Source organism: Gopherus flavomarginatus, unplaced genomic scaffold (assembly GCF_025201925.1).
Source record: "Gopherus flavomarginatus isolate rGopFla2 unplaced genomic scaffold, rGopFla2.mat.asm mat_scaffold_187_arrow_ctg1, whole genome shotgun sequence".
In the NCBI taxonomy this organism is placed as follows: Eukaryota; Metazoa; Chordata; order Testudines; family Testudinidae; genus Gopherus; species Gopherus flavomarginatus.
Genome location: NW_026114781.1, coordinates 1 through 69,360, shown reverse-complemented (window position 1 = coordinate 69,360; position 69,360 = coordinate 1). Strand labels below are relative to the sequence as shown.

The 69,360-nt window shown below is 64.7% G+C and overlaps 1 long non-coding RNA gene across 2 annotated transcripts; it reads left to right on the top strand.

Annotated features, from left to right (window-relative positions):
- The first annotated feature begins 49,546 nt into the window (after nt 1-49,546).
- On the top strand, nt 49,547-50,222 carry LOC127042039 (uncharacterized). 2 transcript variants are annotated; one of them, XR_007771815.1, is made up of 4 exons: nt 49,547-49,621; nt 49,713-49,767; nt 49,846-49,898; nt 50,187-50,222. It is a non-coding gene; the product is annotated as an uncharacterized LOC127042039 (long non-coding RNA). The 2 variants fall into 2 exon arrangements; XR_007771814.1 differs by lacking the exon at nt 50,187-50,222 and having other exon boundaries at nt 49,846-49,955.
- Nucleotides 50,223-69,360: the final 19,138 nt, after the last annotated feature.

The following is a 69,360-nucleotide window of genomic DNA, read 5'->3' as shown; positions in this document are numbered from 1 at the left end:
CCAGGGGCCTAAACCCCGGGGGCCCCAACCCCAGTTCCAGAGGCCGAACACCTGGCTCTTTCGACCCCAGCTCCAGGGGCCCAACCACTGAGCGCCCGAACCATAGCTCCAGGGGCCTAACCCCCGGGGGCCTTAACCGCACCTCGAAGGGCCCAAACCCTGAGCACCCGAAACAAAGCTCCAGGTGTCTAACCCCTGGGGGCCCCAATAACAGATCCAGAGGCCCAACCAATGAGTGCCCCAACATCAGCTCCAGGGGACCAACCCCTGAGCGCCTGAACCATAGCTAAAGGGGACCAACCCCTGAGCGCCCGAAACATAGCTCCAGGGGCCTAATTCCTGGGGCCCCAACACCAGCTCCAGGGGCCCAACCCCTGGGACCCCGAACACCAGCCCCAGGGGCCCAAACCCTGAGCGCCCGAACCATAGCTCCAGGGGCCTAACCCCTGGGGCCCCAACACCACCAATAGGGGCCGAACCCCTGGGGACCCCAACACCAGCTCCAGGAGACCAACCAATAAGCACCCGAACAAAAGCTCCAGGAGCCGAACCCCTGAGCCCCAGAACCATAGCTCCAGGGGCCTAACCCCTGGGGGCCCCAACACCAACTACAGGGGCCCAACCCCTGGGCGTCCTAAAAACAGCTCCAGGGGCCCAATCCCTCAGCGCCCGACCCATAGCTCCTGGGGCCCAACCCCTGAGCGCCCGAACCATAGCTCCAGGGGCCTAACCCGAGGGGGCCCCAACCCCAGCTCCAGGGGCCCAAACCCTGAGGGCTCCAACACCAGATCCAGAGGCCCAGCCCCTGAGCGCCCGAACCATAGCTCCAGGGGTCTAAACCCTGGGGCCCCAGCCCCAGCCCAAAGGGCCCAACCTCTGAGCGCCGGAACCATAGCTCCAGAGGCCTAAGCCCCGGGGGCCCCAACCCCAGCTCCAGGGGCCCAAGTCCTGGGGGCCCCAACACCAGCTCCAGGAGCCCAACACCTGGGGGCCCCAACACCAGCTCCAGAGGCCCAACCCCTGTGCGCCCGAACCATAGCTCCAGGGGCCCAACCCCTGAGCGCCCGAAACATAGCTCCAGTGGTCTCACTCCTGGGGGCCCCAACACCAGCTCCTGGGGCCCAACCACTGAGTGCCCGAACCATAGCTCCAGGGTTCTAACCCTCGGGGGCCCCAACCCCAGCTCCAGGGTCCCAACCCCTTGGGCCCTCGACCCCAGCTCCAGAGTCCAACCACTGAGCGCCCGAACCATAGCTCCAGGGGACTAACCCCCGGGGCCCTAACCCCAGCTCCATGGGCCCAACCCCTGAGCGCCAGAACCATAGCTCCAGGGGCCTAACCCCTGGGGGCACCAACACCAGCTCCCCTGGCCCAACCCCTGGGGGCCCCAACACTAGTTAAAGGGGCCCAACCCCTGAGCGCCCGAACCATAACTCCAGGGGCCTAACCCCTAGGGGCCGCCACACCAGCTCCAGGGGCCCAACCCCTGAGCGCCCGAAGAATACCTCAAGAGGCCTAACCCCTTGGGGCCCCAACACCAGCTCCAGGGGCCCTAGCCCTGAGGGCCCGAACCATAGCTCCAGTGGCCGAAACCCTGGGGGCCCCAACACCAGCTCCAGGGGCCCAACCCCTGCGGCCCTCGACCCCAGCTCCAAGGGCCCAGCCCCAGACTGCCCGAAACATAGCTCCATAGGCCTAACCCCCGGGGGCCCCAACCCCAGCTCCAGGGGCCCAACCCCTGGGGGCCCCAACGCCAGTCCAGGGGCCCAAACTCTGAGCGCCCGAACCATAGCTCCAGGGGCTTAACCCCCGAGGGTCCCAACCCCAGCTCCAAGGGCCCAAACCCTGAGCACCCGAACCATAACTTCAGGGGCCTAACCCCTGGGGGCCCAAACACCAGCTCTAGGGGCCGAACCCCGGGGGGCCCAACACCAGCTCCAGGGGCCCAACCCCTGAGCGCACGAACCATAGCTCCAGGGGCCCAATCCCTTAGCGCCGAACCGTAGCTAGAGGGGCCTAACACCTGATGGCCCCAACACCGGCTCCGGGGGCCGAACCCGTTAGTGACCGAACAATAGCTCCAGGGGCCTAACCCCTTGGGGGCCCCATCACCAGCTCTAGGGGCCCAACCCCTGGGGCCCTCGACCCCAGCTCCAAGGGCCCAACCCCTGAGTGCCCGAGCTATAGCTACAGAGGCTTCACCCCCAGGGGCCCCAACCCCAGCTCCAGGGGCCCAAGCCCTGGGGGCCCCAACACCAGATCCAGGGGTCCAACCCCTGAGCGCCAGAACCATAGCTCCAGGGGCCTAACCCCTGGGGGCCCCAACCCCAGATCCAAGGGCCCAACCCCTGAGCACCCGAACCATAGCTCCAGGTGCCTAACCCCTGGGGGCCCCAACCCCACCTACAGGAGCCCAACCCCAGGTGGCTCCAACACCAGCTCCAGGAGCCCAACCCCTGGGGGCCCAAACACCAGCTTCTGGGACCCAACCCCTGGGGGCCCCAACCCCAGCTCCAAGGGCCCAACCCCTGAGCGCCCGAACCATAGCTCCAGGGGCCTAACCTCTGGGGGCCCCAACTCCAGCTCTTGAGGCCCATTACCTGGAGGCCCTAACACCAGCTACAGGGGCCCAACCCCTGGCGCCCTCGACCCCAGCTCCAAGGGCCCAACCCTTGAGCGCCCGAATCATAGCTCCAGGGGCCTAACCCCTGGGGGCCCCAACCCCAGCTCCAGAGGCCCAACCCCTGGGGTCCCGACACCAGCTCCAGGGGCCCAACCCCTGGGCGCCCGAACCATAGCTTTAGGGGCCTAACCCCTGGGGTCCACAACACCAGCTCCAGGGGCTGAACCCCTGGGGACCCCAACACCAGCTCCAGGGGCTCAACCCCTGAGCGCCCGAACCATAGCTCCAGGAGCCGAACCCCTGAGCGTCAGAATCATAGCTCAAGGGGTCTAACCCCTGAGTGGCCCCAACACCAGCTACAGGGGCGCAACGCCTTGGCGCCCCAACACCAGCTCCAGGGGCCCAGCCCCTGATCGCCCTAACCATAGCTCCAGGGGCCCAACCCCTGAGCGCCAGAACCATAGCTCCAGGGGCCTAACCCGAGGGGGCCCCAACACCAGCTCCAAAGGCCGAACCCCTGGGCGCCATAACCATAGCTGCAGGGGCCAAACCCCTGGGGCCCTCGACCCCAGCTCCAAGGGACCAACCCCTGAGAGCCCGAACCATATCTCCAGGATCCTAACCTCCGGGGGCCCAACCCCAGTTCCAGAGGCTCAACCCCTGAGGGACCCAACACCAGACCCAGGGCCCCAACCCCTGAGTGCCCGAACCATAGGTCCAGGGGCCTAACCCCTGGGGGCCAAAATCCCAGCTCCAAGGTCTCAACCCCTGAGCGCCCGAACCATAGCTCCAGGAGCCTAACCCCTGGGGGCCCAAACCCCAGCTCCAAGGGCCCAACCCCTGAGCGCACGAACCATAGCTCCAGGGTCCGAACCCCCGGGGGCCCCAAACCCAGTTTCAAGGGCCCAACCCCTGAGCGCCCGAACCATAGCTCCAGGGGCCCAACCCCTGAGCGCCCGAACCATAGCTCCAGGGGCCTAATCCCTGGGGCCCCAACACCAGCTCAAGGGGCTCAACTCATGGAGGCCCCAACACCAGCTCCAGGGGCCCAACCACTGAGTTCCCGAACCATAGCTCTAGGGGCCTTACCCCTGGGGGCCCCAACACCAACTCCAGGGGCCCAACCCCTGGGGGCCCCAATCCCAGGTCCAGGGGCCTAACCCCTGGGGGCCCCAACACCAGCTCTAGGGGCCCAACGCCTGGGGGCCCCAACACCAGCTCCTGGGGCCCAAACCCAGAGCGCCGGAACTATAGCTCCAGGGGCCCAACCCCTGAACGCCCGAACCATAGCTCTAGGGGCCTAACCCCTTGGGGCCCCAACACAACGTCCAGGGGCCCAACCCCTCGGGGACCCAACAACAGCTAAAGGGGCCAAAGCCCTGAGCGTTCGAACTATAGCTCCAGGGGCTCAACCCCTGAGCTCCCGAACCATAGTTCCAGCGGCCTAACCCCTGGGGCCCCAACACCAGCTCCAGGGGCCCAACCCATAGGGGCCCAACACCAGCTCCAGGGGCCCAACCCCTGAGCGCCCGAACCGCAGATCCAGGTGCCTAACCCCTGGGGGCCCCAACACCAGCTCCAGGGGCCCAACCCCTGAGCGCCCGAAGAATACGTCCAGGGGCCTAACCCCTGGGGTCCCCAACACCAGCACCAGGGGCCCAACCCCTGAGAACCCGAACCATAGCTCCGGGGGCCGAGAACCTGGGGGCCCCAACACGAGCTCCAGGGGCCCAACCCCTGAGTGACCAAACCATAGCTCCGGGGGCCGAACCCCTGGGGGCCCCAACAGCACATCCAGGGGCCAAACCCCTGAGCGCCCGAACCACAGCTCCAGGGGCCTAACCCCTGGGAGTCCCAACCGCAGCTTCAAGGGCCCAACCCCTGAGCGCCTGAACCATAGCTCCAGAGGCCTAACACCTGGGGGCCCCAACACCAGTTCCTGGGGCAAAACCCCTGGGGACCCCAACACCAGCTGCAGGGGCCCAACCTCTGGGGCCCGGAACCCAACCTCCAAGAGCCCAACCCCTAAGCGCCCGAACTATAGCTCAAGGGGCCTAACCCCTGGGGTCCCCAACACCAGCTCCAGGGGCTCAACCCCTGAGCGCCCGAACCATAGCTCCAGGGGCCCATCCCTTAGCGCCCGAACCATAACTCCAGGGGCCTAACCCCTGGGGCCCCAACACCAGCCCCAGGGGCCCAACCCCTGGGGGCCCCAACACCAGCTCCAGGGGCCCAACCCCTGAGCGCCCGAAGCATAGCTCCAGGGGCCTAACCCCTGGGGCCCCAACACCAGCTCCAGGGGACCAACCCCTGGGGTCCCCAACACCAGCTCCAGGGGCCCAACCCCTGAGCGCCCGAACCGCAGCTCCAGGTGCCTAACACCTGGGGGCCCCAACACCAGCTCCAGGGGCCCAACCCCTGAGCACCCGAAGAATACGTCCAGGGGCCTAACCCCTGGGGTCCCCAACACCAGCACCAGGGGCCCAACCCCTGAGAACCCGAACCATAGCTCCAGGGGCCGAGAACCTGGGGTCCCCAACACGAGCTCCAGGGGCCCAACCCCTGAGCGCCCGAACCATAGCTTCGGGGGCCGAACCCCTGGGGGCCCCAACACCAGATCCAGGGGCCCAACCCCTGAGCGCCCGAACCAAAGCTCCAGGGGCCTAACCCCTGGGAGTCCCAACCCCAGCTTCAAGGGCCCAACCCCTGAGCGCCTGAACCATAGCTCCAGAGGCCTAACCCCTGGGGGCCCCAGCACCAGTTCCTGGGGCCCAACCCCTGGGGACCCCAACACCAGCTGCAGGGGCCCAACCTCTGGGGCCCGGAACCCAACCTCCAAGAGCCCAACCCCTGAGCGCCCGAACTATAGCTCCAGGGGCCTAAACCCTGGGGTCCCCAACAAAAGCTCCAGGGGCCCAACCCCTGAGCGCCCGAACCATAGCTCCAGGGGCCCATCCCTTAGCGCCCGAATCATAGCTCCAGGGGCCTAACCCCTGGGGACCCAACACCAGCCCCAGGGGCCCAACCTCTGGGGGCCCCAACACCAGCTCCAGGGGCCCAACCCCTGAGCGCCCGAACCATAGCTCAGGGGCCTAACCCCTGGGGCCCCAACACCAGCTCCAGGGGCCCAACCCCTGGAGGCCCCAACACCAGCTCCAGGGGCCCAACCCCTGAGCGCCCAAACCATAGCTCCAGGGGCCTAACCCCTGGGGGCCCCAACACCACCTCCAGGGTCCCAAACTCTGAGCGCCCGAAGAATATCTCCAGGGGCCTAACCCCTGGGGGCCCCAACACCAGCTCCAGAGGCCCAACCCCTGAGCGCCCGAACCATACCTCCAGGGGCCGCACCTCTGTGGGCCCCAACACGAGCTCCTGGGTCCCAACCCCTTGGGCCCTCGACCCCAGCTCCAAGGCCCCAACCCCTGAGTGCCCGAACCATAGCTCCAGGGGCCTAACCCCCGGTTGCCCCAACCCCAGCTGCAGGGGCACAACCCCAGGGGGCCCCAACACCAGATGCAGGGGCCCAACCCCTGAGCGCCCGAACCATAGCTCCAGGGGCCTAACCCCAGGGGGCCAAAACCCCAGTTCCAACGGCCCAACCCCTGAGCGCCCGAACAATAGCTCCAGGGGCCTTAACCCCGGGGGCCCCAACCCTAGCTCCAAGGGCCCAACCCCTGAGCGCCCGAACCATAGATCCAGGGGCCGAGAACCTCGGGGCCCCAACACCAGCTCCAGGGGCCCAACCTCTGAGCGCCCGAACCATAGCTCCAGGGGCCGAACCCCTGGGGGCCCAACACCAGGTCCAGGGGCCCAACCTCTGCGGCCCTCGACCCCACCTCCATAGACCCAACCCCTGAGTGCCCGAACCATAGCTCCAGTGGCCTAACCCCCGGGGGCCCCAACCCCAGCTCCAGGGGCCCAACCCCTGGGGGCCACAACACCAGATCCAGGGGCCCAACCCCTGAGCGCCCAAACCACAGCTCCAGGGTCCTAACCCCTTGGGGCCCCAACCCCAGCTCCAAGGGCCCAACCCCTGAGCTCCCGAACCATACCTCCAGGGGCCTAACCCCTGGGGGCCCCAACCCCAGCTCCAGGGGCCCAACCCCTGGGGGCTCCAACACCAGCTCCAGGAGCCTATCCACTTGGGGCCCCAACACCAGCTCTAGGGGCCCAAACCCTGAGGGCCCCAACCCCAGCTCCAAGGGCCCAACCCCTGAGCGCCCGAACCATAGCTCCAGGGGCCTAACCCCTGCGGGCCCCAACACCAGCTGCAGGGGTCCAACCCCTGGGTGCCCAAACACCAGATCCAGGGGCCCAGCCCCTGGGGGTCCCAAAACCAGCTCCAGGGGCCCAACCCCTGGGGCCCTGGACCGCACCTCCAAGGGCTCAACCCCTGAGTGTCCGAACCATAACTCTAGGGGCCAAACCCCTGGAGGCCCCAACCCTAGCTCGAGGGGCCCAACCCCTTGGGGCCCCAACACCAGATCCATGGGCCCAACCCCTGAGCGCCCGAACCACAGCTCTAGGGTCCTAACCCCTGGGAGCCCCAACCCCAGCTCCAAGGGCCCAACCCCTGAGCGCCCGAACCATACCTCTAGGGGCCTACCACCTGGGGGCCCCAACCCCAGCTCCAGGGGCAAAACCCTTGGAGGCTCCGACACCAGCTCCAGGAGCCTAACCCCTGGGGGCCCCAATACCAGCTCCAGGGGCCCTACCCCTGAGCGCCCGAACCATAGCTCCAGGGGCCTAACCCCCGGGTTCCACCATACCAGCTCCAGGGGCCGAACCCCTGGGGACCCCAACACCAGCTCCAGGGGCCCAACCCCTGGGGCCATATACCCCAGCTCCAAGGGCCCAACCCCTGAGTGCCCGAACCATAGCTCCAGGGGCTTAACCGCTGGGATCCACCACACCAGCTCCAGGGGCCGAACCCCTGGGGACCCCAACACCAGCTCCAGGAGCCCAACCCCTGAGTGCCCGAACCATAGCTCCAGGGGCCTAATCCCTGGGGGCCCCAACACCAGCTCCAGGGGCCCAACCCCTGGGGCCATAGACCCCAGCTCCAAGGGCCCAACCCCTGAGTGCCCGGACCATAGCTCCAGGGGCCTAACCCCCGGGGGCCTCAAACCAAGCTCCAGGGACACAACCCCTGGGGGCCCCTACACCAGCTCCAGGGGCCAATCCCATGAGCGCTCGATCTATAGCTCCAGGGGCCCAACCCCTGAGCGCCCGAATCATAGCTCCTACGGCCTAACCCCTGGGGCCCCAACACCAGCTCCAGGGGCCCAACCCCTGGGGGCCCCAACACCAGCTCCAGGGGCCCAACCCCTGAGCGCCCGAACCATAGTTCCAGGGGCCTAACCCCTGGTGGCCCAAACACCGGCTCCAGGGGTCCAACCCCTGAGCGCCCAAAGAATACCTCCAGGGGCCTAACCCCTGGGGGTCCCAACACCAGCTCCAGGGGCCCAACCCCTGAGCGCCCGAACCGTAGCTCCTTGGGTCGAACCCCTGCGGGCCCCAACACCAGCTCCTGGGGTCCAGCCCCTTGGGCCCTCGACCCCAGCTCCAAGGGCCCACCCTTGAGTACCCAAACCGTAGCTACAGGGGCCTAACCCCCGGGGGCCCCAACCCCAGTTCCAGGTGCCCAACCCCTGGGGGCAACAACACCAGATCCAGAGGCCCAACCCCTGAGCGCCCGAACCATAGCTCCAGGGGCCTAACCCCCGTGGGCTAAAACCCCAGCTCCAAGGGCCCAACCCCTGAGCGCCTGAAGCATAGCTCTAGGGGCCTAACCCCTGAGCGCCCGAACCATACCTCCAGGGGCCGAGAACCTGGGGACCCCAACATCAGCTCCAGAGGCCCAAACCCTGAGCGCCCGAACCATAGATCCAGGCGCCGAACCCCTGAGGACCCCAACACCAGCTCCAGGGGCCCAACCCCTGGGGCCCTCGACCCCACCTCCAAGGGCCCAACCCCTGAGTGCCCGAACCATAGCTCCAGGGGCCTAACCCCCGGGGGCTCCAACACCAGCTCCAGGGGTCCAACCCCTGGGGGCCCTAACACCAGCTCCAGGGGCCAAACCCCTGGGGTCCTCGACCCCAGTCCAAGGGCCCAACCCCTGAGTGCCCGAACCATAGCTCCAGGGGCCTTACCCCCGGGGCCCCAACCCCAGCTCCAAGGGCCCAACCCCTGAGTGCCTGAACCATACCTCTAGGTGCCTAACCCATGGGGTCCCCAACACCAGCTCAAGGGGCCGAACCCCTGGGGGCCCCAACACCAGATCCAGGGGCCAACCCCTAAGCGCCCGAACCATGGCTCCAGGGGCCTTACCCCTGAGCGCCCGAACCATAGCTCCAGCGGCCTCACGCCTGGGGGCGCCAACACCAGCTCCAGGGGCCCAACCCCTGGGGGCTCCAACACCAACTCCAGTGGCCCAAACCCTGGGGGCCCCAATAATAGCTCCAGGGGCCCAACCCCTGAGCGCGCGAACCATAGCTCCAGAGGCCCAACCCCTGAGCGCCCGAACCATAGCTCCAGGGGCCGAACACCTGAGCGCCCGAACCATAGCTCCAGCGGCCTCAACCCTGGGGGCCCCAACACCAGCTCCAGGGGCCCAACCCCTGGGGGCCACAACAACAACTCCAGGGGCACAACCCCTGAGCGCCCGAACCATAGCTCCAGGGCAGTAACCCCTGGAGGCCCCAACAACAGCTCCAAGGGTCCAACCCCTGAGCGCCCGAACCATAGCTCCAGAGACCTAACCCCCGGGGGCCCCAACCCCAGCTCCAGTAGCCCAACCCCTGGGGTCCTCGACCCCAGCTCAAAGGGCCCAAACCCTAAGCGCCCGAACGATACCTCCAGGGGCCTAACCCCCGGGGAACCCAACCCCAGCTCCAGGGGCCCAACACCTGGGGGCTCCAAAACCAGCTCCAGGGGCCCAACCCCTGAGTGCCCGAACCATAGCTCCAGGGACCTAACCCCTGGGGGCCCCAACCCCAGCTCCAAGAGCCCAACCCCTGGGGGCCCCAACACCAGCTCCAGGAGCCCAACCCCTGGGGGTCCCAACACCAGCTCCAGGGGCTCAACCCCTGAGCGCCCGAACCGTAGCTCCAGGGGTCGTACCTCTGCGGGCCCCAACACCAGCTCCTGGGGTCCAGCCCCTTGGGCCCTCGACCCCAGCTCCAAGGGCCCACCCCTGAGTACCCAAACCGTAGCTCCAGGGGCCTAACCCCCGGGGGCCCCAACCCCAGTTCCAGGTGCCCAACCCCTGGGGGCAACAACACCAGATCCAGAGGCCCAACCCCTGAGCGCCCGAACCATAGCTCCAGGGGCCTAACCCCCGTGGGCTAAAACCCGAGCTCCAAGGGCCCAAAACCTGAGCTCCCAAACAATAGCTCCAGGGGCCTAACCCCCGGGGGCCCCAACTCCAGCTCCAAGGGCCCAACCCCTGAGCGCCTGAAGCATAGCTCTAGGGGCCTAACCCCTGAGCGCCCGAACCATAGCTCCAGGGGCCGAGAACCTGGGGACCCCAACATCAGCTCCAGAGGCCCAACCCCTGAGCGCCCGAACCATAGCTCCAGGGGCCGAGAACCTGAGGACCCCAACACCAGCTCCAGGGGCCCAACCCCTGGGGCCCTCGACCCCACCTCCAAGGGCCCAACCCCTGAGTGCCCGAACCATAGCTCCAGGGGCCTAACCCCCGGGGGCTCCAACACCAGCTCCAGGGGTCCCACCCCTGGGGGCCCTAACACCAGCTCCAGGGGCCAAACCCCTGGGGTCCTCGACCCCAGCTCCAAGGGCCCAACCCCTGAGTGCCCGAACCATAGCTCCAGGGGCCTTACCCCCGGGGCCCCAACCCCAGCTCCAAGGGCCCAACCCCTGAGTGCCTGAACCATACCTCTAGGTGCCTAACCCATGGGGTCCCCAACACCAGCTCAAGGGGCCGAACCCCTGGGGGCCCCAACACCAGATCCAGGGGCCCAACCCCTAAGCGCCCGAACCATGGCTCCAGGGGCCTTACCCCTGAGCGCCCGAACCATAGCTCCAGCGGCCTCACGCCTGGGGGCGCCAACACCAGCTCCAGGGGCCCAAACCCTGGGGGCCCCAATAATAGCTCCAGGGGCAAAAACCCCTGAGCGCGCAAACCATAGCTCCAGAGGCCCAACCCCTGAGCGCCCGAACCATAGCTCCAGGGGCCGAACACCTGAGCGCCCGAACCATAGCTCCAGCGGCCTCACCCCTGGGGGCCCCAACACCAGCTCCAGGGGCCCAACCCCTGGGGGCCACAACAACAACTCCAGGGGCACAACCCCTGAGCGCCCGAACCATAGCTCCAGGGCAGTAACCCCTGGAGGCCCCAACAACAGCTCCAAGGGTCCAACCCCTGAGCGCCCGAACCATAGCTCCAGAGACCTAACCCCCGGGGGCCCCAACCCCAGCTCCAGTAGCCCAACCCCTGGGGTCCTCGACCCCAGCTCAAAGGGCCCAAACCCTAAGCGCCCGAACGATACCTCCAGGGGCCTAACCCCCGGGGAACCCAACCCCAGCTCCAGGGGCCCAACACCTGGGGGCTCCAAAACCAGCTCCAGGGGCCCAACCCCTGAGTGCCCGAACCATAGCTCCAGGGACCTAACCCCTGGGGGCCCCAACCCCAGCTCCAAGAGCCCAACCCCTGGGGGCCCCAACACCAGCTCCAGGAGCCCAACCCCTGGGGGCCTCAACATCAGTTCGAGGGGCCCAACCCCTGGGGACCACAACCCCAGCTCCAAGGGCCCAACCTCTGAGCGCCCGAACCATAGCTCCAGGGGCCCAACCCCTGAGCGCCCGAACTATAGCTCCAGGGGCCTAAACCCTGGGGCTCAAACACCATCTCCAGGGGCCCAGCCCCTGGGGGCCCCAACACCAGCTATAGGGGTCCAACCCCTGAGCGCCCGAACCATAGCTCCAGGGGCCTAACCCCTGGGGGCCCCAACACCAGCTCCAGTGGCCCAACTCCTGGGAGCTCCAACACCAGCTCCAGGGGCCCAACCCCTGAGCGCCCTAACCATAGCTCCAAGGGCCTAACCCCTGGGCTCCCCAACACCAGCTCCAGGGGCCCAACCCCTGAGCGCCCGAACTATAGCTCCAGGGGCCTAAACCCTGGGGCTCAAACACCATCTCCAGGGGCCCAGCCCCTGGGGGCGCCAACACCAGCTATAGGGGTCCAACCCCTGAGCGCCCGAACCATAGCTCCAGGGGCCTAACCCCTGGGGGCCCCAACACCAGCTCCAGTGGCCCAACTCCTGGGAGCTCCAACACCAGCTCCAGGGGCCCAACCCCTGAGCGCCCTAACCATAGCTCCAAGGGCCTAACCCCTGGGCTCCCCAACACCAGCTCCAGGGGCCCAACCCCTGAGCGTCCGAACCATAGCTCCAGGGGCTTAACCCCCGGGGGCCCCAGTCCCAGCTCCAGGGGCCAACTCCTGGGGGCCCCAAGCCCACTTCCAGGGGCCTACCCTTGGAGGCCCCAACACCAGCTCTAGGAGCCCAACCCCTGGGGGCCCCAACACCAGCTCCAGGAGTCCAACCCCAGGGGGCCCGAAAACCAGCTCCAGGGGCTCAACCCCTGGGGGCCCCAACACCAGCTCCAGGAGCCCAACCCCTGGGGGCCCCAACACAAGCTCTAAGGGCCCATCCCTGAGCGCCTGAACCATAGCTCCAGGGGCCCAACCCTTGAGCGCCCGAACCATAGCTCCAGGGGCCCAACCACTGAGCGCCCGAACCACAGCTCCAGTGGCCTCACCCCTGGGGGCCCCAACACCAGCTCCAGGGGCCCAACCCCTGGTGGCCTCAACACCAGCTCCAGTGGCCCAACCCCTGGGGGCCCCAGTACCAGCTCGAGGGGCCCAACCCCTGAGCGCCCTATCCACAGCTCCAAGGGCCTAACCCCTGGGCTCCCCAACCCCAGCTCCAAGGGTCCAAAACTTGAGCGCCCGAACCATAGCTCCAGGGGCCTAACCCCTGGGGGCCCCAACCCCAGCTCCAGAGACCCAACCCCTGGGGACCCCAACACAAGCTCCAGGGGCCCAAACCCTGAGCGCCCGAACCATAACTCCAGGGGCCTAACCCCTGGGAGCCCCAACCCCAGCTCAAAGGGCCCAACCCCTGAGCTCCCGAACCATAGCTCCAGGGGCCTAACCCCTGAAGGTCCAAACCGCAGCTCCAAGGGCCCAACCCCTGAGTGGCTGAACCATAGCTCCAGGGGCCTAACCCCTGCGGACCTCAACACCAGGTCCACGGGTCAAACCCCTGAGAGCCCTAACTATGGCTCCAGGGGCCTAACCCCCGGGGGCCCCAACCCCAGGTCCAGGGGTCCAACCCCTGGGGCCCTCGACCCCAGCTCTAGGGGCCCAACCCCTGAGTGCCCGAACCATACTTCCAGGGGTCTAACCGCTGGGGGCCCCAACCGCAGCTCCAAGGGCACAACCCCTAAGCGCCCGAACCATAGCTCCAGGGGCCTAACCCGTAGGGGCCCCTACCCCAGTTCCAGGGGCCCAACCCCTGGGGGCCCCAACACCAGCTCCACGGGCCCAACCCCTGAGCGCCCGAACCAAAGCTCCAAGGGCCTAACCCCCGGGGGCCCCACCCGAGCTCCAAGAGCCCAACCCCTGAGCACGCGAACCATAGCTCCAGGGGCCTAACCGCTAGGGTCCCCAACATCAGCTCCAGGGGCCGAAACCTGGGGGCCCCAACACCAGCTACAGGGGCCCAACCCCTGAGCGCCTAAACCATAGCTCCAGGGGCCCAACCCCTGAGCGCCCGAACCATAGCTCCAAGGGCCCAACCCCTGAGCGCCCGAACCATAGCTCCAGTGGCCTCACCCCTGGGGGCTCCAACACCAGCTCCATGGACCCAAACCCCGGGGCGCAAACACCAGCTCCAGTGGCCCAACCCCTTGGGGCCCCAACACCAGCTCCAGGGGCCCAACCCCAGATTGCCCTTACCATAACTCCAAGGGCCTAACCCCTGGGCTCCCCAACCCCAGCTCCAAAAGTCCAACCCCTGAGCACCCGAACCATAGCTCCAGGGGCGTAACCGACGGGAGCCTCAACCCCAGCTCCAGTGGCCCAACCCCTGGGGGCCCCAACACCAGCTCCAGCCGCCCAACCCCTGAGCGCTAGAACAATAGCTCCAGGGGCCTAAACCCTGGGGCCACAACACCAGCTCCAGGGGCCCAGCCACTGGGGGCCCCAACACCAGCTCCAGGGGCCCAAACCCTGAGCGCCCGAACCATAGCTCCAGGGGCCTAACACCTAGGGCCCCCACCCTAGCTCCAAGGGCCCAAACCCTGAGCGCCCGACCCGTAGCTCCAGGGGCCTAACACCTGCGGACCGCAACCCCAGCTGCAGGGGCCCAACCCTTGGGGGCCCCAAGACCAGCTGCAGGGGCTCAACCTCTGAGCGACCGAACAATACCTCCAGGGGCCTAACCCCTGGGGGCTCCAACACCAGCTCCAGGGTCCCAACCCCTGAGCGCCCGAACCATAGCTCCAGGGGCCTAACCCCTGGGGGCCCCAACCCCACCTCCAAGGGCCGAAACCCTGAGCCCCCGAACCAAAGCTCCTGGGACCCAACCCCTGGGGGCCCCAAAACCGGCTCCAGGGGCCCAATCTCAGAGCGCCCGAACCATAGCTCCAGGGGCCTAACCTCTGGGGCCCAAACACCAGTTCCAGGGTCCCAACCCCTGGGGGCTCCAACACCAGCTCCACAGGCCCAACCCCTGAGCGCCTGAACCATAGCTCCAGGGGCCTAACCACTGGGGCCCAACTCAAGCTCCAGGGGTTCAACCCGTGAGCGCCCGAACCATAGCTCCAGGGGCCTAACCCCTGGGGGCCCCAACAACAGCTCCAGGGGCTCAACACCTGGGGGCCTCACCACCAGCTCCAGCAGCCCAAACCCTGGGGGCCCCAACACCAGCTCCAGGGGCTCAACCCCTGAGCGCCCGATCCAGAGCTCCAGCGGCCCAACCCCTGAGCGCCCGAACCATAGCTCCAGTGGCCAAAGCCCTGGGGGCCGCAACACCAGCTCCAGGGGCCCAACCCCTGGGGGCCCCAACACCAGCTCCGGTGGCCCAAACCCTGGGGGCCCCAACACCAGCTCCAGGGGCCCAACCCCTGAGCGCCGTAACCATAGCTCCAAGGGCCTAACCCCTGGGCTCCCCAACCCCAGGCCCAAGGGTCCAACCCCTGAGCGCCCGAACCATAGCTCCAGGGGCCTACCCCAGGGGGGGTTAACCCCAGTTCCAGGCTCCCAACCCCTGGGGACCCCAACACCAGCTCCAGGGCCCCAACCACTGGGGGATACAACACCAGCTCCAGGGGCCCAACCCCTGAGCGCCCGAACCATAGCTCCAGGTGCCTAAACCCTCGGGCCCCAACACCAGATCCAGGGGCCCAACCCGTGAGCGCCCGAACCATAGCTCCAGGGGCCTAACCCCTGAGGCCCCAACAGAAGCTCCAGGGGCCCAACTCCTGAGCGCCCGAAAAATAGCTCCAGGGGCTAACCCCTGGGGTCCCGAACCCCAGCTCCTGGAGCCCAACCCCTGGGGGGCCCAACACCAGCTCCAGGGGTCCAACCCCTGAGAGCCCGAACCATACCTCCAGGGGCCTAACCCCTGGGGGCCCCAACACAAGTTCCAGGGGCCGAACCCCTGGGGGCCACAACACCAGCTCCAGGGACCCAACCACTGTGAGCCCGAACCATAGCTCCAGGGGCCCAACCACTGAGCACAAGAACCATAGCTCCAGGGGCCTAACCCCTGGGGGCCCCAACACCAGCTCCAGGGGCTCAACCCCAGAGCGCCCGATCCATAGCTAAAGAGGCCTAACCCCTGGGGACCCCAGCACCAGCTCCAGGAGCCCAACCCCTGGGGGCCCCAACACCAGCTCCAGGAGCCCAACCCCTGGGGGCCCCAACACCAGATCCAGGGGTCCAACACCTGGGGGCAACAGCACCAGCTCCAGGAGCCGAACACCTGGGGTCCCCAACACCAGATCCAGGGGACCAACCCCTGAGCGCCCGAACCATAGCTCTAGGGGCCCATCCCCTGAGCGCCCGAACCATAGCTCCAGTGTCCTCACACCTGGGGGACCCAACACCAGCTCCAGGGGCCCAACCCCTGGGAGCCCCAACAACAGCTCCAGTGGCCCAACCCCTGGAGGTCCCAACACCAGCTCCAGGGACCCAACCCCTGAGCGCCCTAACCATAGCTGCAAGGGCCTAACCCCTGGGCTCCCCAACCCCAACTTCAAGGGTCCAATCCCTGAGCGCCACAACCATAGCTCCAGGGGCCAAACCCCTGGGGGCCTCAACCCCAGCTCCAGGGGCCCAACCCCTGGGGGCCCCAACACCAGCTCCAGGGGCCCAATCCCGAGCGCCCGAACCATAGCTCCAGGGGCATAACCCCTGTGGGCCCCAACACCAGCTCCAAGGGCCAAAACACTGAGCGTCCGAACCATAGCTCCAGAAAAATACCTCCAGCGGCCTAACCCCTGGGTGCCCCAACACGAACTCCAGGGGCCCAACCCCTGAGTGCCCGAACCATAGCTCCAGGGGCCTAACCCCCGGGGGCCCCAACCCCAGTTCCAGGGGCCCAACCCGTGGGGGCCCCAACACCAGCTCCAGGGGCCTAACCCCTGAGCGCCCGAACCATAGCTCCAGCGGCCTAACCCCTGGGGGCCCAAACAGCAGCTCCAGGGGCCCAACACCTGGCAGCCCCAACACCAGCTCCAGGGGTCCAACCCCTGAGATCCCGAACCATAGCTCCAGGGACCCAACCTCTGAGCGCCCGAACCATAGCTCCAGAGGTCTAACCCCTTGGGTCCAAACACCAGCTCCAGGGGCCCAACCCCTGGGGGCTCCAGCACCAGCTCCACGGGCCCAACCCCTGAGCGCCCGAACCATAGCTCCAGGGGCCTAATCACTGGGACCCAACACAAGCTCCAGGGTCCCGACCCCTGAGCGCCCGAACCATAGCTCCAGGGGCCTAACCCCTGGGGTCCCCAACACCAGGTCCAGGGGCCCAAACCCTGAGCGTCTGAACCAAAGATCCAGGGGCCTAACCCCTGGGGGCCCCAACACCATCTCCAGGGACCCAACACCTGGGCGCCACAACACCAGCTCCAGGGGCCCAACCCCTGAGCGCCCGAACCATAGCTTCAGGGGCCCAAACCCTGAACGCCCGAACCATAGCTCCAGGGGCCTAACCCCTGCGGACCCAACACCAGCTCCAGGGTCCCAACCCCTGAGCGCCCGAACAAAACCTCCAGGGGCATAACTCCTGAGGGCCCCAACACCAGCTCCAGGGGCCCAACCCCTGAGAGCCCGAACCATAGCTCCAGGGGCCGAACCCCTGAGCGCCCGAACCATAGCTTCAGGGACCCAAACCCTGAACGCCCAAACCATAGCTCCAGAGGTCTAACCCCTGAGGGCCCCCACCCCAGCTCCAAGGGCCCAACCCCTGAGCGCCCGAACCATAGCTCCAGGGGTTCAACCCCTGAGCGCTCGAACCATAGCTCCAGGGGGCCAACCCCTGGGGGCCCCAACACCAGCTCCAGGGGCCCAACCCCTGAGCGCCCGAACAATACCTTCAGAGGCCTAACCCCTGGGGGCCCCAACACAAGCTCCAGGGGCCCAACCCTGAGTACCCGAACCATAGCTCCGGGGGCCTAACCCCCAGGGGCACCAACCCCAGCTCCAGGGGCCCAACCCCTGGGGGCTCCAACACCAGCTCCGGGAGCCATACCCCTGGGGGCTCCAACACCAGCTCCAGGGGCCCAAGCCCAGAGCATTCGAACCACAGTTCCCGGGGCCCAACCCCTGAGCGCCCAAACCATAGCTCTAGGGGACTAACCCCTCGAGGCCTCAACCCCAGCTCCAGGGGCTCAACCCCTGGAGGCCCCAACACCAGCTCCAGGGGCCCAACCCCTGAGCGCCCGAACTATAGCTCCAGGGGCCTAACCCCCGGGGGCCCCAACCCCAGCTCCAGGGGCCGAACCCCTGGGGGCCCCAACACTAGCTACAGGGGCCCAACCCCTGAGCGCCCGAACCATAGCTCCAGGGGCCCAACCCCTGAGCGCCCGAACCATAGCTCCAGGGGCCTCACCCCTGGGGGCCCAAACACCAGCTCCAGGGGACCAATCCCTGGGACCCCAACACCAGCTCCAGGGGCCCAACCCCTGGGAGCCCGAGAACCAGCTCCAGGGGCCCAACCCCTGAGCGTCCTAACCATAGCTCCAAGGGCTTAACCCCTGGGTTCCCCAAACCCAGCTCCAAGGGTCCAACCCCTGAGCGCACGAACCATAGCTCCAGGGGCCCAACCCCTGGGGGCCCCAACACCAGCTCCAGGGGCCCAAAATCTGAGCGCCCGAACCATAGCTCTAGGGGCCTAACCCCTGGGGGCTCCAACACCAGCTCCAGGGGCCCAACCCCTGGGGGCCCCAACAACAGTTCCAGGGGTAAACCCCTAAGCGACCGAACCATAGCTCCAGGGGCCCAACCCCTGAGAACCCGAACCATATCTCCAAGGGCCTAACCCCTGGGGGCCCAAACACCAGCTCCAGGGGACCAATCCCTGGGACCCCAACACCAGCTCCAGGGGCCCAACCCCTGGGAGCCCGAAAACCAGCTCCAGGGGCCCAACCCCTGAGCGTCCTAACCATAGCTCCAAGGGCTTAACCCCTGGGTTCCCCAAACCCAGCTCCAAGGGTCCAACCCCTGAGCGCACGAACCATAGCTCCAGGGGCCCAACCCCTGGGGGCCCCAACACCAGCTCCAGGGGCCCAAAATCTGAGCGCCCGAACCATAGCTCCAGGGGCCTAACCCCTGGGGGCTCCAACACCAGCTCCAGGGGCCCAACCCCTGGGGGCCCCAACAACAGTTCCAGGGGTAAACCCCTAAGCGACCGAACCATAGCTCCAGGGGCCCAACCCCTGAGAACCCGAACCATATCTCCAAGGGCCTAACCCCTGGGGGCCCCAACACCAGCTCCAGGGGCCCAACTCCTGGGGACCCCAACACCAGCTCCAGGGGCTCAACTCCTGAGCTCCCGAACCATAGCTCCAAGGGCCCAACCCCTGAGCGCCCGAACCATAGCTCCAGGGGCCTAACCCCTGGGGCCCCAACACCAGCTCCAGGGCCCAAACCCCTGGGGGCCCCAACCCCAGATCCAGGGACCCAACCCCTGAGCACCCGAACCATAGCTCCAGGGGCCTAACCCCTGGGGGCCCCAACACCAGTTCCAGAGGCGCACCCCTGAGCTCCCGAACAATACCTCCAGGGTCCTAACCACTGGGGGCAACAACTCCAGCTCCAGGGGTCCAATCCCTTGGGGCCCGAACACCAGATCCGGGGACCCAACCCCTGGGGGCCCCAACACCAGCTCCAGGTTCCAAACCCGTGGGGGCCCCAACACCAGCTCTAGAGGCCCAACGCCTGAGCGCCCGAACCATAGCTTCATGGGCCTAACCCCTGGGGGCCGCCACCCCAGCTCCAAGGGCCCAACCTCTGAGCGCCCGAACCGTAGCTCCAGGGGCCCAACCCTTGAACGCCCGAACCATAGCTCGAGCGGCCTAACCCCTGGGGGCCACAACACCAGCTCCAGGGGCCCAAGCCCTGAGGGCCCCAAGACCAGCTCCAGGAGCCCGACCCCTGGGGGCCCCAACACCAGCTCCAGAGGTCCAACCCCTGGGGGCCCTAACACCACATCCAGGAGCCCAACCCCTGGGGGCCCCAACACCAGTCCAGGGACCCAAATCCTGAGCACCCGAACCATAGCTCCAGGGGCCCAACCCCTGAGAGCCCGAATCATAGCTCCAGGGGCCTAACCCCTGGGGGTCCCAACACCAGCTCAAAGGGCCCAACCCCTGAGAGCCCGAATCTTAGCTCCAGGGGCCTAACTCCTGGGGGCCCCAACACCAGTTCCAGGAGCCCAACCCCTGGGGGAACCAACACTAGCGCCAGGAGCCCAACCCCTGGGGGTCCCAACACCAGCTCCAGGGACCCAACCCCTGGGGGCCTGAACACAAGCTCTAGGGGCCCAACCCCTCAGCGCCCGAACCGTAGCTCCAGGGGCCCAACCCCTGAGCGCCCTAACCATAGCTCCAAGGGTCTAACCCTTGGGCTCCCCAACCCCATCTCCAAGGGTCCAACCCGTGAGCGCCCGAACCATAGCTCCAGGGGCTTAACCCCCGGGGGACCCAACCCCAGCTCCAGGGGCCCAACCCATGGAGGCCCAAAAACCAGCTCCAGAAGCCCAACCCCTGAGCGCCCGAAGCATAGCTCCAGGGGCCTAACCCCTGGCGGCCCCAACCCCACCTCCAAGGGCCCAACCCCTGATCGCCCGAACCGTAGCTCCAGGGGCCGAACCCCTGAGGGCCCGAACCGCAGCTCCAAGGGCCCAACCCCTAAGTGCCCGAACAATAGCACCAAGGGCCTAACCCCTGGGGGCGCCTACCCCAGTTACAGGGGCCAAACATCTGGGGCCCTCGACCCCAGCTCCAGGGGCACAACCCCTGAGCGCCCGAACCATAGTTCCAGGGGCCTAACCCCCGGGGGCCCCAACCCCACCTCCAAGGGACGAAACCCTGAGCCCCCGAACCAAAGCTCCAGGGACCCAACCCCTGGGGGCTCCAACACCAGCCCCACAGGCCCAACCCCTGAGCGCCCGAACCATAGCTCCAGGGGCCCAACCACTGGGGCCCAACTCAAGCTCCAGGGGTTCGACCCGTGAGCGCCCGAACCATAGCTCCAGGGGCCTAACCCCTGGGGGCCCCAACACCAGCTCAAGTGGCCCAACCCCTGGGGGCCTCAGCACCAGCTCCAGCAGCTGACACCCTGGGGGCCCCAACACCAGCTCCAGGGGCTCAACCCCTGAGCCCCCGAGCCATAGCTCCAGTGGCCCAACCCCTGAGCGCCCGAACCATAGCTCCAGTGGCCAAAGCCCTGGGGGCTCCAACACCAGCTCCAGGGGCCCAACCCCTGGGGGCACCAACACCAGCTCCGGTGGCCCAACCCCTGGGGGCCCCAACACCAGCTCCAGGGGCCCAACCTCTGAGCGCCCGAACCATAGCTCCAGGGGCCTAACGTACGGGGGCTCCAACCACAGCTCCAGGGGCCCAACCCTTGGGGAACTCGACCCCAGCTCCAGAGGCCCAACCCTTGGGGAACTCGACCCCAGCTCCAGAGGCCCAACCCCTGAGCGCCCGATCCATAGCTCCAGGGGCCTAACCCCTGGGGGCCCCAACCCCAGTGCCAAGGGCCCAACCCCTGAGCGCCCGAACCATAGCTCCAGAGGCCTAACCCCCGGGAGTCCTAACCCAAGCTCCAGGGGCCCAACCCCTGGGGCCCTCGACCCCAGCTCCAGGGGCCCAACCCCTGAGCGCCCGATCCATAGCTCCAGGGGCCTAACCCCCAGGGGCCCCAACCCCAGTGCCAAGGGCCCAACCCCTGAGCGCCCGAACTATAGCTCCAGGGGCCTAACCCCTGGGGGCCCCAACACCAGCTCCAGAAGCCCAACCCCTGTTGACCCCAACACCAGCTCCAGGGGCCCAATCCCTGAGTGCCCGAACCATACCTCCAGGGGCTTAACCCCTGGGGACCCCAACCCCAGCTCCAAGGGCCCAACCCCTAAGCGCCCGAACCAATGCTCCAAGGGCCTAACCCTGGGTGCCCCAACCGCAACTAAAAGGGCCCATCCCAAAGCGCCTGAACCATAGCTCCAGGGGCCTAACCCCTCGGGGCAACTACCCCACCTCCAGGGGCCCAACCCCTGGGGGCCCCAACACCAGCTCCACGGGCCCAACCCCTGAGCGCCCGAAGTACAGCTCCAGGGGCCAAACCCCCGCGATTCCCAACCCCAGCTCCAGGGGCCCAACCCCTGAACGCCCGAATCAAAGCTCCAGGGTCTAACCACTGGGGGCCCCAACACCAGCTCCAGGGGCCCAACCCCTAGGGGCCCCACCACCAGCTCCAGGGTCCCAAACCATGAGCGCAAGAACCATAGCTCCAGGGGCCCAACCCCTGAGCGCCCGAACCATAGCTCCAGGGGCCTAACCCCTGGGTCCCCAACACCAGCTCCAGGGGCCCAAACCCTGGGGGCCCAAACACCAGCTCCAGGGGCCCAACCCCTGAGCGCCCGAACCATAGCTCCAGGTTCCCAACCCCTGAGCGCCCTAACCATAGCTCCAAGGGCCTAACCCCTGGGGGCCTCAACCCCAGCTCCAGGGGCCCAACCCTTGAGCGACCGAATCATCGCTCCAGGGGTCTAACCCCCGGGGGCCTGAAACCCAGTTCCAGGGGCCCTACCCCTGGGGCCCTCGACTCCAGCTCCAGGGGCCCAACCCCTGAGCGCCCGAAACATAGCTCCAGGGCCCTAACCCCCGGGGGCCACAACCACAGCTCCAAGAGCCCAATTCCCTGAGCACCCGAACCATAGCTCCAGGGGCCTATCCTCTGGGGGCCCCAACACCAGCTCCAGGGGCCGAACCCCTGGGGACCCCAACACCAGCTCGAAGGGCTCAACCCCTGAGCGCCCGAACGATAGCTCCAGGGGCATAACCCCTGGAGGACCCAACACAAGCTGCAGGAGCCCAACCCCTGGGGGCCCCAACAACAGCTCTAGGGACCCAACCCCTGGGGGCCCCAACACCAGCTCCAGGAGCCCAACCCCTGAGGCCCCAACACCCGCTCCACGGGCCCAACGCCAGAGCGCCAGAACCATAGCTCCAGAGGCCCAACCCCTGAGCGCCCAAATCATAGCTCCAGAGGCCTGACCCCTAGGGTCTCCAACACCAGCTCCAGGGGCCCAACCCCTGGGGGCCCCACACCAGCTCCAGTGGCCCAACCCCTGGGGGCCGTAACACCAGCTGAAGGGGCCCAACCCCTAAGCGCCCTAACCATAGCTCCAGGGGCCTAACCCACGGGGGACTCCACCCCAGCTCCAGGGGCCCAACCCCTGGGGGCCTCAACACCAGCTCCAGGGGCCCAACCCCTGGAGGCCCCAACACCAGCTCCAGGGGCTGAACCACTGAGCGCCCGAACCATAGCTCCAGAGGCCTAACCCCTGGTGCCCCAACACCGGCTCCAGGGGCCAAACCCCTGGAGGCCCAAACACCAGCTCCAGGGGCCCAATCCCGGAACGCCAGAACCATAGCTCCAGGGGTCTAACCCCTGGGGGCCCCAACACCAGCTCCAGGGGCCCAACCCCTGAGCGCCCGAACAATACCTCCAGGGGCCGAACCCCTAGGGGCCCCAACACCAGCTCCAGGGGCCCTACCCCTGAGCGCCCGAACCATAGCTCAAGGGGCCTAACACATGGGGGCCCCAACACCAGCTCCAGGAGCTGAACGCCTGAGGGCCCCAACACCGGCTCCAGGAGCCCAACGCCTGGGGGCCCCAACACCAGCTCCAGGGGCAAAACCCCTGAGCGCCCGAACCATAGCTCCAGGGACCCAACCCCTGAGCGCCTGAACCATAGCAACAGTGGCCTCACCCCTGGGGGCCCCAACACCAGCTGCAGGGGCCCAGCCCCTGGGGGCCCCAAAACCAGCTCCAGTGGCCCAACCCCGGGAGCCCCAACACCAGCTCCAGGGGCCCAACCCCTGAGCGCCCTAACCATAGCTCCAAGGGCCTAATCCCTGGGCTCCCCAACCCCAGCTCCAAGGGTCCAACCCCTGAGCGCCCGAACCATAACTCCAGGGGCCTAACCCCCGGGGGCCTCAACCCCAGCTCCAGGGGCCCAACCTCTGGGGGCTCCAACACCAGCTAAAAGGGCCCAACCCATGAGTGCCCGAACCATAGCTCCGGGGCCCTAACCCCTGGGGGACCCAACCCCAACTCCAAGGGCCCAACCCCTGAGCGCCCGAACCACAGCTCCAGGGGTCTAAACCCTGGAGGCCCCAACCGCAGCTGCAAGGGCCCAACCCCTAAGCGCCCGAATCATAGCTACAGGGGCCTAACCCCCGGGGGTCCCAACCCCAGCCCCAGGGGCCCAACCCGTGGGGACCTAGACCCCAGCTCCAAGGGCCCAACCCCTAAGCGCCTGAACCAAAGCTCCAGGGACCTAACACGAGGGGGCCCCAAAAACAGCTCCAGGGGCCCAACCCCTGGGGGCCCCAACATCAGCTCCAGGGGCCCAACCCCTGATCGCCGGAACAATACCTCCAGGGGCCTAACCCCTGAGGGCCCCAACACCAGCTCCAGGGGCACAACCCCTGAGGGCCCGAACCATAGCTCCAGAGGCCGACCCCCTGAGCTCCCGAACCATAGCTCCACGGGCCAACCCCTGGGGTACTCAACTCCACTTCCAGGGGCCCAACCCCTGGGGGCCCCAACACCAGCTCCAGGGGCCCAACCCCTGAGCTCCCGAAACATAGCTACAGGGGCCTAACCCCTCGGGGCTCCCACCCCAGCTCCAAGAGCCCTACCCCAGAGCACCCGAACCATAGCTCCAGGGGCCTAACCCCTGGGGGACCCAACCCAAGCTCCAGGGGCCCAACCCGTAGGGGCCCAAACACCAGCTCCAGGGGCCCAACCCCTGAGCGCCCGAACCATAGCTCCAGGTTCCCAACCCCTGAGCGCCCTAACCATAGCTCCAAGGGCCTAACCCCTGGGCGCCCCAACCCCAGCTCAAAGGCTTCAACCCCTGAGCGCCCGAAACATAGCTCAAGGGGCCCAACCCCTGGGGGTCTCAACCCCAGCTCCAGGGGCCCAACCCTTGAGCGACCGAATCATCGCTCCAGGGGTCTAACCCCCGGGGGCCCGAAACCCAGTTTCAGGGGCCCTACCCCTGGGGCCCTCGACTCCAGCTCCAGGGGCCCAACCCCTGAGCGCCCGAAACATAGCTCCAGGGCCCTAACCCCCGGGGGCCACAACCACAGCTCCAAGAGCCCAATTCCCTGAGCACCCGAACCATAGCTCCAGGGGCCTATCCTCTGGGGGCCCCAACACCAGCTCCAGGGGCCGAACCCCTGAGGACCCCAACACCAGCTCCAGGGGCCCAACCCCTGAGCGCCCTAACCATAGCTCCAAGGGCCTAATCCCTGGGCTCCCCAACCCCAGCTCCAAGGGTCCAACCCCTGAGCGCCCGAACCATAACTCCAGGGGCCTAACCCCCGGGGGCCTCAACCCCAGCTCCAGGGGCCCAACCTCTGGGGGCTCCAACACCAGCTAAAAGGGCCCAACCCATGAGTGCCCGAACCATAGCTCCGGGGCCCTAACCCCTGGGGGACCCAACCCCAACTCCAAGGGCCCAACCCCTGAGCGCCCGAACCACAGCTCCAGGGGTCTAAACCCTGGAGGCCCCAACCGCAGCTGCAAGGGCCCAACCCCTAAGCGCCCGAATCATAGCTACAGGGGCCTAACCCCCGGGGGTCCCAACCCCAGCCCCAGGGGCCCAACCCGTGGGGACCTAGACCCCAGCTCCAAGGGCCCAACCCCTAAGCGCCTGAACCAAAGCTCCAGGGACCTAACACGAGGGGGCCCCAAAAACAGCTCCAGGGGCCCAACCCCTGGGGGCCCCAACATCAGCTCCAGGGGCCCAACCCCTGATCGCCGGAACAATACCTCCAGGGGCCTAACCCCTGAGGGCCCCAACACCAGCTCCAGGGGCACAACCCCTGAGGGCCCGAACCATAGCTCCAGAGGCCGACCCCCTGAGCTCCCGAACCATAGCTCCACGGGCCAACCCCTGGGGTACTCAACTCCACTTCCAGGGGCCCAACCCCTGGGGGCCCCAACACCAGCTCCAGGGGCCCAACCCCTGAGCTCCCGAAACATAGCTACAGGGGCCTAACCCCTCGGGGCTCCCACCCCAGCTCCAAGAGCCCTACCCCAGAGCACCCGAACCATAGCTCCAGGGGCCTAACCCCTGGGGGACCCAACCCAAGCTCCAGGGGCCCAACCCGTAGGGGCCCAAACACCAGCTCCAGGGGCCCAACCCCTGAGCGCCCGAACCATAGCTCCAGGTTCCCAACCCCTGAGCGCCCTAACCATAGCTCCAAGGGCCTAACCCCTGGGCGCCCCAACCCCAGCTCAAAGGCTTCAACCCCTGAGCGCCCGAAACATAGCTCAAGGGGCCCAACCCCTGGGGGTCTCAACCCCAGCTCCAGGGGCCCAACCCTTGAGCGACCGAATCATCGCTCCAGGGGTCTAACCCCCGGGGGCCCGAAACCCAGTTCCAGGGGCCCTACCCCTGGGGCCCTCGACTCCAGCTCCAGGGGCCCAACCCCTGAGCGCCCGAAACATAGCTCCAGGGCCCTAACCCCCGGGGGCCACAACCACAGCTCCAAGAGCCCAATTCCCTGAGCACCCGAACCATAGCTCCAGGGGCCTATCCTCTGGGGGCCCCAACACCAGCTCCAGGGGCCGAACCCCTGAGGACCCCAACACCAGCTCGAAGGGCTCAACCCCTGAGCGCCCGAACGATAGCTCCAGGGGCATAACCCCTGGAGGACCCAACACAAGCTGCAGGAGCCCAACCCCTGGGGGCCCCAACAACAGCTCTAGGGACCCAACCCCTGGGGGCCCCAACACCAGCTCCAGGAGCCCAACCCCTGAGGCCCCAACACCCGCTCCACGGGCCCAACGCCAGAGCGCCAGAACCATAGCTCCAGAGGCCCAACCCCTGAGCGCCCAAATCATAGCTCCAGAGGCCTGACCCCTAGGGTCTCCAACACCAGCTCCAGGGGCCCAACCCCTGGGGGCCCCACACCAGCTCCAGTGGCCCAACCCCTGGGGGCCGTAACACCAGCTGAAGGGGCCCAACCCCTAAGCGCCCTAACCATAGCTCCAGGGGCCTAACCCACGGGGGACTCCACCCCAGCTCCAGGGGCCCAACCCCTGGGGGCCTCAACACCAGCTCCAGGGGCCCAACCCCTGGAGGCCCCAACACCAGCTCCAGGGGCTGAACCGCTGAGCGCCCGAACCATAGCTCCAGAGGCCTAACCCCTGGTGCCCCAACACCGGCTCCAGGGGCCAAACCCCTGGAGGCCCAAACACCAGCTCCAGGGGCCCAATCCCGGAACGCCAGAACCATAGCTCCAGGGGTCTAACCCCTGGGGGCCCCAACACCAGCTCCAGGGGCCCAACCCCTGAGCGCCCGAACAATACCTCCAGGGGCCGAACCCCTAGGGGCCCCAACACCAGCTCCAGGGGCCCTACCCCTGAGCGCCCAAACCATAGCTCAAGGGGCCTAACACATGGGGGCCCCAACACCAGCTCCAAGAGCTGAACGCCTGAGGGCCCCAACACCGGCTCCAGGAGCCCAACGCCTGGGGGCCCCAACACCAGCTCCAGGGGCAAAACCCCTGAGCGCCCGAACCATAGCTCCAGGGACCCAACCCCTGAGCGCCTGAACCATAGCAACAGTGGCCTCACCCCTGGGGGCCCCAACACCAGCTGCAGGGGCCCAGCCCCTGGGGGCCCCAAAACCAGCTCCAGTGGCCCAACCCCGGGAGCCCCAACACCAGCTCCAGGGGCCCAACCCCTGAGCGCCCTAACCATAGCTCCAAGGGCCTAATCCCTGGGCTCCCCAACCCCAGCTCCAAGGGTCCAACCCCTGAGCGCCCGAACCATAACTCCAGGGGCCTAACCCCCGGGGGTCCCAACCCCAGCTCCAGGGGCCCAACCTCTGGGGGCTCCAACACCAGCTAAAAGGGCCCAACCCATGAGTGCCCGAACCATAGCTCCGGGGCCCTAACCCCTGGGGGACCCAACCCCAACTCCAAGGGCCCAACCCCTGAGCGCCCGAACCACAGCTCCAGGGGTCTAAACCCTGGAGGCCCCAACCGCAGCTGCAAGGGCCCAACCCCTAAGCGCCCGAATCATAGCTACAGGGGCCTAACCCCCGGGGGCCCCAACCCCAGCCCCAGGGGCCCAACCCGTGGGGACCTAGACCCCAGCTCCAAGGGCCCAACCCCTAAGCGCCTGAACCAAAGCTCCAGGGACCTAACACGAGGGGGCCCCAAAAACAGCTCCAGGGGCCCAACCCCTGGGGGCCCCAACATCAGCTCCAGGGGCCCAACCCCTGATCGCCGGAACAATACCTCCAGGGGCCTAACCCCTGAGGGCCCCAACACCAGCTCCAGGGGCACAACCCCTGAGGGCCCGAACCATAGCTCCAGAGGCCGACCCCCTGAGCTCCCGAACCATAGCTCCACGGGCCAACCCCTGGGGTACTCAACTCCACTTCCAGGGGCCCATCCCCTGGGGGCCCCAACACCAGCTCCAGGGGCCCAACCCCTGAGCTCCCGAAACATAGCTACAGGGGCCTAACCCCTCGGGGCTCCCACCCCAGCTCCAAGAGCCCTACCCCAGAGCACCCGAACCATAGCTCCAGGGGCCTAACCCCTGGGGGACCCAACCCAAGCTCCAGGGGCCCAACCCGTAGGGGCCCCAACACCAGCTCCAGGGTCCCAACCCCTGAGCGCCCGAACCTTAGCTCCAGGAGCCTAACCCCTGGGTCCCCAACACCAGCTCCGGCGGCCCAACCCCTGGGGGCCCAAACACCAGCTCGAGGGGCCCAACCCCTGAGCGCCCGAACCTTAGCTCCAGGTCCCCACCCCCTGAGCGCCCGATGCATAGCTGCAGGTTCCCAACCCCAGAGCGCCCTAACCATAGCTCCAAGGGCCTAACCCCTGGGCGCCCCAACCCCAGCTCAAAGGCTTCAACCCCTGAGCGCCCGAACCATACCTACAGGGGCCTAACCCCTGGGGGCCCCCACCCCACCTCCAAGGGCCCTACCCCTGAGCACCCGATCCATAGCTCCAGGGGCCTAACCCATGGGGCACCAGCACCAGCTTCAGGGGCCCAACCCCTGTGGGCCATAACACCAGCTCCAGGGGCCCAACCACTGAGTGCCCGAACCATACCTCCAGGGGCTTAACCCCCGGGGGCCCCAACCCCAGCTTTAGGGGCTGAACCCCTGGGGCCCCAACACCAGCTTCAGGAGCCAAACCCCTGGGGGCCCCAACACCCGCTCCAGGGGCCCAACCCCTGTGCGCCCAAATCTTAGCTCCAGGGGCCTAACCCCTGGGGGCCCCAACACCAGCTCCAGGGGCCCAACCCCTGTGTGCCCGAACCATAACTCCAGGGGCCTAACCCCTGGGGGCCCCAACACCAGCTCCAGTGCCCCAACCCCTGGGGACACCAAGACCAGCTCCAAGGGCCCAACCCCTGAGCGCCCGAACCATAGCTCCAGGGGCCTAACCCCCGGGGGCTCCAACCCCAGCTCCAAGGACCCAACTCCTGAGCACCCGAACCATAGCTCCGGGGGCCTAACCCCTGGGAGCCCCAACACTAGCTCCAGGGGACCAACCCCTGGGGGCCCCAACACCAGCTCCAGGGGCCCAACCCCTGAGCACCCGAACCATAGCTCCAGGGGCCTAACCCCTGGGGCCCGATCACCAGCTCCAGGGGCCCAACCCCTGGGGGCCTCAACACCAGCTCCAGGGGCCCAACCACTGAGCGTCCGAACCATAGCTCCAGGGGCCTAACCCCTGGGGGCCCCAACACCAGCTCCAGGTGCCCAACCCCTGGGGGCCCCAACACCAGCTCCAATGGCCCAACCCCTGGGGACCCCAACACCATCTCCAGGGGCCCAACCCACCATAGCTCCAGGGGCCTAACCCCTGAGGGTCCCAACACCAGCTCCAGGGGCCCAACCCCTGTAGGCCCCAACACCAGCTCCAGATGCTCAACCCCTGGGGGCCCCAACACCAGCTCCAGGGGCCCAAATCGTTAGCGCCCTAAACATAGCTCCAAGGGCTTAACCCGTGGGCTCCCCAACCACAGCTCCAAGGGTCCAACCCTTGAGCGCCCGAACCATAGCTCCAGCAGCCTAACCCCCGGGGTCCCCAACCCCAGCTCCAAGGGCCCAACCCCTGAGAGCCCGAACCATAGCTCCAGGGGCCTAACCCCTGAGGGAACCAACACCAGCTACAGGGGCCCAACCCCTGGGGTCCCCAACACCATCTCCAAAGGCTCAACCCCTGGGGGCCCCAACACCAGCTCCAGGGGCCCAACCCCTGAGCGCCCTCACCATAGCTCCAAGGGCCTAACCCCTGGGCTCCCCAACCCCAGCTCCAAGGGTCCAACCCCTGAGCGCCCGAACCATAACTCCAGGGGCCTAACCCCCGGGGGCCCCAACCCCAGCTCCAGGGGCCCAACCTCTGGGGGCTCCAACACCAGCTAAAAGGGCCCAACCCATGAGTGCCCGAACCATAGCTCCGGGGCCCTAACCCCTGGGGGACCCAACCCCAACTCCAAGGGCCCAACCCCTGAGCGCCCGAACCACAGCTCCAGGGGTCTAAACCCTGGAGGCCCCAACCGCAGCTGCAAGGGCCCAACCCCTAAGCGCCCGAATCATAGCTACAGGGGCCTAACCCCCGGGGGCCCCAACCCCAGCCCCAGGGGCCCAACCCCTGGGGCCCTAGACCCCAGCTCCAAGGGCCCAACCCCTAAGCGCCCGAACCAAAGCTCCAGGGACCTAACACCAGGGGGCCCCAACAACAGCTCCAGGGGCCCAACCCCTGGGGGCCCCAACATCAGCTCCAGGGGCCCAACCCCTGACCGCCGGAACAATACCTCCAGGGGCCTAACCCCTGAGGGCCCCAACACCAGCTCCAGGGGCACAACCCCTGAGGGCCCGAACCATAGCTCCAGAGGCCGACCCCCTGAGCTCCCGAACCATAGCTCCACGGGCCAACCCCTGGGGTCCTCAACTCCACTTCCAGGGGCCCAACCCCTGGGGGCCCCAACACCAGCTCCAGGGGCCCAACCCCTGAGCTCCCGAAACATAGCTACAGGGGCCTAACCCCTCGGGGCTCCCACCCCAGCTCCAAGAGCCCTACCCCAGAGCACCCGAACCATAGCTCCAGGGGCCTAACCCCTGGGGGACCCAACCCAAGCTCCAGGGGCCCAACCCGTAGGGGCCCCAACACCAGCTGCAGGGTCCCAACCCATGAGCGCAAGAACCATAGCTCCAGGGGCCCAACCCCTGAGCGCCCGAACCATAGCTCCAGGGGCCTAACCCCTGGGTCCCCAACACCAGCTCCGGGGGCCCAACCCCTGGGGGCCCAAACACCAGCTCGAGGGGCCCAACCCCTGAGCGCCCGAACCTTAGCTCCAGGTCCCCACCCCCTGAGCGCCCGAACCATAGCTACAGGGGCCTAACCCCTGGGGGCCCCCACCCCACCTCCAAGGGCCCTACCCCTGAGCACCCGATCCATAGCTCCAGGGGCCTAACCCATGGGGCACCAGCACCAGCTTCAGGGGCCCAACCCCTGTGGGCCATAACACCAGCTCCAGGGGCCCAACCACTGAGTGCCCGAACCATACCTCCAGGGGCTTAACCCCCGGGGGCCCCAACCCCAGCTTTAGGGGCTGAACCCCTGGGGCCCCAACACCAGCTTCAGGAGCCAAACCCCTGGGGGCCCCAACACCCGCTCCAGGGGCCCAACCCCTGTGCGCCCAAATCATAGCTCCAGGGGCCTAACCCCTGGGGGCCCCAACACCAGCTCCAGTGCCCCAACCCCTGGGGACACCAAGACCAGCTCCAAGGGCCCAACCCCTGAGCGCCCGAACCATAGCTCCAGGGGATTAACCCCTGAGAGAACCAACACCATCTCCAGAGGCTCAACCCCTGGGGGCCTGAACACCAGCTCCAGGTGCCCAACCCCTGGGGGCCCCAACACCAGATCGAGTGGCCCAACCCCTGAGGGCCCCAACACAAGCTCCAAGGGACCAACCCATGAGCGCCCTAACCATACCTCCAAGGGCCTAACCCCTGGGCTCCCCAACCCCAGCTCCAAGGGTCCAACCCCTGAGCGCCCGAACCATAGCTCCAGCAGCCTAACCCCCGGGGTCCCCAACCCCAGCTCCAAGGGCCCAACCCCTGAGAGCCCGAACCATAGCTCCAGGGGCCTAACCCCTGAGGGAACCAACACCAGCTACAGGGGCCCAACCCCTGGGGTCCCCAACACCATCTCCAAAGGCTCAACCCCTGGGGGACCCAACACCAGCTCCAGGGGCCCAACCCCTGAGCGCCCTAACCATAGCTCCAAGGGCCTAACCCCTGGGCTCCCCAACCCCAGCTCCAAGGGTCCAACCCCTGAGCGCACAAATTATAGCTCCAGGGGCCTAACCCCTGGGCTCCCCAACCCCAGCTCCAAGGGTCCAACCCCTGAGCGCCCGAACCATAGCTCCAGCAGCCTAACCCCCGGGGTCCCCAACCCCAGCTCCAAGGGCCCAACCCCTGTGCCCCCGAACCATAGCTCCGGGGGCCTAACCCCTGGGGAACCAACACCAGCTCCAGGGAATGAACCCCTGGGGGCCCCAACACCAGCTCCAGGGGCCCAACCACTGAGCGCCCAAACCATACCTCCAGGCGCCTAACCCCCGGGGGCCCCAACCCCAGCTCCAAGGGCCCAACCCATGTGCCACCGAACCATAGCTCCGGGGGCCGAACCCCTGGGGCCCCAACACCAGCTCCAGGGAATGAACCCCTGGGGGCCCCAACACCAGCTCCAGGGGCCCAACCCCTGAGCGCCCGAACCATAATTCCAGGGGCCTAGCCCCTGGAGGCCGCAACACCAGCTCCAGGGGCCCAACCCCTGGGGGCCCCAACACCAGCTCCAGGGGCCCACCCACTGAGCGCCCGAACCATAGCTCCAGAGGCCCAACAACTGAGCGCCCGAACCATAGCTCCAGGGGCCTAACCCCTGGGTCCCCGACACCAGCTCCAGGGGCCCAACTCCTGGGGGCCCCAACACCAGCTCCAGGGGCCCAACCCATGAGTGCCCGTACCATAACTCCAGGGGCCTAACCCCTGGGGGCGCAAACCCCAGCTTCAGGGGCCGAACTACTGAACGTCCAAGCAATATCTCCAGGGTCCTAAACCCTGGAGGCCCCAACACCAGCTCAAGGAACCCAACCCCTGGGGGCCCCAACACCAGTTCCAGGAGCCCAACCCCAGAGCGCCCGAACCATAGCCCCAGGGGCCCAACCCCTGAGCTCCCGAACCATAGTTCCAGGGGCCTTATCCCTGGGGGCCCCAACACCAGCTCCAGGGGCCCAACCCATGGGGGCCCAAACACCAGCTCCAAGGGCCCAACCCCTGAGCGTTCGAACCATAGCTCCAGGGGCCTAACCCCTGGGGGCCGCTACCCCAGCTCCAGGGGCCCAACCACTGGGGCCCTCGAGCCCAGCTCCAGGGGCCCAAACCTTGAGCGCCCGAACCGTAGCTCCAGGGGCCTCATCCCCACGGGCCCCAACCCCAGCTCCAAGGGCCCAAACATTACCTCCCGAACCAAAGCTCCAGGGGCCTAACCCCTGGGGGCCCCAACACCAACTACAGGGGCCCAAACCCTGAGCGCCCGAACCATAACTCCAGGGGCCTAACCCCCGGGGGCCCCAACCCCGTTTCCAAGGACCCAAACCCTCAGCCCCCGAACCAAAGCTTCAGGGGTCTAACCCCTGGGGGCCCCAACACCAGCTCCAGGGGCCCAAACCCTCAGCGCCCCAACCAAAGCTCCAGGGGCCTAACCCCCGGGAGCGCCAAACCCAGCTCCAAAAGCCCAACCCCTGGGGCCCTGGACCCCAGCTCCAAGGGCCCAACCCCTGAGCGCCCGAACCATAGCTCCAGGGGCCTAACCCCCAGGGGCCCCAACCCCACTCCAGGGGCCCAACCCCTGTAGGCCCCAACACCAGCTCATGGAGCCCAACCCCTGGGGGACCCAACACCAGCTGAAGTGGCCCAATCCCAGAGCGCACAAACCATAGCTCCAGGGGTCCAACCCGAGAGCGCCAGAACCATAGTTCCAGGGGCCTCACCCCTGGGGGCCCCAACACCAGCACCAGGGTCCCAACCACTAGGTGCCCGAAAACCAGCTCCAGTGGCCCAACCCCTCAGCGCCCGAACCATAGCTCCTGGGGATCAACCCCTGAGCGCCCGAACCATAGCTCCAGGGGATTAACCCCTGGGGGCCCCAACCCCAGCTCCAAGGGCCCAACCCCTGGGGGCTCCAACACCAGCTCCAGGAGCCGAACCCCTGTGGGCCCCAACACCAGTTTCAGAGGCCCAACCCCTGGGGCCCTCGACCCCAGCTCCAGGGGCCCAACCCCTGAGCGCCCGAACCATAGCTACAGGGGCCTAACCCCCGGGGGCCCCAACCCCACCTCCAAGGGCCCAAACCCTGAGCGCCCGAACCAAACTTCCAGGGGCCTAACCCCTGGATGCAGCAACACCAGCTCCAGGGGCCAAACCACTGGGGGCCCCAACACCACCTCGAGGGGACGAACCCCTGAGCACCCGAACCATAGCTCCAGGGGCCCAACCCCTGAAGGCCCAAACAATACCTCCAGAGGCCTAACCCCTGAGAGCCCCAACACCAGCTCCAGGGGTCCAACCCCTGAGCGCCCGAACCATAGCTCCAGGGGCCTAACCCCTTGGGGCCCCAACACCAGCTCCAGGGGCCCAACCCCTGAGCATCCGAACCATAGCTCCAGGGGCCTAACCCCCGGGGCCCCAACCCCAGATCCCCGGACCCAACCCCAAAGCGCCCGAACCATAGCTCCATGGGCCTAACCCCTGCGGGCCCCAACACCAGCTCCAGGGGCCGAACCTCTGGGGCCCCAACACCAGCTCCAGGGACCCAATCAATGAGAGCCCGAACCATAGCTCCAGGAGCTTAAACCCTGGGGGCTCCTACCCAAGCTCCAGGGGCGAAACCCCTAGGGACCCCAACACCAGCTCCAGGGGCCCAACCCCTGAGCGCCCGAACCATAGCTCCAGGGGCCTAACCCCCGGGGGCTCCAACCCCAGCTCCAAGGACCCAACTCCTGAGCACCCGAACCATAGCTCCGGGGGCCTAACCCCTGGGAGCCCCAACACTAGCTCCAGGGGACCAACCCCTGGGGGCCCCAACACCAGCTCCAGGGGCCCAACCCCTGAGCACCCGAACCATAGCTCCAGGGGCCTAACCCCTGGGGCCCGATCACCAGCTCCAGGGGCCCAACCCCTGGGGGCCTCAACACCAGCTCCAGGGGCCCAACCACTGAGCGTCCGAACCATAGCTCCAGGGGCCTAACCCCTGGGGGCCCCAACACCAGCTCCAGGTGCCCAACCCCTGGGGGCCCCATTTCCAGCTCCAGGGTCTCAACCCCTGGGAGCCCCAACACCAGCTCCAGTGGCCCAACCCCAGAGCGTCCGAACCATAGCTCCAGGAGCCCAACCCCTGAGCGCCCGAACAATAGCTCCAGGGGCCTCACACCTGGGGGCCCCAACACCAGCTCCAGGGGCCTAACCCCAGAGCGCCCGAACCATAGCTCCAGGGGCCGAACCCCCGGGAGCCCCAACCCCAGCTCCAGGGTCCCAACCCCTGGGAGCCCCAACATCAGCTCCAGGGGCACAACCACTGGGGGCCCAAACACCAGCTCGAGGAGCCCAACCCCTGGGGTCCCCAACACCAGCTCCAGGGGCCCAACCCCTGGGGGCCCCAACACCAGCTCCAGTGGCCCAACCCCTCGGGGCCCCAACACCAGCTCCAGGGGCCCAAACCCTGATCGCCCTAACCATAGCTCCAAGGGCCTAACCCCTGGGCTCCGCAAACCCAGCTCTAATGGTCCAACCCCTGAGCGCCCGATCCATAGCTCCAGGGGCCTAACCCCGGGGGCCCCAACCCCACCTCCAGGGGCCCAACCCATGGGGGCCCTAACACCGGCTCCAGGGGCCCAACCCCTAAGCGCTCAAACCATAGATCCAGGGGCCTATCCCTTGGGGCCCCAACACCAGCTCCAGGGGCCCAACCCCTAGGGGCCCCAACACCAGCTCCAGGGGCCCATTCGCTGGGGCCCTCGACCCCAGCTCCAAGGGCCCAACCCCTCAGCTCCCGAAATATGGCTAGAGGGGCCTAACCCCCGGGGGCCCCAACTCGAGCTCCTAGGGCCCAAACCCTAAGCGCCCGAACCAAAGTTCCAGGAGCCTAACCCCAGGAGGCCCCAACACCAGCTCCAGGGACCCAACCCCTGGTGGCCCCAACACCAGCTCCAGGGGCCCAACCCCTGAGAGCCCGAACCATAGCTCCAGGAGCCCAACCATTGAGCGCCCGAACAATACCTCCAGGGGCCGAAACCCTGGGGAACCCAACACCAGCTCCAGGGGCCCAACCCCTGAGCACCCGAACCATAGCTCCAGGAGCCGAACCCCTGAGCGCCCGAACCATAGCTCCAGGGGCCTAACCCCTGGGGGCCCCAACACCAGCTCCAGGGGCCCAACCCTTGAGCGCCCGTACCATCGCTCCAGGGGCCTAACCCCTGGGGGCCCCTACCCAAGCTTAAAGGGCCCAACCCCTGGGGGCCGGAATACCAGCTCCAGGGGCCCAACCCCTGAGCGCCCGAACTATAGCTCCAGGGGAAAACCCCCGGGGGCCCCAACCCCAGCTCCAGGGGCCCAAGCCCTGAGCGCCCGAACCATAGCACAAAGGGCCTAACCCCTGGGGGCCCCCACCCCAGCTCCAAGGGCCCAACCCCTGAGCGCCCGAACCATAGCTCCAGGATACTAACGCCTGGGGGCCCCAACCGCAGCTCCAGGGGCCCAACCCCTGAGCGCTCGAACCATAGCTCCAGGGGCCTAACCCCCGGGGGCCCCATTTCCAGCTCCAGGGGCCCAACCGCTGGGGGCTCCAACACCAGCTCCAGTGGCCCAACCGAAAAGCGCCCGAACCATAGCTCCAGGGGCCCAACCCCTGAGCGCCCGAACAATAGCTCCAGGGGCCTCACCCCTGGGGGCCCCAACACCAGCTCCAGGGGCCTAACCCCTGAGCGCCCGAACCATAACTCCAAGGACCTAACCCCTGGGGGCCCCAACACCAGCTGCAGAGGCCCAACCCTTGAGCGCCCGAACAATACCTTCAGGGTTCTAACCCCTGGGAGCCCCAACACCAGCTCCAGGGGCCCAACCACTGAGCGCCCAAACCATAGCTCTAGGGGCTTAACCCCTAGGGGCCGCCACCCCAGCTCCAAGGACCCAAGCCCTGAGCGCCCGAACCATAGCTCCAGGGGCCTAACCCCTGGGGGCCCCAACACTAGCTGCAGAGGCCCAACCCTTGAGCGCCCGAACAATACCTCCAGGGTTCTAAGCCCTGGGAGCCCCAACACCAGCTTCAGGAGGCTAACCCCTGAGCGCCCGAACCATAGCTCCAGGGGCCGAACCCCCGGGAGCTCCAACCCCAGCTCCAGGGTCTCAACCCCGGGGGGCCCCAACACCAGCTCCAGGGACCTAACCCCTGGGGGCCCAAACACCAGCTCCAGGAGCCCAACCCCTGGGGTCCCCAACACCAGCTCCAGGGGCCCAACCCCTGGGGGCCCCAACACCAGCTCCAGTGGCCCAACCCCTCGGTGCCCTAACACCAGCTCCAGGGGCCCAGCCCCTGAGTGCCCTAAACATAGCTCAACGGGCCCAACTTCTGGGGGCCCCAACACCAGCTCCAGGGGACCAAACCCTGAGCGCACGAACTATCGCTCCAGGTGCCTAACCCCCGGGGGACCGAACCTCAGCTCCAGGGGCCCAAACGCTGGGGTCTTCGACCCCAACTCCAGGGGCCTAACCCCTGAGCTCCCGAAACATAGCTCCAGGGGCCTAACCCCCGGGGGCCCCAACCCGAGCTCCTAGGGTCCAAACCCTGAGCGCCCGAAACAAAGTTCCAGGGGCATAACCCCTGGAGGCCCCAACACCAGCTCCAGGGACCCAACACCTGGTGGCCCCAACACCAGCTCCAGGGGCCCAACCCCTGAGAGCCCGAACCATAGCTCCAGGGGCCCAACCCCTGAGCGCCCGAACAATACCTCCAGGGGCAGAACCCCTGGGGGGCCCAACACCAGCTCCAGGGGCCCAAAACCTGAGCACCCGAACCATAGCTCCAGGGGCCGAACCCCTGAGCGCCCGAACCATAGCTCCAGGGGTCCAACCCCTGAGGGCCCCAACACCAGCTTCAGGGGCCCAACCCCTCAGCGCCCGAACCATAGCTCCAGGGGCTTAACCTCTGGGGGCCCCAACACCAGCTCCAGGGGCCCAACACCTGAGCGCCCGAACAATACCTCCAGAGGCCTAACCCATTGGGGCCCCAACACCAGTTCCAGAGGCCCAACCCCTTAGCGTCCGAACCATAGCTCCAGGGGCCTAACCCTTGTGGGCCCCTACAGCAGCTCCAAGAGCCCAACCCCTGAGCGCCCGAACCATAGCTCCAGGGGTCCAACCCCCGAACGCCCGAGCTATAGCTCCAGGGGCCTCACCCCTGGGGGCCCCAACACCAGCTCCAGTGGCCCAGCCCCTGGGAGCCCCAACACCAGCTCCAGGGGCCCAACCCATGAGCGCCCTACCCACAGCTCGAAAGTCCTAACCCCTGAGCTCCCCCACCCCAGCTCCAGGGGCCCAACCCCTGGCGGCCCCAACACCAGCTCCAGGGGCCCACCCATGAGCGACCGAACCATAACTCCATGGGCCTAACCCCCGGGGGCCGAAACCCCAGCTCTAAAGGCAAAACCCCTAAGTGTCCGATTCCTAGCGCCAGGGGCCTAACCCCCGGGGGCCCCGACCCCAGCTCCAGGGGCCCAACCCCTGGGGGCCCCAACACCAGATCCAGGGGCCCAACCCCTGAGCGCCCTAACCATAGTTCCAAGGGCCTAACCCCTCGGTTCCCCAACCCCAGCTCCAAAGGTCTAACCCTGAGGGCCCGAAACATAGCTCCAGGGGCCTAACCTCCGGGGGCCCCACACCCAGCTCCAGGGGCCCAACCTCTGGGGACCCCAACACCAGCTCAAGGGGACCAACCCCTGAGCTCCCGAACCATAGCTTCAGGTTCCTAACCCCTGGGGGAACCCACCCCAGCTCCAAGGGCCCAACCCCTGAGCGCAAGTACCATAGCTCCAGGGGCCTAACCCCTGGGGGGTCCAACCGCAGCTCCAAGGGCCCAACCCTTGAGCGCCCGAACCATAGCTCCAGGAGCATTAACCCTGCGGGCCCCTACCCCAGCTCCAGGGGCCCAACCCCTGGGGGCCCGAACACCAGCTCCAGGAGCCCAACCCCTGAGCGCCCGAACAATACCTCCAGGGGCTTAACCCCTGGGGGACAAAACACCAGCTCCAGGGGCCCATCCCTTGAGCGCCCGAACCATAGCTCCAGGGGCCAAACACCTGGGGGCCCCTTCCGGACTTCCAAGGGCCCAACCCTGAGCGCCCGAACCATAGCTCCCGGGGCCCAACCCCAGAGCGCCCGAACCATAGCTCCAGGGGCCTCACCCCTGGGGGCCCCAACCCCAGCTCCAGTGCCCCAGCCCCTGGGGGCCCCAACACCAGCTCCAGGGGCCCAACCCCTGAGCGCCCAAACCACAGCTCCAAGGGCCTAACCCCAGAGCTCCCCAACCCCAGCTCCAAGGGTCCAACCCCTGAGCGCCCGAACCATAGCTCCAGGGGCCTAACCCCCGGGGGCCCCAACCCCAGCTACAGGGGCCCAACCCCTGGCAGCCCCAACACCATCTCCAGGGGCTCACCCCTGAGCGCCCGAACCATAGCTCCAGGGGCCTAACCCCCAGGGGCCCAAACCCCAGCTCCAAGGGCCCAAACCCTGAGTGCCCGATCCATAGCGCCAGGGGCCTAACCTCCGGGGGCCCCGACCCCAGATCCAGGGGCCCAACCCCTGGGGGCCCCAACACCAGATCCAGGGGCCTAACCCTTGGGGGCCCCATCTCCAGCTCCAAGGGCCAAACGCCTGAGCGCCCGAACCATAGATAAAGGGGCCTAACCCCTGGGGTCCCAAAGCCCAGCTCCAAGGGCACAACCCCTGAGCACCCGAAGCATAGCTCCAGGGGCCTACCCCCGGGGTCCCCAACGCCAGCTCCCGAGGCTCAACCCCTGGGGGCCCCAACACCAGCTCCAGGAGCCCAACCCCTGGAGGCTCCAACACCAGCTCCAGGAGCCCAACCCCTGGCGGCCCCAACACCAGCTCCAGGAGCCCAACCCCTAAGCGTCCTAACCATAGCTCCAAGGACCTAACCCCTGGGCTCCCCAACCCCAGCTCCAAGGGTCCGACCCTTGAGCGCCTGAACCATAGTTCCAAGGGCCTAACCCCCGGGGGCCGGAACCCCAGCTCCAGGGGCCAAACTCCTGGGGGCCCCAACACCAGCTCCAGGGGCCCAACCCCTGAGCGCCCGAACCATAGCTCCAGGGGCCCAACCCCTGATCACCCGAACCATAGCTCCAGGGGCCTAACACCTGGGGCCCCAACACCAGCTCCAGGGACCCAACCCATGGGGGCCCCAACACCAGTTCCTGGGGACCAACCCCTGAGAGACCGAACCATAGCTCCGGGGGCCTAACCCCCGGGGGAACCAACCCCAGCTCCAGGGGCCCAACATCTGGGGCCCTCGACCCCACCTCAAGGGGCCCAACCCCTGAGCGCCCGAACCATAGCTCCAGGGGCCTAACCCCTGGGGACCCGAATACCAGCTCCAGGGGCCGAAACCCTGGGGGCCCTAACACCAGCTCCAGGGGCCCATCCCCTGAGCGCCCTAGCCATAGCTCCAGGAGCCTAACCCCTGGGGGCCCCAACACCAGCTCCAAGGGCCCAACCCTTGGGGATCCCAACACCAGCTCCAGGCACCCAAACCCTGAGCGCCTGAACCATAGCTCCAGAGGCACAACCCCTAAGCGCCCGAAACATAGCTCCAGGGGCCTAACCCCTAGGGGCGCCAACACCAGTTCCAGGGCCCCAACCCCTGAGTGCACGAACAATACCTCCAGGGGCCTTACCCCTGGGGGCCCCAACACCAGCTCCAGGAGCGCAACCCCTGGGGCCCTCGACCCAAGCTCCAAGGGCCTAACCCCTGAGTGCCCGAACCATAGCTCCAGGGGCCTAACCCCCGGGGGCCGCAACCCCAGATCCACGGGCCCAACCCCTGGGGGCCCCAACACCAGATCCAGGGGCCCAACCACTGAGCGACCCAACCATAGTTCCAGGCGCCTAACCCCTGGGGGCCACAACCCCAGGTCCAAGGGCCCAGCCCCTGAGCGCCCGAACCATAGCTCCAGGGGCCTAACCGCTGGGGGCCCCAACCCCAGCTCCAGGGTCCCATCCCTTGGGGGCTCCAACACCAGCTCCAGGAGCCCAACCCCTGATGGCCCCAACCCCAGCTCCAGGGGCCTAACCCCTGGGGGCCCGTACCATAGCTCCAGGGGTCTAACCCCTGGGGGTCCCAACACCAGCTTCAGAGGCCCAAACCCTGAGCGCCCGAACCATAGCTCCAGGGGCCAAACCCCCGGGGGCCCCAACCCCAGCTCCAAGGGCCCAACCCCCGAGCGCCCGAACCATAGCTCTAGGGGCCTAACCCTGGGGTCCCAAACACCAGCTCCAGGGGCCGAACCCCTGGGGGCCCCAACACCAGCTCCAGGTGACCAACCCCTGAGCGCCCGAACCATAGCTCCAGGGGCCTAACCCCAAGGGGCGCCAACACCAGCTCCAGGGGCGCAACCCCTGAGCGCCGGAATCATAGCTCCAGGGGTCTAACCCCTGGGGGCCCCAAAACCAGCTCCAAGGGCCCAACCCCTGAGCGCCCGAACCATAGCTCCAAGAGCCTGACCCCTGGGGGCCCCAACACCAGCTCCAGGGGCCGAACCCGTGGGGCCTTCGACCCCAGCTCCAAGGGCCCAACAACTGAGTGCCCGAACCATAGCTCCAGGGGCCTAACCTCCGGGGGCCCCAACACCAGCTCCAAGGGCCCAACCCCTGGGGACCCCAATACCAGATCCAGGGGCCCAACCCCTGAGCACCCGAACCATAGCTTCAGGCGCCTAACAACCGGGGGCCCCAGCCCCAGCTCCAAGGGCCCAACCCCTGAGCGCCCGAACAATAGCTCCAGAGGCCTAACCCCTGGGGGCCCCAACACTATCTCCAGGGGCCGAAGCCCTGGGGGCCCCAATACCAGATCCAGGAGCCCAACCCCTGGGGGCCCCAACACCAGCCTCAGGGGCCCAACCCCTGGGGGAACCAACCACAGCTCCAGGTTCTCAATCCCTGGGGCTCCAACCGTATCTCCATTTATTGAACCCCTAGTTGCCCCAACCGTTGATCCAGGGGCCCAACCACTGGGGGCCCCAACCCCAGAAATAGGGGCCCAGCCCCTAGGGGCCCCAACCCCAGATTCAGGGGCCCACCCACTGGGGGCCCCAACCGTAGCTCCACGGGCCCAACCCCTGGGGGCCTCAACCCCAGCAATAGGGGCCCAACCCCTGGGGCCCTCAACCCCAGCTTCGGGGGCCCAACCTCTGGTTGCCCCAACCATAACCCCAGGGGCCCAACCCTTGGGGGCCTCAACTCCAGCTCCAGGGGCCCAGCCCCTGGGGCCCAAACTGTAGCTCCAAGGGCCCAACCCCTAGGGGTCCCAACCATAGCTCCAGGGGCCTAAACCCTGGGGGCCCCAACCCCAGCTCCAGGGGCCTAACCCCTGGGAGCCCCAACACCAGCAATAGGGGCTCAAGCCCTGGAAGCGCGAATCGTAGCTCCAGGGGCTCAACTTCTGGGGGACCCAACCGTAGCTTCAGGGACCCAACCCCTGGGGGCCCCAACCCCAGCTCCAGGGGCCCAACCCCTGGGAGCCACAACCACAGCTCCATGGGTCCAAACACTGGAAGCCGCAACCCCAGCAATAGGGGCCCAACCCCTCGGGGCCCCAACCCGAACTCCAGGGGCCGAACCCCTGGACGCCCCAAACGTAGCTCCAGGGGCACACACCCGGGGGGCCCCAACCCGAGCTCCAGGGGCCCAACCCCAGGGAGCACGAACCGTAGCTCCATGAGTCCAAATACTGGAAGCCCCAATCCCAGCAATAGGGGCCCAACCCCTCGGGGCCCGAACCCCAGCTCCAGGGGCCAACCCCTGGAGGCCCCAACCGTAGCTGCAGGGGCTCAACCCATTGGGGCCACAACCGTAGCTCCAGGGGCCAAACCCCTGTGGGCCCCAACCCAAGCTCCAGAGCCCCAACCCCTGGGGGCCCCAACAACAGCTCCAGGGGCCCACCTCTGGTCCCCCAACCATAGGTCCAGGGGACCAACCCATGGGGGCCTCAACCGTAGCTCCAGGGGCCTAACCCCTGGGGGCCCCAACCCCAGCAATAGGGGCACAACCCCTGGGGGACCGAACCGTAGCTCCAGGGGCCCAACTCCTGGAGGCCCCAAACGGAGCTCCAGGGGCCCAAACCCTGAGGGCCCCAACCCCAGCTCCAGGGGCCTACCCCTGGGGCCCCAACCATAGCTCTAGGGGCCCATTCTCTGGGGGCCTCAACCGTATCTCCATGGGCCAAACCCCTGGGGACCCGTACCCGAGCAATACCAGCTCAAGTCCTGGACGCCCCAACTGTAGCTCCAGGGGTCCAATCCCTGCGGGCCCCAACCCCAGCTCCAGGTGCCCAAGCCCTGGTGGCCCCAACCCCAGCAATAGGGGCCCAACCCCTGGGGGCACCAAACCCAGCTCCAGGGGCCAAACCCCTGGTGGCCCCAAACCCACCTCCAAAGGCCCAACCCCTGGGGGCCCAAACCATAGTTCCAGGGTCCAAACCCCTGGAGGCCTCTACCCCAGCTCCTGGAGCCAATCTTCTTAGGGACCCAACCGTAGGTCGAGGGGCCCAACCCCTGTGGGCGCCAACCCCAGCTCCAGAGTCCCAAACAGTGAGGGCCCAAACCTCAGCAATAAGGGCCCAGCCCCGGGGCACCAAACCCCAGCTCTGGGGGCTCAACCCCTGGGGACCCCAACCCCAACTCCAGGGGCCCAACCCCTGGGACCCTCAACCCCAGCTCCAGGGGCAAAACCCCTGAGGGCCCCAACCATAGCTCCAGGGGCCCAAACCCTGGGGGCCCGAACCGTAGCTCCAGGGGCCCAACCCCTGGGGGCCCCAACCCCAGCACCAGGGGCCCAACCCCTGAGCGCCAGAACCATAGCTCCAGGGGCCTAACCCATGGGGGCCCCAACCCAAGATCTAGGGGCCCAACCTCTCGGGGAACCAACCCCAGCTCCAGGGGCCCAACCCCTGAGCGCCTGTACCATAGCTCCAGGGGCCTAACCTCTGGGGGCCCCAACCCCAGCTCCAGGGGCCCAACCCCTGGGGCACTCGACCCCAGGTCCAAGGGCCCAACCCCTGAGCGCCCGAACCGTAGCTCCAGGGGCCTTACCCCTGGGGGCCCGGACACCAGCTCCAGGAGGCCAACCCCTGAGTGCCCGAATCATAGCTCCAGGGGCCTAACCCCTGGGGGCCCCAACACCAGCTCCAGGGGCCTAACCTCTGGGGCCCCAACCGTATCTCCGGGGGCCCAATGCCTGGGGCCCCAACCGTAGCTCCGGGGGCCCAATGCCTGGGGGCCTCAACGATAGCTCCAGGGGCCGAACGCCTGGGGGCCCCAACCCCAGCTCCAGGGGCCTAACCCCTGGGAGCCGCAACCTCAGCAATAGGGGCTCAAGCCCTGGAAGCCCGAATCGTAGCTCCAGGGGCCCAACTCCTGGGGGCCCCAACCGTAGCTCCAGGGGCCCAACCCCTGGGGGCCCCAACCCCAGCTCCAGGGGCCCAACCCCTTTGAGCCACAACCATAGCTCCATGGGTCCAAACACTGGAAGCCCCAACCCCAGCAATAGGGGCCCAACCCCTCGGGGCCCCAACCCGAACTCCAGGGGCCCAACCCCTGGACGCCCCAAACGTAGCTGCAGGGGCCCAACCCCTGGGGGCCCCAACCGTAGCTCCAAGGCCCCAACCCCTGGGGGCCCCAACCCCAGCTCCAGGGGCCCAACCCCTGGGGGCCCCCACTCCAGCTCCAGGGGCCCACCCCTGGGGCCCCAACCATAGCTCCAGGGGCCTAACCCCTGGGGGCCCCAACCCCAGCAATAGGGGTACAACCCCTGGGGGCCCGAACCGTAGCTCCAGGGGCCCAACTCCTGGAGGCCCCAAACGGAGCTCCAGGGGCCCAACCCCTGGGGGCCCCAACCCCAGAAATAGGGTAACAACCCTTGGGGGCCCCAACCCAAGCTCCAGGGGCCAAACCCCTGAAGGCCCTAACCGTAGTTCCAGTGGCCCAAGCCTTGGGGGCCCCAACCCCAGCTCCAGGGACCCAACCTCTGGGGCCCCAACCATAGCTCCAGGTGCCCAACCCCTGGGTGCCCCAACCCCAGTTCCAGGGGCCCAACCCCTGGTGGCCCCCACCCAAGCTCCAGGGGCCGAACCCCTGGGGGCCCCAACAACAGAATTAGGGGCTCAACCCCTGGGTGCCCCAACCCCACCTCCAGGGTATCAACTCCTGGGGGCCCCAACCGTAGCTCCAGAGGCTCAACCCCTGGGGGAACCAACCACAGCTCCAGGTTCCCAACCCCTGGGGCTCCAACCGTATCTCCAGTTGCCCAACCCCTGGTTGCCCCAACCGTTGATCCAGGGGCCCAAACCCTGGGGCCCCATCCCCAGCAATAGGGGCCCAGCCCCTGAGGGCCCCAATCCCAACTCCAGGGGCCCAAACCCTGGGGGCACCAACCCCAGCTCCAGGGGCCCAACGCCAGGGGCCCCAACCGTAGCTCCAGGGGCCCAACCCCTGGGAGCCCCAACCCCAGCTCCAGGGGCCCAACCGCAGGGGCCCCAGCCTTAACTCTAGGAGCCCAACCCCTGGGGCCCCAACCCGAGCTCAAAGGGTCTAACCCCTGGGGGCCCCAACCGTAGCTCCAGGGGCCTAACCCCTCTGGGCCGCAACCCCAGCAATAGGGGCCCAACCTCTGGGGGCCCCAACCGTAGCTCCAGGGGCCTAACCCCTGGGATCCCCAACCCCAGCTAAAGGGACCCAACTTCTGGGGGCCCCAACCGTAGCTCCAGGGGCCAATCACCTGGGGCCCCAACCCTAGCTCCAGGGGCCCAAACCCTGTGAGCCCCAACCCCAGCTCCAGAGGCCCAAACCCTGGGGCCCCAACCCCAGCAATAGGGGCCCAGCCCCTGAGGGCCCCAATCCCAACTCCAGGGGCCCAAACCCTGGGGGCCCCAACCCCAGCTCCAGGGGCCCAACCCCAGGGGCCCCAACCGTAGCTCCAGGGGCCCAACCCCTGGGAGCCCCAACCCCAGCTCCAGGGGCCCAACGCCAGGGGCCCCAACCTTAACTCTAGAGGCCCATACCCTGGGGCCCCAACCCCAGCTCAAAGGGCCTAACCCCTGGGGGCCCCAACCGTAGCTTCAGGGGCCCAACCCCTCTGGGCCGGAACCCCAGCAATAGGGGCCCAACCCCTGGGGGCCCCAACCGTAGCTCCAGGGGCCAAACCTCTGAGTGCCCCTACCCCAGGAATACGGGCTCAGCCCCTGAGGGCCCGAACCGTAGCTCCAAGGGACAAACCCTTGGGGGCCCAAACCCCTGCAATAGGGGTCCAACCCCTAGGGGCCCCAACCGTAGCTCCAGGGGCCCAAACCCTGGAGACCCCAACCCTAGCTCCAGGGGCCCACCCCTGGGGCCCCAACCATAGCTCTAGGGGCCCAACCCCTGGGAGCCCCAACCGTAACTCCAAGGGTCAAATCCTTGGGGGCCCGAACCCCAGCAATATGGGCTAAAGCCCTGGCGGTCCCAACTGTAGCTCCAGGGGCCCAACCCCTGGGGGCCCCAGACCCAGCAATAGGGGCTCAACCCCTGGGGGCCCCAACCCCAGCTCCAGGGGCCCACCCCTGGGGCCCAATCCGTAGCTCTAGGGGCCCAAACCCTTGGGACCTCAACCGTAGCTCCATGGGCCAAATCCCTGAGGACTCCTACACCAGCAATACCGGCTCAACCCCTGGGGGCCCCAGCCCTAGCTCCAAGGCCCCAACCTCCTGGGGCACCAACCCCAGCTCCAGCGGCCCACCCCTCGGGGCCCTAACCGTAGCTCCAGGGGCCCAACCCCTGGGGGCCACAACCCCAGTTCCAGGGGCCCAATCCCTGAGGGCCCCAACCTCAGCTCCAGGGGCCCACCCCTGGATCCCCAACCCTAGCTCCAGGGGCCCAACCCCTGGGGGCCCTAACCCCAACTCCAGGGGCCTTACCCCTGGGGGCCCCAAACGTAGCTCCAGGGACTCAACCCCTCGGGGCCTCAATCCCAGCAATAGGGGCCCAGACTTTGGGGGCCCCAACCTCAGCTCCAGGGGCCCAACCCCTGGGGGCCTCAACTCCAGCTCCAGGGGCCCAACCCCTGGTGGCCCCAACCGTAGCTCGAGGTGCCCAACTCCTGGTGGACCTAACTCCAGGTCCAGCGGCCCAACCCCTTGGGGCCCCAACCCCAGCAATAGGGGCCCAACCCCTGGGTCCCGAACCGTGGCCCTGGATAACCACGAGTAGTAATGAGCTCGATCGTATTCATCACCATGCAATTTTGACAGTTTTCCACGGCCCTTTTAGGGCTTATGTCCGGCTTCCCACCCTTCATTTCCGTTGGCGCCGTCGGGTATTCTGGAAAAAGTGCGCGTGTATGTTTTTGACTAGGGGATGTGTTTTGTATTTTTGTGCTTGATGACATGAATAAATAGTGTATTAAGTATCAGGGTGGATTAATGGAAAAGTTAAATAATATTGTAATCTAGGTTTATAAACGGAATTTTCTAAGGCAAAACCTGTTTGGTAAGCACAGGATAAAAAGGCATTGAAACTAGTCAATATCAATGTAGGTTAAGAAAAAACATTAAAAACTAAGTTTAAAAGGATAATTAACTGAAGCAAAACCTGTTTTGTAAGCACATAACCAAAAACTATAAAGAAATACTTATAAACTAGATTTGAAAAAAATTGACAAAGGCAAAGCCTGTTTGGTAAGCACAGCATAAAAACTTTATAAAAAAGTGGCTAAGAAAAACACAATAAAGCTTAGGGTAAACTTAAAAAAAGTTTACCTTTGCAGTCTTTTTGTAAAACGAGGTAGCTTTTTTGGTTTAACCCTAGTAAATAAAACACATTAAAACTAATTAATACCAATGTAGGTTAAGAAAAAACGAAATTTAAAAGGAAAATTGACAAAGGCAAAGCCTGTTTGGTAAGCACGGGGTAAAAAAGTATTTAAACCATTCAATATCATTGCAGATTAAGAAAAAAGAGCAAAGATAGAGAGCACATGGCGGAATCAGAATGAGACAGAGAGAGAAGCTGGCAGAGTCTGTTTAGTAAGCACAGGGTAAAAAAGCATTCAGAATCAGGGTGGATTACAAGACAAGAAAAGCGAAGAGAGAGTCCACTTTGCAAAGAGCAAAGATAGAGAGCACAGGGTAGGATTGAAGAGAAAGAGAGAGAATTGTTACCTTTTCCCGTCTTTCTGTAGAATGAGGCAGCTTTCCTGGTACAAACCCTCTCAGGCTTGTTATCACCGCCTTTGGATCGGACCAATCAGAGGTGGTTTTACAATAGCGTGATAGAATTCATTTTCCTGAACCAATCCTAGTGTCTCAAGACTTTAAGCAAGAGCCAGCTCCTCCTTCTTTCCCCCTTCCTTTTATCTGTTTTTTCTTATCTAAAGAAACGCAGCATTTTCCCGCCAAGTAGCCCTTTTACAAAGATGTTTTTATAAAAGTTAAAACCACAAAGCTTTTTGTAATACACCATTTTTAAAGTTTTTCCCTAGGTTTTAAACTAACGGGTTTTTTTTTGTTTTTTTTTTTAGTAAAAACAATGTGAAAGTCGGGCAAAGCACCTGTTAGCAAAGAAGCCTCTGTGAGCAGTGGGTCAAATATAAGAAGGCTGCTTCTTTCCCAAACTTTTTAACAAACACAAGTTACAGTTACATTAAGTTTTGCAAAGAGATAATGACTCGAAAAGACAAACCTAAGACACAACCCTTTTGTATGTGTTGTAATAAAAAATTATACAGAAGCACCCTAGATTTTTTTTTAGTAACAGGCGGTTTATAGTCCCCATATTTAGTAAACCTGCGGATTAGAGAGAAGATTGCTTTTTTCCCCACATTTTAACAAATAAAGGTGAAAAGGAAACCTGAAAACCCATAGCCTTTATTTAGGCATAGGTGTTTTAATAACATGTAAGCGTGCAAAAACAGTTTAGGGTTATAAAACTAATGTGTTGTAACAAAAAAAGGTTTTTTTTTTAATTTTAGGCTAACCCGGGCCATTTTATAGTAAAAACAGCAGGCTTTTGCAGCAGCTGTTAGCAAAAACAGCCTCTGTAACTCAGTAAATTAAAAATAAAAGAACAAAACATAACAAGGTCTTCTTTTAAAGCAAAAGAACGCCAAAAACAGGTATTAAAAAGCATACTAATTTACTATCAAAACTAAGCTTTTTAACCGTTACAGTTTAAAAGCTAAAGTGTGTAGCCAAAAACCTTCCCGCGTTTTTTAAAAAACCAACTAAGACAACTCCCCCTCCGCTCTTAGCTAAACAGCCAGAGCCTTCGGCTTTTTTTTAACCCTGTAACAAAAGCTAAATACCGTTTTAAAATGTGTTTTTAAAGTAATACCTAATTTTTTTAACTTACTAACAATGAAAAATAAGTTGTGTAAAAGTTTAACGTGGTTTATTTTTAAATTAGCAGTTTTGTTTTAAAAACTAAGGTCATAAAACAAATTAAAGAAATACAGGTTGCAGTTTTTAAAAAGTTTTTGGTTACAAGGGTGTAAATGGGTACATTACCATTTACAAAGGCTTTTTATTAACTGTTTAAACACATTTACTATAAAAAATAACATTTTTAGCCATTAAAGCTAAAGTATATAGGTACTCCCAAAGCCACACCCGCCTTTTTTCCTAGAATAGTGCCCTATAAACACCCTGTTTTTCTAAAGAAACGCCTTTTTAAATATTAATTTTGGGGGGTGGAGGGCAAAACCTTTTTTTAAAAACAGGTTTAAACCTATAAATAGAGGAACAACAAACTGAACAAGCCTCTTAAAGAAATATTGCTAATACAAGACTTTTACCGTTATGGGGAGCAACAACATGGTAAGAAACCTTACTATAATTTGTGTGGGTCGCCAAGGTATTACACCAGTGTTATGCTTAGTTAAAAGGCAATATTCTTTCTTTTAAATAGGACGAGGCCTTTTTTCTTGACATTCCAGATGCCGCGCTACAAGCTTTAAACTTTGGTAAGCTAATTAATATGCTACACAATTAATTTATTTTTAAGATAAAATGTTTTAAAAAATTTTATTTTTTTAATTTAGAACAAGATGGAAGTCAAAACCACCCAATAGTTTTCCTGAAATTACAGAAGAAGGTATGAACTGTTTTTTAAATATGTGTTTTTTAAAATAAAAAAATCTGATGTTGGAAATAGTGTGCATTTTAGGGGCTTGAAAACCCTTAACGCTTTTACTGTGCCGTTGTACTGCCCCAGCGTGGTGTAAACTATAAGAGCGCTTTATTTTGTACATTGTATTTAAACGCGGTTTTTAGCCCCCTTATTGCTAAAACGTTTTTAAAATATATATATTTGGGGAACAGCTTTGTTGTTGTTAGTAAAAAAAGCCGTGCTAAAAAACATTCTGTTTATGTGTCTCCGCAGACTCATCAAGCGTTATTCCTCAATGAGAAATGTTGAAGCAGAACGCGCTTAAAGAGGCCAAGAAATTTCCCTTTGAGGCAGCTGCAGTTGGAAGCAAGGGTATTAAGCACAGCGATTCTGAACGGCCCTGCGCGTCCAAATCCCTTATTGCACAAAACCAGCCGGCACTAAAAAAGGCCAAAAAGTCTACCTCTAAAACAGCATTCGTTTTCAGGGAGGGGGGAAAGGGGCTCAGACCCCCCAGCTTTTGAACCACCCAAAGCTACCTCTACAACTTCCAGGAACCATGGTAAGCGAGGCAGAGGAGTTAAAGCCCCTAGTTTTCAACAGACCTTTACCTCCCCGACACAAAACAAATAAGCTTTAAAAACAAACAACTCTGTAGAAGCAACCGTGTTTACGGGTGGTTTGAGCAGGGTGAAGAAGTTAACCCCCGGCTTTTGGAACCCGCAAAACCCTTGCCACAAATAAGAATCTTCCTGTGGGGCTGGCTGCATCAGTTGCTGCTTGTAACGAGCTGTTTAGTGTTTGTACATATCTAAAGCGTTTAACAGATAAAAAAGTTTTCAAAGCTAATTCTTGAGGTGTTTCAAAAACAAAATTTTCCAAAAGAAAGGGTGGTTTTTAGACCAAAAAATAGCAGATACACGGGCACTAATTGAAAAAGTGGAAAGTGCGATAAAGGGGGAAGGAAGAGGGTGACTAAACATGAAACCTAAAAATGTAAAGAGGGGTAGGGAAAAAAATGGAAAAAATCTAAAATATTAAGAAGGCTTTTGGCCAAAAACATAAAAAAAACCAAACCTATTTTAAAAAACAACCCCCCAACCAAGAAAGGAAAATAGACCCTCCCACCCCTTCTTCTTCTTCTAAAGGTCCAGATTTCCCCGCTCCTGAAACACCACCACAGGTGTATTTGGAGCGTGTAAGATACTGGATAAGACCCCGAAGAGAGTTTAAGGCTTATGAATATTTTCAAGAATTTCGTTTTGCTAATTTCGACAGAGTAACGGGGTTCACAGAAGCCATGGTGGCCATCGACATCGCTATTCAAAATTTGCTAGATGATATTAATAATCAGGTGGGCCCTGAAGATTTTGTACAGCAACGCTTAGATGTCCCGGGGATAAATCACCCGCTCTTTTCTTTACAGAGATCTTGGGAAAATTTAAACGCCGTAGATTTTTTAAATAACATCGTTAATGTGTTGCAAAGTAACGCAGAGATTGTGGGGTCCGGAACTTTACGCCTGGTTGTTACACTTATTAAAAACAGGGTTGGTGGAGTTGGGTCTGTAAGACCTCTAAAAACTATTACGTAGAGTAAAATTTTTGAAAAAAAAGTAAACATTTAATTGATTTAAATAACCAGGGTAACAACCTGTCTTTTGCCTATAGCGTGCTGGGACTTTTATCGGATAAAAAACTTACAGATGCCCAACAGTTAGAGGGGGCCAAACACATTCATCAGGAGTTGGGGTTTTCGGACCAAAAAATGATTAGCTTGACAGACGAGAGCTCTTTCGAAGAGCGCTTGGGGGTAGCTATTACCGTTATGTATTATGAAAATGGAAATTGGTGTTTTTTTACAACGGGGGTGTACAGCGTTCCCACGGCCTTTGAATTTAACAGGTGTTTTTTTCACGGGTGCCCCATTTGCTATTGCGAAAATGATTACAACCCGTTGCTTAAGGCAACCTATGGACAGCTGTACAACAGAACCATCATTAAGGCTGAATTTTTAAAAAGCCAAGGGGTTGAGGTAAGGACCGTGTGGGATCACGAGTGGCAAGCCATGCTAGCAAACGATAACCGGGTGGAAAATTTTTTAACGAGAAAAAAAGCTGCCACAACCTTTGGTTCCTAGAGACGCCCTTTAGGGTGCTAGAACAAACGCCATTTGCCTTTATTACAAACCACAGCCCGGGGAGCAGGTTCAGTAGTACGATTTTACCAACCTCTACCCTTTTGTTAACAAAACTAAACAATATCATGTGGGACATCTCGTTATTGTGTATGAGGGTTTTGGGGATATCTGCCGGTACTTTGGCATTGCCAAGGTTAAAGTGTACCCTCCAAGAGGTTTGTATTTTCCCGTGTTACCATACAGGGTTGATGGTAAACTAGTGTTTCCCCTGTGCGCCCTTTGTGCAGAAACAAAACAAAAGGACCCCTGCAGGCACAGTCAGGAGGAGAGGGCTTTAACAGGGGCTTGGTGCACTATAGAGTTGGTGGAGGCTTTAAACAAAGGGTACAGAATCGCTGAAATTTATGAAGTCTGGCATTTTAACCGCTCTTCAGATGGCCTGTTTTCAGACTACATTAAAACACACCTAAGACGAAAACAAGAGGCCTCAGGGTTCCCTCACTGGTGTACGGACAAGTTTAAAAAAGAACAGTACCTTAAAGAGTACCGTGAAAAAGAAGGTGTGTCTGCGTCTTAAAAAAAATAAGGTAAACCGCGCAAAAAGACAAATCTCAAAGCTGTTTTTAAATTCCCTGTGGGGAAAATTTGGTCAGCGAACAAATTGGACTAACACTAGTATAGTAACGGACCCCGACGAGCTCTTCAAGTACGTTTTTGTACCTTATTACGATGTGTCATCGTGCGAGTTTATCGATGATGACACAGCCGTAGTGTCTTGGAAGCACGCAAAAGAACACTGCACCCATTCCAGCAACAGTAACTTGTTTATAACGTGCTTTACCACAGCTTATGCTGGGCTAGAGGTCGACCGCTTGTTAGACCGTTTACAGGAGCGGTGTCTTTATCATGATGCAGATTCTATACTTGTTGTAAGTAAAGAAGGGGAGTGGAATCCACCCCAGGGGCTTATGTAGGAGATTTAACTAGCGAAATACCCCCAGATGATCACATTGTGGAGTTTGTGTCCGCGGGACCTAAAACATACGGGTACAAACTGTCCAGCGGTAAAACCTCTATGAAATAAAAAGAATCACACTTAACTCAGGAAACACTGAAAAAAATAATTTTGAAAGCTTAAAAGAAATCGTCTGGGATTACCCCGCGGGAGAGGACCCAAAAGAAATCGTAATCCAGCAGCCAGGAATCGTAAGGGTAAAAACCACTGGTTAATAGAAACAAGGACTCAAAAAAAAACCCAAGAAGTCATTTACGACAAAAGAGCCCTCGAGGAAGCTTTTAAAACTTTGCCGTATGGGTATTAATACTTATGAAAAACCACGTACAGTTTGTTCATCCCTTTTCCTTTTTGCTTTGTGATCCCTCAAATTCTGGAGAATCATATTTTATAAAGCAGTTGTTAGAAAATGGACATAAACTGTTTACATGTATGCCTGAAAATATTGTGTGGTGTTATAGTTGTTGGCAATTGCTGTATACAGAGTTGCTCCAAAAATTTTCATGTATTACCTTTTTGGAAGGTTTTCCTAACACTTTTAATGATGAACATTTATTTCCTAAAAAAGTGAATGTGGTTATTATAGATGATCTAGTGGAGTCTGCTTCTGAAAGTGGTTCGGGTGCTCAGGGGTTGGGCACCTGGAGCTATGGTTCGGGCGCTCAGTGGTTTGGCCCCTGGAGCTGGTGTTGGGGCCCCCAGGGTTTCGGCCCCTGGAGCTGGTGTTGGGGCCCGCAGGGGTTAGGCCCCTGGAGCTATGGTTCGGGCGCTCAGGGGTTGGGCCCTTGGAGCTGGGTTTGGGGCCCCCAGGGGTTAGGCCCCTGGAGGTATTGTTCGGGCGCTCAGGGGTTGGGCCACTAGAGCTGGTGTTGGGGCCCACAGGGGTTAGGCCCCTGGAGCAATGGTTCGGGCGCTCAGGGGTTGGGACCCTGGAGCTGATGTTGGGGCCCCCAGGGGTTAGGCCCCTGGAGATATGTTACGGGCGCTCAGGGGTTGGGCCCCTGGAGCTGGGGTTGGGGCCCCCAGGGGTTGGGCCCCTGGAGCTGGATTTGGGGCCCCAGGGGTTAGGCCCCTGGAGCTGTGGTTCGGGCGCTCTGCGGTTGGGCCCCTGGAGCTGGTGTTGGGGCCCACAGGGGTTGGGCTCCTGGAGCTGGTGTTGGGGCCCCTAGGGGTTGGGCCCCTGGAGCTGGGGTTGGGGCCCCTGGGGGTTAGGCCCCTGGAGCTCTGATTAGGGCGCTCAGCGGTTGGACCCCTGGAGCTGGTGTTGGGGCCCGCAGGGGTTGGGCCCCTGTAGCTGGTGTTGGGGCCCCCGGGGGTTAGACCCCTGGAGTTATGGTTCGGGCCTCAGGGGTTAGGCCCCTGCAGCTATGGTTCGTTCGCTCAGGGGTTGGGCCAATGGTGCTGGTGTTGGGGCCCCCAGGGGTTGCCCCCCTGGAGCTGGGGTTGGGGCGCCAGGGGAAAGGCCCCTGGAGCTATGGTTCGGACGCTCAAGGGTTTGGCCCCTGGAGCTGGTGTTGGGGCCCCCAGGGGTTGGGCCCCTGGAGCTGGTGTTGGGGAGCCCAGGGGTTAGGCCCTTGGAGCTAGGGTTAGGGCGCTCAGAGGTTGGGCCCATGGTGCTGGTTTTCGGGCCCCCAGGGGTTGGGCCCCTGGAGATGGTGTTGGGGCGCCAGGGGTTAGGCCCCTGGAGCTATGGTTCGGACGGTCAGGGGTTTTGCCCCTGGAGCTGGTGTTGGGGCCCCCAGGGGTTGGACCCCTGGAGCTGGGGTTGGGGCCCCCGGGGGTTAGGCCCCTGGAGCTATGGTTCGGGCGCTCAGGGGTTGGACCCTTGGAGCTGGGGTTCGGGAGCCCAGGGGTTAGGCCTTTGGAGCTATGGTTCGGGCGTTCAGTGGTTGGGCCCCTGGAGCTGGTGTTGGGTCCCCCAGGGGTTGGGCCACTGGAGCTGGTGTTGAGTCCCCCAGGGGTTGGGCCCCTGCAGCTGGTGTTGGGGACCCCAGGGGTGAGGCCCCTGGAGCTATGGTTCGGGAGCTCAGGGGTTGGGCCCCTGGAGCTATGGTTCGGGCGCTCTGGGGTTGGGCCACTGGAGCTGGTGTTGGGGCCCCCAGGGGTTGGGCTCCTGGAGCTGGTGTTGTGGCCCCCAGGGGTTTTGCCCCTGGAGCTGGGGTTGGGGCCCCCGGGGGTTACGCCCATGGAGCTATGGTTTGGGCGCTCAGGGCTTGGGCCCCTGCAGCTGGTGTTGGGGCCATAGGGGTTGGGCCCCGGAGCTGGTGTTGGGGCCCCCAGGGGTGAGGCCCCTGGAGCTATGGTTCGGGCGCTCAGGGGTTAGGCCCCGGGAGCTATGGTGCGAGCGCTCAGGGGTTGGGCCCCTGTAGCTGGTGTTGGGGATCCCAGGGGTTGGGCCCCTGGAGCTCGGGTTGGGGACCCCGGGGGTTAGACCTCTGGAGGTATGGTTCGGGCACTCAGGGGTTGGACCCTTGGAAATGGGGTTGGGGAGCCCATTGGTTAGGCCCTTGGAGCTATGGTTAGGGCGCTCAGGGGTTGGGCCCCTGGAGCTGGTGTTGGGGCCCCCAGGGGTTAGGCCACTGGAGCTGGTGTTGGGCCCCCCTGGGGTTGGACCCCTGGAGCTGGTGTTGGGGCTCCCAAGGGTTGGGCTACTGGAGCTGGTGTTGGGGACCCCAGGGGTTGGGCCCCTGGATCTGGTGTTGAGGCCCGCAGGGGTTGGACTCCTGGAGCTTGTGTTGGGGCCCCCAGGGGTTAGGCCCCTGGAGCGATGGCTCGGGCGATCAAGGGTTGGGCCCTTGGACCTATGGTTCGGGCGCTCTGGGGTTGGGCCCATGGAGCTGGAGTTGGGGCCCCCAGGGGTTGGGCTCCTGGATCTGGTGTGGGGGTCCCCAGGGGTTGGGCCCCTGGAGCTGGGGTTGGGGCCCCGGGGGTTAGGCCCCTGGAGCTATGGTTCGTGCGCTCAGGGGTTGGGCCCTTGGAGCTGGGGTTAGGGAGCCCAGGGGTTAGGCCCTAGGAGCTATGGTTAGGGCGCTCAGGAGTTGGGCCCCTGGAGCGGGTGTTGTGTCCCCCAGGGGTTAGGCCACTGGAGCTGGTGTTGGGGCCCCCAGGGGTTTGGACCCTGGAGCTGGTGTTGGGGCCCTGAGGGGTGAGGTCACTGGAGCTATGGTTTGGGCGCTCAGGGGTTGGGCCCCTGGAGCTATGGGTTGGGCGCTCAGGGGTTGGGCCCTTGGAGCTGGTGTTGGGGCCCCCAGAGGTTAGGCCTCTGGAGTTATGGTTCGGGCGCTCAGGGGTTGGGCCCTTGGAACTGGGGTTGGGGCATCCGGGTGTTAGGCCCCTGGAGCTATGGTTCGGCGCTCACGGTTGGGTCCCTGGAGCTGGTGTTTTGGGCCCCCAGGGGTTGGGCCCCTGGAGCTATGGTTAGGGCGCTCAGGGGTTGTTCCCCTGGAGCTGGTGTTGGGGCCCCCATTGGCTGGGCCACTGGAGCTGGTGTTCGGGCCCCCAGGGGTTGGAACCGTGGAGCTGGTGTCGGGGCCCCCAGGGGTGAGGCCCCTGGAGCTATGGTACGGGCGCTCAGGGGTTGGGCCACTGGAGCTATGATTCGGGAGCAATGGGGTTGGGCCCCTGGAGCTGGTGTTGGGGCCCCCAGGGGTTGGGCTCCTGGAGCTGGTGTTGGGGCCTCCAGGGGTTCGGCCCCTGGAGCTGGTGTTGGGGCCCTCAGGGATTGGGCCCCTGGAGCTGGGGTTGGGGCCCCCAGGGGTTAGGTCCCTGGAGCTATTGTAAGAGCGCTCAGGGGTTGGGCCACTAATGCTGGTGTTTGGGCCCCAAGGGGTTGGGCTCCTGGAGCTGGTGTTGGGGCCTCCAGGGTTTCGGCCCCTGGAGCTGGTGTTGGGGACCCCAGGGATTAGGTCCCTGGAGTTACGGTTCGGGCGCTCAGGGGTTGGGCCACTATTGCTGGTGTTTGGGCCCCAAGGGGTTGGGCTCCTGGAGCTGGTGTTGGGGCCTCCAGGGTTTCGGCCCCTGGAGCTGGTGTTGGGGACCCCAGGGATTAGGTCCCTGGAGCTATGGTCCGGGCGCTAAGGGGTTGGGCACCTGGAGCTGGTGTTGGGGCCCCCAGGGGTTGGGCACCTGGAGCTGGGGTTGGGGCCCCCAGGGGTTAGGCCCCTGGAGCTGGGGTTGGGGCCCCCAGGGGTTAGGACCCTGGAGCTATGGTTCTTGCGCTCAGGGGTTGGGCCCTTGGAGCAGCGGTGGGGGCCCGCAGGGTTTAGGCCCCTGGAGCTATGGTTAGGACGCTCAGGGGTTGGGCCCTTGGAGATGGGGTTGGGGCCCCCGGGGGTTAGGCCCCTGGAGCTGGTGTTGGGGCATCCAAGGGGCTAGGCCCCTGGAGCTATGGTTCGGGCGCTTAGGGGTTGGGTCCTTGGAGCTGGGGAGGGGGTCCCCAGGGGTTAGGCCCCTGGAGCTATGGTTTGAGCACTCCGGGGTTGGGCCCCTGGAGCTGGCGTTGGGGCCCCCAGGGGTTGGGCTCCTGGAGCTGGTGTTGGGGCCCTCAGGGATTGGGCCCCTGGAGCTGGGGTTGGGGCCCCTGGGGGTTAGGTCCCTCGAGCTATGGTAAGGGCACTCAGGGGTTGGGCCACTAATGCTGGTGTTTGGGCCCCAAGGGGTTGGGTCCCTGGAACTGGGGTTTGGGCCCCCAGGGGATAGGCACCTGGAGGTATTGTTCGGGCGCTCAGGGGTTCGTCCCCTGGAGCTGATGTTTGAGCCCCCAGGGGTTAGGACCCTGGTGGTATTGCTCGGGCTCTCAGGGGTTCGGCCCCTGGAGCTGAGGTTGGGGTCCCCAGGGATTAGGCCTCTGGAGCTATGGTTCGGGCTCTCAGGGGTTGGGCCTTGGAGCTGGGGAGGGGGCCCCCAGGGGTTAGGCACCTGGAGCCATGGTTCGGGCGCTCAGGGGTTGGGCCCCTAGAGCTGGTGTTGGGGTCCCCAGGGGTTGGGCCCCTGGAGCTTTTGTTGGGGCCCCAGGGGTTAGGCCCCTGGAGCTATGGTTCGGGCGCTCAGGGATTGGGCCCCTGGAGCTGGTGTTGGGGCCCCCAGGGGTTAGGCCCCTGGAGCTGGGGTTGGGGCCCACAGGGATTAGGCCCGTGGAGCTATGATTCGGGCGCTCAGGGGTTGGGCTCTTGAAGCTGGGGTGGGCGCCCCAAGGGATTAGGCCCCTGGAGCTATGGTTCGGGCGCACAGGGGTTGGGACCCTGGAGCTGGTGTTGGGGCCCCGAGGGGTTGGGACCCTGGAGCTGGTGTTGGGGCCTCAGAGGTTAGGCCCCTGGAGCTATGGTTCGGGCGCTCAGGGGTTGGGCCCCGGAGCTGGTGTTGGGGCCCCCAGTTGTTGGGCCCCTGGAGCTGGGGTTGAAGCCCCCAGAGGTTAGGCTCTTGGAGCAATGGTTCGGGCGCTTAGGGGTTGGACCCTTGGAGCTGGGGTTAGGGAGCCCAGGGGTTAAGCCCTTGGAGCTATGGTTAGGGCGCTCAGGGGGTGGGCCCCTAGAACTGGTGTTGGGGCCCCCAGATGTTGGGCCCCTGGAGCTGGTGTTGGGGCCCCCAGGGGTGAAGCCCCTGGAGCTATGGTTCAGGCGCTCAGCGGTTGGGCCCCTCGAGCTATGGTTCGAGCACTCTGAGGTTGGGCCGCTGGAGCTGGTGTTGGGGCCCCCAGGGGTTGGGCTCCTGGAGCTGGTGTTGGGGCCCCCAGGGGTTGGGCCCCTGGAGCTGGGGTTGGGGCCACCGGGGGTTAGGCCCCTGGAGCTATGGTTCGGACGCTGAGGGGTTGGGCCCCTGGAACTGGTGTTGGGGCCCCCAGGGGTTCGGCCCCTGGAGCTGGTGTTGGGGCCCCCAGGGGTTTGGCCTCTGGAGCTATGGTTCGCGTGCTCAGGGATTGGACACTTGGAGCTGGGGTTGGGGCCCCCGGGCCTTAGGCTCATGGAGCTATGGTTACGGCGTTCAGGGGTTGGGCCCCTGGAGCTGGGGTCGAGGGCCCCAGGGGTTGGGTCCCTGGAGCTGGGGTTCGGGCCCCCGAGGGTTGAGCCCCTGGAGCTGGTGTTTGAGCCCCAGGGGTTAGGTTCCTGGAGCTATGGTTCGGGCGCTCACTGGTTGAGCCCCTGGAGCTGGTTTTTGGGCCCTCAGGTGTTGGGCCCCTGGAGCTGGGGTTGGGGCTCCCGGGGGTTAGGCCCCTGGAGCTATGGTTCGAGCGCTCAGGGGTTGGACCCTTGGAGCTGGGTTTGGGGAGCCCAGGGGTTAGGCCCTTGGAGCTATGGGTAGGGCGCTCTGGGGTTGGGCCCCTGGAGCTGGTGTTGGGGCTCCCAGGGGTTGGGCTCCTGGAGCTATGTTCGGGCGCTCTGGGGTTGGGCCCGTGGACCTGGTGTTGGGGCTCCCAGGGGTTGGGCTCCTGGAGCTGGTGTTGGGGCCCCCAGGGGTTTGGCCCCTTGAGATGAGTTTGGGCCCCCTGGGGTTTAGGCCTCTGGAGCTATGGCTCCTGCGCTCTGGGGTTGGGCCTCTGGAGCTGGTGTTGGGACCCCTAGGGGATGAGCCCCTGGAGCTGGGGTTGGGGCTCCCGGGGATTAGGCCACTGGAGCTATGGTTCGGGCGCTCAGGGGTTGGGCCCTCGGAACTGGGATGGGGGCCCCAGGAGGTTAGGCCCCTGGAGCTATGGTTCCGGCGCTCAGGGGTTGGAACCTTGGAGCTGGGGTTGGGGAGCCCAGGGGTTAGGCCCGTGGAGCTATGGTTCGGGCTGTCAGGGGTTTGGCCCCTGGAGCTGGTGTTGTGGCCCAAAGGGGTTAGGCCCCTGCTGGTATTGTTCGGGCGCTCAGGGGTTGGGCCCCTGCAGCTGGAGTTAGGGCCCCCAGGGGTTGGGCCCCTGGAGCTGGTGTTGGGGCCCCAGGGTTAGGCCCCTGGAGCTATGGTTCGGGCGCTCAAGGGTTGGGCCCCTGGAGCTATGGTTCGGGCGCTCAGGGTTTGGTCTCCTGGAGCTGGTGTTGGGGCCCCCATGGGTTGGGCCCCTGTAGCTGGTGTTGTGGCCTGCACGACTTGGGCTCCTGGAGCTGGTGTTTTGGCCCCAAGTGTTGGGCCTCTTTAGCTGGGGTGGTGCCCCCGGGGGTTGAGCCCCTGGAGCTGGTGTTGGGGCCTCCAGGGGTTGGGCCCCTGGAGCTGGGGTTGGGGCCCCCAGGGGTTAGGCCCCTGGAGCTATGTTTCGGGTGCTCAGGGGTTGGACCCCTGCAGCTGGTGTTAGGGCCCCCAGGGGTTGGGCCCCTGGTGCTGGTGTTGGGGCCCCAGGGGTTAGGCCCCTGGAGCTATGGTTCAGACGCTCAGGGGTCGGGCCCCTGGAGCTGGTGTTGAGGCCCGCACGAGTTGGGCCCCTGGAGCTGGTGTTGGGGCCCCCAGGGGTTGGGCAACTGGAGCTGGTGTTGGGGCCCCAGGGGTTAGGCCCCAGGAGTTATGGTTCAGGCGCTCAAGGGTTGAGCCCCTGGAGGTGGTGTTGGGGCCCACAGGGGTTGGGACCCTGGAGCTCGGTTTGCGTCCCCCAGGGGTTAGGCCCCTGGAGCTATGGTTCGTTTGCTCAAGTTTTGGGCCCCTGGAGCTGGTGTTGGGGCCCCCAGGGGTTTAGCCCCTGGAGCTATGATTCGGGTGCTCAAGTTTTGGGCCCCTGGAGCTGGTGTTGGGGCCCCCAGGGGTTAGGCCCCTGGAGGTATTTTTTGGGCGCTCAGGGGTTGGGCCCCTGGAGCTATGGGTTGGGCGCTCAGGGGTTGGGCCCTTGGAGCTGGTGTTGGGGCCCCCAGAGGTTAGGCCTCTGGAGTTATGGTTCGGGCGCTCAGGGGTTGGGCCCTTGGAACTGGGGTTGGGGCCCCCGGGTGTTAGGCCCCTGGAGCTATGGTTAGGGCTCTCAGGGGTTGTTCCCCTGGAGCTGGTGTTGGGGCCACCATTGGCTGGGCCACTGGAGCTGGTGTTCGGGCCCCCAGGGGTTGGAACCGTGGAGCTGGTGTCGGGGCCCCCAGGGGTGAGGCCCCTGGAGCTATGGTACGGGCGCTCAGGGGTTGGGCCACTGGAGCTATGATTCGGGAGCAATGGGGTTGGGCCCCTGGAGCTGGTGTTGGGGCCCCCAGGGGTTCGGCTCCTGTAGCTGGTGTTGGGGCCTCCAGGGGTTCGGCCCCTGGAGCTGGTGTTGGGGACCCCAGGGATTAGGTCCCTGGAGTTACGGTTCGGGAGCTCAGGGGTTGGGCCCTTGGAGCTGGGGTGGGTCCCCCAAGGGTTAGGCCCCTGGAGCAATGGTTCGGGCTCTAAGGGGTTGGGCCCCTGGAGCTGGTGTTGGGGCCCCGCAGGGGTTAGGCCCCTTGAGTTACGGTTCGGGCTCTCAGGGGTTGGGCCCCTGAAGCTGGTGTTGGGGCCTCCAGGGGTTCGGCCCTTGGAGCTGGGGTGGGGGCCCCCAGGGGTTAGGTCCCTGGAGCTATGGTTCGGGCACTCTGGGGTTGGACCCCTGGAGCTGGGTTTGGGGCCCCCAGGGGTTGGGCTCCTGGAGCTGGTGTTTGGGCCCCCAGGGGTTGGGCCACTGGAGCTGAGATTGGGGCCCCTGGGGGTTAGGCCAATGGAGTTATTGTTCGAGCGCTCAGGGTTAGGGCCCTTGGAGCTGGGGTGTGGGCCCCCGGGGGTTAGGCCCCTGGAGCTATGGTTCGGGCGCTAAGGGGTTGGGCACCTGGAGCTGGTGTTGGGGCCACCAGGGTTTGGGCTCCTGGAGCTGGTGTTGGGGCCCCCAGGGGTTGGGCACCTGGAGCTGGGGTTGGGGCCCCCAGGGGTAAGGACCCTGGAGTTATGGTTCTTGCGCTCAGGGGTTGGGCCCTTGGAGCTGCGGTGGGGGCGCCCAGGGGTTAGGCCCCTGGAGCTATGGTTTGAGCACTCCGGGGTTGGGCCCCTGGAGCTGGCGTTGGGGCCCCCAGGGGTTGGGCTCCTGGAGCTGGTGTTGGGGCCCTCAGGGATTGGGCCCCTGGAGCTGGGGTTGGGGCCCCCGGGGGTTAGGTCCCTGGAGCTATGGTAAGGGTGCTCAGGGGTTGGGCCACTAATGCTGGTGTTCGGGCCCCAGGGGGTTGGGTCCCTGGAACTGGGGTTTGGGCCCCCAGGGGATAGGCACCTGGAGGTATTGTTCGGGCGCTCAGGGTTTCGGCCCCTGGAACTGATGTTTGAGCCCCCAGGGGTTAGGACCCTGGTGGTATTGCTCGGGCGCTCAGGGGTTCGGCCCCTTGAGCTGAGGTTGGGGTCCCCAGGGATTAGGCCTCTGGAGCTATGGTTCGGGCTCTCAGGGGTTGGGCCTTGGAGCTGGGGAGGGGGCCCCCAGGGGTTAGGCCCCTGGAGCCATGGTTCGGGCGCTCAGGGGTTGGGCCCCTAGAGCTGGTGTTGGGGCCCCCAGGGGTTTGGCCCCTTGAGATGAGTTTGGGCCCCCTGGGGTTTAGGCCTCTGGAGCTATGGCTCCTGCGCTCTGGGGTTGGGCCTCTGGAGCTGGTGTTGGGACCCCTAGGGGTTGAGCCCCTGGAGCTGGGGTTGGGGCTCCCGGGGATTAGGCCACTGGAGCTATGGTTCGGGCGCTCAGGGGTTGGGCCCTCGGAACTGGGATGGGGGCCCCAGGAGGTTAGGCCCCTGGAGCTATGGTTCCGGCGCTCAGGGGTTGGAACCTTGGAGCTGGGGTTGGGGAGCCCAGGGGTTAGGCCCGTGGAGCTATGGTTCGGGCTGTCAGGGGTTTGGCCCCTGGAGCTGGTGTTGTGGCCCAAAGGGGTTAGGCCCCTGCTGGTATTGTTCGGGCGCTCAGGGGTTGGGCCCCTGCAGCTGGAGTTAGGGCCCCCAGGGGTTGGGCCCCTGGAGCTGGTGTTGGGGCCCCAGGGTTAGGCCCCTGGAGCTATGGTTCGGGCGCTCAAGGGTTGGGCCCCTGGAGCTATGGTTCGGGCGCTCAGGGTTTGGTCTCCTGGAGCTGGTGTTGGGGCCCCCATGGGTTGGGCCCCTGTAGCTGGTGTTGTGGCCTGCACGACTTGGGCTCCTGGAGCTGGTGTTTTGGCCCCAAGTGTTGGGCCTCTTTAGCTGGGGTGGTGCCCCCGGGGGTTGAGCCCCTGGAGCTGGTGTTGGGGCCTCCAGGGGTTGGGCCCCTGGAGCTGGGGTTGGGGCCCCCAGGGGTTAGGCCCCTGGAGCTATGTTTCGGGTGCTCAGGGGTTGGACCCCTGCAGCTGGTGTTAGGGCCCCCAGGGGTTGGGCCCCTGGTGCTGGTGTTGGGGCCCCAGGGGTTAGGCCCCTGGAGCTATGGTTCGGACGCTCAGGGGTCGGGCCCCTGGAGCTGATGTTGAGGCCCGCACGAGTTGGGCCCCTGGAGCTGGTGTTGGGGCCCCCAGGGGTTGGGCAACTGGAGCTGGTGTTGGGGCCCCAGGGGTTAGGCCCCAGGAGTTATGGTTCAGGCGCTCAAGGGTTGAGCCCCTGGAGGTGGTGTTGGGGCCCACAGGGGTTGGGACCCTGGAGCTCGGTTTGCGTCCCCCAGGGGTTAGGCCCCTGGAGCTATGGTTCGTTTGCTCAAGTTTTGGGCCCCTGGAGCTGGTGTTGGGGCCCCCAGGGGTTTAGCCCCTGGAGCTATGATTCGGGTGCTCAAGTTTTGGGCCCCTGGAGCTGGTGTTGGGGCCCCCAGGGGTTAGGCCCCTGGAGGTATTTTTTGGGCGCTCAGGGGTTGGGCCCCTGGAGCTATGGGTTGGGCGCTCAGGGGTTGGGCCCTTGGAGCTGGTGTTGGGGCCCCCAGAGGTTAGGCCTCTGGAGTTATGGTTCGGGCGCTCAGGGGTTGGGCCCTTGGAACTGGGGTTGGGGCCCCCGGGTGTTAGGCCCCTGGAGCTATGGTTAGGGCTCTCAGGGGTTGTTCCCCTGGAGCTGGTGTTGGGGCCACCATTGGCTGGGCCACTGGAGCTGGTGTTCGGGCCCCCAGGGGTTGGAACCGTGGAGCTGGTGTCGGGGCCCCCAGGGGTGAGGCCCCTGGAGCTATGGTACAGGCGCTCAGGGGTTGGGCCACTGGAGCTATGATTCGGGAGCAATGGGGTTGGGCCCCTGGAGCTGGTGTTGGGGCCCCCAGGGGTTCGGCTCCTGTAGCTGGTGTTGGGGCCTCCAGGGGTTCGGCCCCTGGAGCTGGTGTTGGGGACCCCAGGGATTAGGTCCCTGGAGTTACGGTTCGGGAGCTCAGGGGTTGGGCCCTTGGAGCTGGGGTGGGTCCCCCAAGGGTTAGGCCCCTGGAGCAATGGTTCGGGCTCTAAGGGGTTGGGCCCCTGGAGCTGGTGTTGGGGCCCCGCAGGGGTTAGGCCCCTTGAGTTACGGTTCGGGCTCTCAGGGGTTGGGCCCCTGAAGCTGGTGTTGGGGCCTCCAGGGGTTCGGCCCTTGGAGCTGGGGTGGGGGCCCCCAGGGGTTAGGTCCCTGGAGCTATGGTTCGGGCACTCTGGGGTTGGACCCCTGGAGCTGGGTTTGGGGCCCCCAGGGGTTGGGCTCCTGGAGCTGGTGTTTGGGCCCCCAGGGGTTGGGCCACTGGAGCTGAGATTGGGGCCCCTGGGGGTTAGGCCAATGGAGTTATTGTTCGAGCGCTCAGGGTTAGGGCCCTTGGAGCTGGGGTGTGGGCCCCCGGGGGTTAGGCCCCTGGAGCTATGGTTCGGGCGCTAAGGGGTTGGGCACCTGGAGCTGGTGTTGGGGCCACCAGGGTTTGGGCTCCTGGAGCTGGTGTTGGGGCCCCCAGGGGTTGGGCACCTGGAGCTGGGGTTGGGGCCCCCAGGGGTAAGGACCCTGGAGTTATGGTTCTTGCGCTCAGGGGTTGGGCCCTTGGAGCTGCGGTGGGGGCGCCCAGGGGTTAGGCCCCTGGAGCTATGGTTTGAGCACTCCGGGGTTGGGCCCCTGGAGCTGGCGTTGGGGCCCCCAGGGGTTGGGCTCCTGGAGCTGGTGTTGGGGCCCTCAGGGATTGGGCCCCTGGAGCTGGGGTTGGGGCCCCCGGGGGTTAGGTCCCTGGAGCTATGGTAAGGGTGCTCAGGGGTTGGGCCACTAATGCTGGTGTTCGGGCCCCAGGGGGTTGGGTCCCTGGAACTGGGGTTTGGGCCCCCAGGGGATAGGCACCTGGAGGTATTGTTCGGGCGCTCAGGGTTTCGGCCCCTGGAACTGATGTTTGAGCCCCCAGGGGTTAGGACCCTGGTGGTATTGCTCGGGCGCTCAGGGGTTCGGCCCCTTGAGCTGAGGTTGGGGTCCCCAGGGATTAGGCCTCTGGAGCTATGGTTCGGGCTCTCAGGGGTTGGGCCTTGGAGCTGGGGAGGGGGCCCCCAGGGGTTAGGCCCCTGGAGCCATGGTTCGGGCGCTCAGGGGTTGGGCCCCTAGAGCTGGTGTTGGGGTCCCCAGGGGTTGGGCCCCTGGAGCTTTTGTTGGGGCCCCAGGGGTTAGGCCCCTGGAGCTATGGTTCGGGCGCTCAGGGATTGGGCCCCTGGAGCTGGTGTTGGGGCCCCCAGGGGTTAGGCCCATGGAGCTGGGGTTGTGGCCCACAGGGATTAGGCCCGTGGAGCTATGATTCGGGCGCTCAGGGGTTGGGCTCTTGAAGCTGGGGTGGGCGCCCCAAGGGATTAGGCCCCTGGAGCTATGGTTCGGGCGCACAGGGGTTGGGCCCCTGGAGCTGGTGTTGGGGCCCCGAGGCGTTGGGACCCTGGAGCTGGTGTTGGGGCCTCAGAGGTTAGGTCCCTGGAGCTATGGTTCGGGCGCTCAGGGGTTGGGCCCCGGAGCTGGTGTTGGGGCCCCCAGTGGTTGGGCCCCTGGAGCTGGGGTTGAGGCCCCCAGAGGTTAGGCTCTTGGAGCTATTGTTCGGGCGCTTAGGGGTTGGACCCTTGGAGCTGGGGTTAGGGAGCCCAGGGGTTAAGCCCTTGGAGCTATGGTTAGGGCGCTCAGGGGGTGGGCCCCTAGAACTGGTGTTGGGGCCCCCAGAGCTTGGGCCACTGGACCTGGTGTTGGGGCCCCCAGATGTTGGGCCCCTGGAGCTGGTGTTGGGGCCCCCAGGGGTGAAGCCCCTGGAGCTATGGTTCTGGCGCTCAGCGGTTGGGCCCCTCGAGCTATGGTTCGAGCACTCTGAGGTTGGGCCGCTGGAGCTGGTGTTGGGGCCCCCAGGGGTTGGGCTACTGGAGCTGGTGTTGGGACCCCAGGGGTTGGGCTACTGGAGCTGGGGTTGGGGCCAGCGGGGGTTAGGCCCCTGGAGCTATGGTTCGGACGCTCAGGGGTTGGGCCCCTCGAGTTGGTGTTGGGGCCCCCAGGTGTTGGGCCCCTGAAGCTGGTGTTTTGGCCCCAGGCGTTAGGCCCCTGGAGCTATAGTTCGGGAACTCAGGGGTTTGGGCCCGTGGAGCTATGGTTCGGGAGCTCAGGGGTTGGGCCCCTGGAACTGGTGTTGGGGCCCCCAGGGGTTAGCCCTCTGGAGCTATGGTTCGCGCGCTCAGGGATTGGACACTTGGAGCTGGGGTTGGGGCCCCCGGGCGTTAGGCTCATGGAGCTATGGTTACGGCGCTCAGGGGTTGGGCCCCTGGAGCTGGGGTCGAGGGCCCCAGGGGTTGGGTCCCTGGAGCTGGGGTTCGGGCCCCCGAGGGTTGAGCCCCTGGAGCTGGTGTTTGAGCCCCAGGGGTTAGGTTCCTGGAGCTATGGTTCGTCCGCTCACTGGTTGAGCCCCTGGAGCTGGTTTTTGGGCCCTCAGGGGTTGTGCCCCTGGAGCTGGTGTTGGGGCCCCAGGAGTAAGGCCCCTGGAGCTATGGTTCGGGCGCTCAGGGGTTGGGCCCCTGGAGCTGGTGTTGGGGCCCTCAGGTGTTGGGCCCCTGGAGCTGGGGTTGGGGCTCCCGGGGGTTAGGCCCCTGGAGCTATGGTTTGAGCGCTCAGGGGTTGGACCCTTGGAGCTGGGTTTGGGGAGCCCAGGGGTTAGGCCCTTGGAGCTATGGGTAGGGCGCTCTGGGGTTGGGCCCCTGGAGCTGGTGTTGGGGCTCCCAGGGGTTGGGCTCCTGGAGCTATGTTCGGGCGCTCTGGGGTTGGGCCCGTGGAGCTGGTGTTGGGGCTCCCAGGGGTTGGGCTCCTGGAGCTGGTGTTGGGGCCCCCAGGGGTTCGGCCCCTTGAGATGAGTTTGGGCCCCCCGGGGTTTAGGCCTCTGGAGCTATGGTTCCTGCGCTCTGGGGTTGGGCCTCTGGAGCTGGTGTTGGGACCCCTAGGGGTTGAGCCCGTGGAGCTGGGGTTGGGGCCCCCGGGGGTTAGGCCACTGGAGCTATGGTTCGGGCGCTCAGGGGTTGGGCCCTCGGAACTGGGATGGGAGCCCCAGGAGGTTAGGCCCCTGGAGCTATGGTTCCGGCGCTCAGGGGTTGGAACCTTGGAGCTGGGGTTGGGGAGCCCAGGGGTTAGGCCCGTGGAGCTATGGTTCGGGCTGTCAGGGGTTTGGCCCCTGGATCTGGTGCTGTGGCCCCCAGGGGTTAGGCCCCTGCTGGTATTGTTCGGGCGCTCAGGGGTTGTGCCCCTGCAGCTGGAGTTAGGGCCCCCAGGGGTTGGGCCCCTGGAGCTGGTGTTGGGGCCCCAGGGGTTAGGCCCCTGGAGCTATGGTTCGGGCGCTCAGGGTTTGGTCTCCTGGAGCTGGTGTTGGGGCCCCCATGGGTTGGGCCCCTGTAGCTCGTGTTGGGGCCTGCACGAGTTGGGCTCCTGGAGCTGGTGTTGTGGCCCCAAGTGTTGGGCCTGTTTAGCTGGGGTGGTGCCCCCGGGGGTTGAGCCCCTGGAGCTGGTGTTGGGGCCTCCAGGGGTTGGGCCCCTGGAGCTGGGGTTGAGGCCCCCAGAGGTTAGGCTCTTGGAGCTATGGTTCGGGCGCTTAGGGGTTGGACCCTTGGAGCTGGGGTTAGGGAGCCCAGGGGTTAAGCCCTTGGAGCTATGGTTAGGGCGCTCAGGGTCTGGGCCCCTAGAACTGGTGTTGGGGCCCCCAGAGCTTGGGCCACTGGACCTGGTGTTGGGGCCCCCAGATGTTGGGCCCCTGGAGCTGGTGTTGGGGCCCCCAGGGGTGAAGCCCCTGGAGCTATGGTTCTGGCGCTCAGCAGTTGGGCCCCTCGAGCTATGGTTCGAGCACTCTGAGGTTGGGCCGCTGGAGCTGGTGTTGGGGCCCCCAGGGGTTGGGCTACTGGAGCTGGTGTTGGGACCCCAGGGGTTGGGCTACTGGAGCTGGGGTTGGGGCCACCGGGGGTTAGGCCCCTGGAGCTATGGTTCGGACGCTCAGGGGTTGGGCCCCTCGAGTTGGTGTTGGGGCCCCCAGGTGTTGGGCCCCTGAAGCTGGTGTTTTGGCCCCAGGCGTTAGGCCCCTGGAGCTATGGTTCGGGAACTCAGGGGTTTGGGCCCGTGGAGCTATGGTTCGGGAGCTCAGGGGTTGGGCCCCTGGAATTGGAGTTGGGGCCCCAGGGGTTAGGCCCCTGGAGCTATGGTTCGGGCGCTCAGGGTTTGGTCTCCTGGAGCTGGTGTTGGGGCCCCCATGGGTTGGGCCCCTGTAGCTCGTGTTGGGGCCTGCACGAGTTGGGCTCCTGGGGCTGGTGTTGTGGCCCCAAGTGTTGGGCCTCTTTAGCTGGGGTGGTGCCCCCGGGGGTTGAGCCCCTGGAGCTGGTGTTGGGGCCTCCAGGGGTTGGGCCCCTGGAGCTGGGGTTGGGGCCCCCAGGGGTTAGGCCCCTGGAGCTATGTTTCGGGTGCTCAGGGGTTGGGCCCCTGCAGCTGGTGTTAGGGCCCCCAGGGGTTGGGCCCCTGGTGCTGGTGTTGGGGCCCCAGGGGTTAGGCCCCTGGAGCTATGGTTCGGACGCTCAGGGGTTGGGCCCCTGGAGCTGGTGTTGAGGCCCGCACGAGTTGGGCCCCTGGAGCTGGTGTTGGGGCCCCCAGGGGTTGGGCAACTGGAGCTGGTGTTGGGGCCCCAGGGGTTAGGCTCCAGGAGTTATGGTTCAGGCGCTCAAGGGTTGGGCCCCTGGAGGTGGTGTTGGGGCCCACAGGGGTTGGGACCCTGGAGCTCGGTTTGCGTCCCCCAGGGGTTAGGCCCCTGGAGCTATCGTTCGGGCGCTAAGGGGTTGGGCTCTTGGAGCTCGGGTTGGGGCCACCAGGGGTTAGGACCCTGGAGCTATGATTCGGGTGCTCAAGTTTTGGGCCCCTGGAGCTGGTGTTGGGGCCCCCAGGGGTTAGGCCCCTGGAGGTATTGTTTGGGCGCTCAGGGGTTGGGCCCTGGAACTGGTGTTGGGGCCCCCAGGGGTTGGGCCA